Source organism: Dermacentor variabilis, chromosome 5 (assembly GCF_050947875.1).
Source record: "Dermacentor variabilis isolate Ectoservices chromosome 5, ASM5094787v1, whole genome shotgun sequence".
Classification (NCBI taxonomy): Eukaryota; Metazoa; Arthropoda; class Arachnida; order Ixodida; family Ixodidae; genus Dermacentor; species Dermacentor variabilis.
In genome coordinates this window covers 84,752,327-84,819,008 of record NC_134572.1, presented here as the reverse complement: position 1 = coordinate 84,819,008, position 66,682 = coordinate 84,752,327, and the positions used below count along the sequence as shown (strand labels likewise).

Genomic DNA, 66,682 nt, shown 5'->3' with positions numbered 1-66,682 from the left:
TACGTAATATAGCTGATATCGACAATGTAAAGGTGCGATCAATGATCCCCACAGGCGGCGATGGTACTGCGGGCGTCATTTATGACGTCGACGTTGCCATTTCTAATGACGACTTGCCAGCGTTGATAAAGCCAACGACAGAGGGCACTTTCATTACAAGGATTTCCAGATTGGGAAACACACGCTGTGTGAAGATTTTGTTTGAAGGAGACAGCCTTCCTTCCCACGTCAAAGTAGGACATGTCCGCCATCCAGTACGACCATTCGTACCGCAGCCCCTCCAGTGTTTCAAATGTTGCAAGATTGGCCACGTGAAGGTTGTCTGTGTGAACAACATCGTGTGCCCGCGGTGCTCTGAGTCTCATTCAGAAGACGCCTGCAACGCACATGTTCTAAAATGCCCTAACTGCAGTGGTCCTCACAAGGCCTCATCAAAGGATTGCCCGCGGATGCGGACGGAATTCACCATTCTAAAACGAATGGTGCGGGACAATTCAACGCATCGAGAGGCTGCTACCGCTGTACGGCGACGTCGGCATCGACACAGAAAACATTCGCGAAATTCCGAAACTGCAGATAGGTACACGCCAGCTACCGTCAGAAGGACTGCCGCATCACCACACTGCGCCACCAAGACAGATACAAGGAAAGAAAACAAAGCGGGGAGGCTCGCCCGTCCTGAAGAATGGCCTGAGCTACCGAGCGCACATCTCCCTGCTAAGTTACCTCAAAACGCACCGGCTTCCACGGCTTCTGCACCTGTTGAAGCGACGCTGATTGATGATCTCCAGGTCATCAACATTCTGCGGTCGCTCATGAATGCCATTCGCGTTATACTTACCAACATGAAGTCTTCGTCTGCGCAAAGCGCACTACAGGTGCTGGACACTTTGAGTCCAGTACTTGCAGCTCTTGGTTAAAATCATGGCTCTCCAGAAGCCGTCGTTTCGTGACGAAGTCCGAAACGCGTCGATATTTCAGTGGAACGCCAGAGAACTGAAGTCGCGCATGTCGGACTTTCGACAGTTTGTGTTCACGAATAAGTTCCCAATCATCGTCATCTGCGAGCCCTTATCAGATAACATCAGACTGTCCGGGTATGAGTGTTTCATGTCAGCCACCCACGGAGAATGCAGCAAGATCTTCGTATTCATGCGACGTGATCTTACGTATGTCCATCACCCAGTGTCGCCTGACCAAGAAAACGAATACGTATGTCTGACAGTAAAGAAAGGCAAGCTCACTTTCACATTAATTGGAGCCTACATATCGCCCTCAAGTCGGCTGGACTGCGAGAGATTACGGCGAATCACGACGGCGACTCCGCAGCCTTTGGTGATTACTGGAGATTTTAATGCCCACCACCATCTCTGGGGAAGTTCTAAGATAAACTCGAGAGGCAGAAAATTAGTGTCATTTGCCTCCGAACAAGAACTGTGCTTGTTAAATGATGGAAGCCCCACCTTCCTGCGTGGAACTGCCTACTGTAGCTGCCTGGACCTGACCTTTGTTTCACGCTCTTTCACTAGAAAGGTCAGGTGGTTTCCGGATATTGAAACGCGGGGAAGTGACCACCTACCCACTTATCTTAGGGTTGAAGGGTTGACGGACTCCAGGTTAGCCGGCGTCACACAATGTATCGACTGGCCAATGTTCAAGTCAATTGTCGAAGACGGCTGTCGTGATGACTTGTCCTCTAGCCTAGAGGACATCATAAAAGGTGCCCTAGAGGTTGCGAAACATTCGCTTCTGAGAACGTATACACGCACCGAATACGACATCGAGCTAGAGAAGCTTCGTGCAATTCGTCGTCGTGCAGAGCGAAGATACAGGCGCACGAAGTCTGTACATGACTTGAGGTTGGCCAGAAGAACTCAAAAGAAGATTCAGCGTCGCATGGACAAACTCGCATCGCAAAGATGGAAATCATTCTGCGAATCTTTGGATCCACGAAAACCTTTGTCTCACATATGGAGAACTGTTCGGGGTCTCCGTGGAACCCCTCAGCAGCGCCACCCTTTTAAGTCTTTGGCCCTTCACCAACAATGCAGCGAGATTGACGTAGCGGAAGCTTTCTGCAGGAGGATTGCTGGCGAAACTAGTTCCGCTGGAACATCGACGCTCCACCACTCACCGGTTTCACGCGACCCCCGCATGGATAGTCCTTTCTCCATGGACGAGCTCGAAGCTGCACTGGCCTTGTGCAAGCGTTCATCTTCACCAGGACCCGACGGTATAACCTACCGTGCCCTATGTAATCTTGGCGAAGAGGCTCGAAAAGAGCTCCTGCTCTTGTTCAACAGCTCCTGGCAGACAGGTACGGTTCCGCAGGAATGGAAGACCAGTCGCCTAATTCCACTACTCAAGCCTGGCAAGTCGCCTGTAGACATTGCATCATACCGACCAATTGCGCTTGCCAGTTGCATCGGAAAACTAATGGAGAGGATGGTTCTAGCACGGCTAGAATGGTACCTCGAACATTACCAGGTATATCCAGATGCAGTGGCCGGCTTCAGGCGTGGCCGTTCTTCCATAGACAACGTTATCAACTTAGTGACGTACGTCGAGCACCAGAAGTCCTGCAAAAAATTATCTGCTGCCCTGTTTCTGGATGTTAAAGGAGCGTACGATAACGTAACGCACGAAGCAATTTTCAACGCGTTAGAGGCAGTAGGACTTGGCGGCAAAGTCTATCTCTGGATAAGTAGCTATCTACATAAGAGATCCTTTTTCGTGCTTACCGAGGATGGCCCGACCTCACAGCATTACAGTAACCGTGGGGTGCCTCAGGGCGGAGTACTCAGCCCAACGCTCTTCAGTCTAACACTCATTGGACTCTCCGACATCCTGCCAGGCACCGTTAGGCTCTCCATCTATGCCGACGACATTTGCATTTGGACGTCGGCTGTGACGCGACTGCAGCTACGCGCGCGGCTTCAAAAGTCAGCCACTTTAACATCATCCTACCTTAAACAAGGACTTCGTATATCATACGAAAAGTGCGCAGCGGTGGCATTTATCAGGAAATCAATGTCTCCATACGTGATATCCGTCGACAGACACATGATCTCGTACAACACGAGTCACAGATTTTTGGGGGTGGTCCTTGATAAAAATCTCTCCTGGACTCCTCATGTGAATTATGTGAAAAAGCGCCTGACAGGAATTTGTCATATGTTTAAGTTCCTTGCAGGAAAGACCTGGGGAGTACCAATGCACTCTATGCTGCAACTGTACAGGGTCCTCTTTATTGGATTCCTACGGTACAGTCTACCGGTCATGTCCAACACCTGCAGAACTAACCTGAATATAATTCAAAGCATCCAGGCCCAAGCCCTCAAGATATGTCTCGGTCTACCGCGGAGTGCGTCAACGACTGAGGTTATTGCAGTCGCTCAAGATTTCACTATTAAAACGCACATTATCATTGAAACAATGCGTGTGCACATACGACACTTTGCCCGGACCCCTACCCACCACCTAGCAAGTCTCCCAGTAGATAGGCCCCACACGACATTCAGTGCGACTGTCTTCGCGCACTGTGCCTCTTTCAGGTCAGGTTACACACCTGCGGCAAGGCCTTCCATTCCTCCATTGTGTATGCGCCGTACTCAAGTGAACCTTACAATCCCAGGCCTTCAGAAGAAGTCGGACTTGCCATCATCAGCGCTCCAGCAACTAACTTTACTTCTCTTGTACGAGAAATACAGCGACTGCACACACGCCTACACTGATGGATCAACTACATCAACCAGTTCCGGCGGTGCTCTAGTTATACCAGCAATGAGAATAACCAAGCGGTTCAAGACTTCCCATGTCACTACGTCCACAGCTGCAGAGCTCGCGGCTCTCCGCGACGCGCTTCAAGTGAGAAACGCTAAAAGTCCTAGAAAATGGGCAGTCTTCTGCGATTCAAGGCCGGCCTTGCAATGTGTGCAGTCGTTTCTCCGACATGGAACTCACGATCAGCTCACGTGTGAAATCGCGGAACTTGTTCATCACTTAATAGCAAAAGGACATGATATCTCTTTTCAGTGGATACCAGGTCATTGCGGCATCCTTGGAAATGATGACGCCGATAAGGCAGCTCGGACGTCAAACCAAGAAGACCGCTGCGTCCCCATTCCTCTCTCAAGGACCGACGCCGCGAGGCAACTTGGCATTCTAGCACGCACGATCTCCTTGGCAGAGTGGAACACCGCACATACAAGGCGCACAAGACTGCACAGACTAAACCCGTCACTTCAACTCAAACCTCCAGCGGGTCTACACCGACGTGAAGCGTCTCTTCTGTGTCGGTTATGGCTTGGAGTTGCCTTCACGAATGCCTACTCAGCACTAATTGGAATGGCTAATACTCCTGCATGTGATGTTTGCGGATGCGAGGAGAACATTGACCACTTATTGTGCCATTGCCCACAATTTCAAGCACAAAGACAGTCTTTGTCCAACACATTGAGGAAACTAGACGATCGTCCTCTGAGTGAACAGACCATATTAGAGTACCGTCCCGACCGATCATCGGCTCAGAAGGCAGTGAAGGCACTTTTGTGTTTTCTCAGAACTTCTGGTTTGCTCGAGCGACTCTAACTGAAGTGCTGTCCGTACGCGTATCTACACCTTCTCTCTCCCTTCTTTCTCTTCCCCTTCTCCCATCCCCCAGTGTAGGGTAGCCAACCAGACTATTGACTGGTTAACATCCCTGCCTTTCCTGAATTCTCCTCTCTCTCTCTCTCTCTTGAAGTAATGCAACTGCTTTTGAGTAACCGACATGTTTTATGAAAAGGACAGTGTCATATGCATACTGAAATATCATGCACTTTGATGTAGCTGACGAAAAGTCATTTATAAACATGTTAAAAAGAAGAGGAGACGAAATAGAGTTCTCAGCCACTCCAGCTTTCAGAGGTAATTTGTCATTGATTAATAACTGGTTATCTAAAGATATCACGGGCGAGCGGCCTCACAAATAGTTTTACAGGAACTTTAAAATGGCCCCCTGAAACCAAGCAGGTATAGTTTTTTAAGCAGGAGTTCGCGTTTAACAGTATCAAATGCTTTAGAAGTGTCGAGAAACAATGCACATGCAAACAAGTTTTGTTCTAAACCTGTCTTTAATTCGTCTGAAAATTCCTCGAGTAGAGCAATGGTGCCGACAAAACCAGACAGAAGGCTTGATATGACTGAAAACTTATTATAAATGAAGTCATGATTTCTAAGAGAAATTTTTCTATTATTTGTGACATGATAGGCTAGATCGAATTAGGTCAGTAACTGTGCACATCACCTTTCTTTTGTCCTTTAAATAATCGCATTTACTTTGACCAATCCCCACTTTTCGCTCATATGTCTATCGGAAACATGGCTATCTGCAGCTGACGATACCTTATTTTCCATACCGGACTATCATTCTGAATATTTTCATCGTCTGGCTGATCGCCACTGTGGATCGGGAATATTTATTTCCAACACATTATCTTATAAACGGCGTGCAGATATCTCATTTTCCATGGCCAAATGCGAATCAGTTTGGCGTGAATTTGACAATCACTTTCTACCAACCAACAAAAGAACTATCATTGGTTCAATTTACCGTTCCCCATCATCATCTTACGATGATTTTTGTGGTCAACTTGATAGTTTATTAAACTCGTTCATTACCAAAAATTATAATGTAATCATTGTCGGCGACATTAACATTAACATTACAAATATTAACGATAGTTCTTGTGTTCAGTACTCCAAGTGCTTCATTGGACATGGTTTGGAATCTTTACTAGATTCTCCAACACGATGTGCTTCTTCCGGTCAAAATACGCTTATCGACCATGTACTCAGTAATATCATGACTAATCAAAAAGCTGGTGTGGTCAATTTTAATCTGACAGACCATTATCCACTTTTTCTCTTACTAAATACTAAACTACTTATAAAAATAAAATGGTTATTAAGAGTTCTTTCGATTCAGCAAAATTTGTGGATTTGGTATCCGGCTCTGACTGGGGCCTATTATCCGAGGAATCTTGTGTTAACAAAGCATTCAGCACTTTAAATGAGAAACTAACAGATATTATAAATACTTGTACGTCTGTATCCTCCATATCACGTTGGTACTCCACCGCCAGGCAGCCGTGGATCACTAAAGGACTATTGCGCTCTATAAATAAAAAAGATAACCTCTTCAAAAAATTAAAGCTCCAACCTTTGAACCTCGCCCTTAAGGCGCGATTCAAATTATATTCACAAACTCTCACCGTCTTACTTAAACAGGCTAAAAGAACCTACTATGAAAATAAAGTGCTCGAAAATGGGAATGACTGGAGAAAGAATTGGAATGTAATTAAAGAATTTTTAAATCTTAATCAACAGGACACACCTGTGACAGAGTTTACGGACGGCACCAGCACTCTAACTAATCCTATACATGTCGCAAATTCATTTAATGAATCATTCTTCAAGAGCTCTGCAGCCGTTGTCCCTAACTTGCCCAAGTTGCCCCGCTTGCCTCACTCCTTTTTCTTAAAACCCACTTCGCCAAATGAAGTTCATCGCACTATAATACGGCTCAAGACCACAGGCTGTAGCCTAGATTCAATTCATCTATCTAAAATCAAACTTGTTGCACATGAGTTATCTTTTGTCCTCTCTGATATTATTAACACTGCATTTCGTAACGGCGTTTTTCCAACGAGTCTCAAACAAGGAAAAGTAATTCCAGTATTTAAAAAAGGTGATCGAAATATCTTTTCTAATTATCGCCCTATAACGATACTCCCATTATTTAGTAAAGTAATTGAGAAGCTCCTTGCTAATCGCCTAACGAACTAACTAACAAAATTTAACCTTTTGACATCTAAGCAGTTTGGTTTTCGTGCTAACTTATCAACCGAATCAGCACTGATAAAACTAACTGACAGCCTAAAGCAGTTTGTCGACAGTGGGCTATGGGCGGGAGAGGTATTTGTTGATTTAACTAAAGCTTTTGACATTATTAACCACTCCATTTTGTATGCTAAACTTGAATCATTTGGAATTTGTGGACCTGCTTTAGCTCTTTTGCAAAGCTACCTTACTAACAGAACCCAGGTTGTTAGATATGGAAGCGTTTTATCCACTCCAATAACAACCAACCAGGGAGTTTCACAAGGATAAATTTTGGGTCCTCTGTTATTCCTCATTTACATTAATGACTTACCATCATCGCTTAACTGTTCTGAGTGCATCCTCTATGCTGACGATACAACGATATTCACTAGTGATAAAGACATTAACAGTCAACTTAGAAAGTTAGACGCCGATGTCAAGAATCTTGTGTCTTGGTGTAAAAATAACTTGCTAAACGTAAACCCTGTTAAAACAAAGTTTATGTTATTTCACTCGTCCCAAAAAACGCCTACAAGAACCCCTGAACTATACATTGATAGCTACGTCATTACCCCATCTAATTTTATTACTTTCCTTGTTGGTGTTACATTAGACCCCCAACTTAAGTAAAACATTCACGTAAACTCTATCACTAAGAAGACTGCTTTCGGCATCCGCTTGCTCATTCGAGCAAGACACTGTTTTCAGCCATGTATACTAAAATCACTTTACTACGATTTCATTAACAGTCACCTTGCTTAACTGCATTTCATCATGGGGCAACAGATATCCTGCACATCTGACAACTCTCATTCACCTTCAGAACCGGGCGGTCCGAATAATTACCCACAGTTCATACATCGCATCAGCAGCGCCCATTTTTCGCACTCTTGAAATTCTACCCTTAACCTGCACATTTCAACTGAAACTAGGTCTTATATTGTATAGAAGTAGAAACAGTGACATTCCAACTGAGTTACTTCCCCCAACGCAACTTTTCAATACAAATAACCCGCGGTTTTCTGAAAATAATAATCTCTTTCTTCCTAAAGTCAACACTAACTACGGTAAAATGACAGCCTTCTTTTCCGCAATTTCCTTTTGGAATTCACTGCCATCAAATATTAAATCATGCTCTTCATTACACTGTTTCCGGCGGCTTCTAAAACAGTTCTTACTAACAACATACCTTACCTGATTATTCGACAAGTGTACATACGTTTATGTGTTTATATACAGGTGTGTATGTATGTATGCGTGTGTGTATACATTTATTACTGTGTAGCCACGTTTTATTGTTTTTCTCGATTTATGTTCATGGATTATCAGCCGTTTGTAAATTAATTTTGTTGCACTGTTGGATTGCGCACTTTTGTTCCTAATCATTATAGTTCTATTCAATTACTGTAATGATAGTAGCTTCATGTGTCTTTCAAAATAGAATTATTCTTACTAATTTTTGTGTAATCTTCAACTACCTGATGTTTCATTAATTACTTCTAATATTTTGATTGTATTTTCACGCTGTTCTTACCCTCGTTGCTAATCCTATATTACATATTTTGTACATGGTGTAACAGGAGGTCCCCCTAACAGTTCTTACTTTGGGACCTCCTTCTGTATTACATTTTCTTTGCAATTGTATTGTCTAATAATAATAATAATAACCCCCCCCCCCATGATTACAATGGCCATTTTCAATTCCGCCGGCAGTGTAGCTGGCTCCAGGAATCCATTAAGTATGGCGGAAGAATAGGAAGGATAGTGCATTGAAGTTTCGTTGGAGCAAAGATACCGATAACCGCCAATACCGGCGGGCTTATGTCGCCTAAACAACAACAACAACAACAACAACAACAACAACAACAACAACAACAACAATAATAATAATAATAATAATAATAATAATAATAATAATAATAATAATAATAATAATAATAATAATAATAATAATAATAATAATAATAATATGAAATATTGAAATCACCATTTTAACTAAGACAATTTCATTTTTGTTGCAAGTTTTCTCTAAAGAAGTTGCATTTACTAAGGACCCACTGTATTAGTCATATTTGTAGCAACCATACAGAAGCACATTTGTAGTTATGAAATAAACTGAATTTTTTTCCTACTCTTTAAGCTTCTATGAGCCATTACGGAAGGTTGTGTCTATGTAGAGACAGTAAACAGCCTTCCTGCATGCTGTTTTATCTTGCTTTATGAGAACACTCTACACACTTGCACTAAGTTCTACTGCCCTTGATTCTGCGTGCAACCGTTTATAGTGCAATTTGACTGAGGTTATAGTGTTATTTATTGGCTGTATTTGCTTGTGGAAATGATATGTGGGGCTGTTGCATATGGATCCACGCATTTCCATACCAGTAAAAGTCTACTGGCACATAAGGTGCAAATACCGTGCAATATACTCATGGCCTGAGGAACGAAGGAAAGAGAATCGTACATTTGTTGCAATATTTCAGATAGACATGTTTATTAAATGCACTGCTACAACAGGCATGCCCAGTATAGCGTGCTAATACTGATCCACTCCTGTCACAAAACAATGGTTCTTTCTGACTCCGAAAATCTAGAACAATTTACAGTGCTCGAAAATTGAGAATGGCTGAACGATATGAGTGGACCGCAATGTTTTATGTGCACTCAGTGTGTGCATAGACTGAATTGCAACACTTGTTTAAGCTGCATCTCAAATTTCAAAACACAAAGGGACATAATAAAAAATTGCTTTTTGTAGAATACATGCATAGTGGCAAATCTCAGACTTAGTATGAAAACCCCCAATAATATTTCATTACCAATTATGGTACTCATTAAGGTTGTTGAGTGTTGACGCGATATGATCACTAGAAATGCTTATACTTGCACGAGCTTAGGCAAAAACTGTTGTCTTGCAGTTTAAAAGGAAGGTGTGGGAGAACAATATATATACAGCACGAATACGTTTATTTGTGAACGTTGGCTTAACTATTTCGGTACTGGTGCTATGTACTGACAAAACTGTTTTGTTGCACCGTATTTATTACTTTTTAAATGATTATCAGTTTAGTACTTGTGTGATATTACAGTAGCATGAAATCAAGGACTTGACAGCAGTTCACCTGGTTGGGAATTAACTTGGCGCAAGAAATACACTGATCACAGGTAAGTAAAATTTTTACTGTGCTTGTTGCCTTGCTTGTGCTTTTGTAGTGACATCTAAAATAAGAATTCAGCCTTGCAGGATCGTAAACACAGTAAGTAGAGCGAACTACAGCACATGCGAAGCTCAAACAAGCCTGAACATTGAATGTCTACACCCCAGCTACATCCGTGCTTACCAACATGGCTACTAGCCGTAAGTCGAGGGAGGATTGGCTGAGCAACCAGCTGACTTGTAGGGTCCAGCTCTGCAGTACAGCTTACAAAAGGCGGCTACTAGCTGTGGCCTTAGCTACATCAAGCTAGAAGGTAGACGTCTACTAGCTAGCTGCGTGCTTCCTTGGTGTAGACTGCCCTGCTTCATTTCTATTCAGCACTTTGATGTAGGGTGTGAGTATATATAAGTATACAACCAGTTCACGCGATTTATAAAATAGAGAAAGAATCTAAGGTAACTAGGTCAAATTTATCAGCTCTGGTTGTCTTATTCTGTAACTTTTCCTGGCCAGTCCTTTGCAGCGCGGTGTTAGCTTTTTTTTTTTTTGTATCTTATGACATTTGCATGGACGTCGTAAACAGTCAAGGAAGAGCGGCGCAATATTTTTGTCTGGCCCAGGAAGCATCCTAAGCTTCTGAAACCATACAGTATATGCTCCAGCATGCAAGGCAGAAAAGCGTGCATGATCACTCGTCAAGCGACTTAATCATCATGCCCGTTCCACGTATTAAGTGACGCGTGGCGAGCTCGTATATACAGGCGCCCGATATAGCGCCCCAATTCGCTTTGTCTACTAAGTAATGTCTGCATGCGTCAAGCTTTACAAAGATAACCCCACGAATTTTACCGCCACAAAAGCCTAAAACAACAGTGCGCTCAAGTGAATGCATCTGATCATGCACTCCGTACTTCCTATCCCGCTCCCTCCCCCAACCTCTATCATCATCAGCAACAGCAGCCTATTTTATGTCCACAACAAGGCAAAGGCCTCTCCCTGCGATCTCCAATTACTCCTGTCCTGCGTCAACTGATTCCAACTTGCGCCTGCGAATTTTCTAATTTCATCAGCCCACCTAGTTTCTGGCCGCCCTCGACTGCGCTTCCCTTCCCTTGGCACCCTGTCTGTAAGTGTAATGGTACACCGGTTAACTATCCTACACATTACGTGGCCTGCCCAGCTCCATTTCTTTTTCCCTTAATGTAAATTATAATATCGGCTATCCCCGTTTCTCTAATCCCCACCGCTCTCTTCCTGTCTCTTAACGTTGCGCCAAACATTCTTCGTTCCATCGCTCTTTGAACGCGGTCCTTAACTTGTTCTCGAACTTTTTTGTCAACCTGCAAGTTTCTGCCCCATATGTTAGCACTGGTAGAATGCAGTGATTGTACACCTTACCCTTTCAATGATAGTGGCAAACTCGATCCCACTCAGGATCTGGCAATGCATGCCGTATGCCCTCTACCCCATTTTTATTCTGTAAACTTCCTTCTCATGGTCATGGTCCCCTGTGAGTAATTCACCTCGGTAAACCCACTCTTTCACAAACTCTAGAGGCTATAATACTATATTAAACATTTCGTGACTGCGACTGCCTTTTAATGTGTGGAGTGCGCGCGCATCGCTTGTTGTCCCTTTCTTTCTTGTTTTTTTTTTCTTCCTGCTTGCCCCTCCTTCAATGTCAATCTTTCGTTTCTGGAAGCAACTGTCGAACAATATCGCGAGTGTATCCGTCGTATATATATATATCTTGTAGTGGAAAGCGTATTGCACCCGGAATGGGACGTATGCTTCCACACGAGGGTGAACAGAACGTGAGAGTTGTGGCACTGTGGCAGCCGTTCATATATTATCTTACACTCTCCGTATACATGAGCACCGTTACACTGCTCTTGACAGGGAACGCCCGAATTCGTTGCAAACGACGCCTTCCGCGTACAGCATTTTACTCGCATCCTCTCTCCCTCTCTCTCTCTCTCCCTGTTCTGCCAGGTCTGTAATAACAATGCGCAATACTTTAATCGGCACCATAGTTTTTATGCATGACTACGCCGCGTCGAGTCGATACAAACTACGTTCAGCCTGCGTGCGACAAACGGGACAGTGGCCGGGCAAAGGTGCGGAAAGCCCGCAGCTTCCTGCTGCGTGCATCCGCCGCGGTCGCGCAAGCATGACACGACGCCGTCGCAAGTGGACCCATGCGGCAGCCAGCCGCTGAATGTTTTATATCGGTGCCACATGGGCTCGGTCGGGCCATCGACACGGGATGCAATGCCAAGAAAAGTGGAACGCGAGGCCTGCCAGGTATCCACGTGCACACACCTGCTTATCGCCGCTATAAGCAAGCAAACGTGCGGACGCCAGAGAGCCTGAGAGTCACTCGTGCTGCTGCCGCTGCTGCCTGATCTATACTTGTAGTAAATATTGACACTGGGATTCGCCGGCACTGTTACCGACTATTCGGGAGGAACATGGCAGGCAAGTGACCGGAGCACCATATTCTCATGATCTCTCCTAACTGAGCCACATAGGTATATAGGATTATCGGTTGACTGAATTTAGCATGAAATGTCTATTGTTTCCGTGGGAATCGGAAAGGCATCTTTAGTAAAAATAATTCCGCCTGTACCGACTTATTGATGTCTGATTGCAGGTAGTGAGTGGCAGCATTAAATGTCCCTTCTTTTAACTCTGGCTGGAAGTGATACATGGGCCCAGTCTACCGACATTTTTAGTTTCGATCGCGTAGCAACGAATGGAAAAGAAACATGTGCTCTATTTTATTTTATCCTATATGCGATGGTTCACTTATTCAGCGTGGGTAGCCTACATTAAGGTTTAGGATTGAGTCGGTAGTTCTAAACTGAGGGATAACTGTATAATAAGCGTTGGCACGCGTGGTGGACGAGCGCAATTTTCTTGCAGTGGTTGACCATTTTCCCAATTAATTCTTTCAGAGGGTGTTAACATTTTATTACGTGTTGAAAGTGCTTGTTTTCTTGAAAGCTGTCTACAGAGCACGCGCTGGTGAAGCAACGTATACATACGTATACGCGTCTTGCTCCTTCTTGAAAAGCCAGGCCTGTACTTTGTGAAGGCTGACTCCCATGCACAGTCAACTTATACTTACTACGTGTAATCACCTTATTCTGCCAAATCCCCTTATTTCGATGCGCCAAAGACACGGCTGCACACTGAGTGGTCCAGCACCAGAAACTTCAGTCTAAGCAGCAGTAACAGCAGGTCAACGTGTCCACATATATAGCGTGGCCGGGAGCTATAGCCTTTGTCAGCGCATTAAAAGTATACAGTGTTGTTGGTATATAGCTTCATTATCTGCAATACCATCTAAAATGGTATTGCCGCATTTCTCTGTTATAACTCGATTGTCTTTGGAAACGATCAGGCAAGGACATCCATATTAATGGTCGGAAATCTACAACAATTGGCTAGGTGCGCTACCGTAACGACGCTCCACCAACACCAGAATCACTGCCGCATTTCGGTTACGCTTTTTTTTTTCGTATTAACTAGTACGCCCTAATGAAAAATTGAACAAGGCACTTTTTACTACAAGCGGTACGATCCGCTGTCTCAGAGCTGCGTGCACTCAAAACGTTTGAAAGTTGTACTGTTAAATCAAGTGACCTTTTAGTGTTCGGCGCACGGAGCCGAACGCGCATATAGGGTGCTCAAAAACTTCAGAAAGCAATCATATTGCATCCAGTTTAGCGAAATGCCTTCAGATACAGTGATAGAAGAGCTCGTCGAAGTCGCTTCGCTGTACTTTACAGCAAAGGTGCTCTTAGAGGTAAAGAAGCACGACAGTGTCACAGCTCCAGCACTTCACTTCCTGCCACTTATACACTGCCGTATCCCCAACTATAAAACTATATTCTGTTTTATCTTCTTACTTCACATCATTTTAATTTTCCCTATCGTGTGCTTACATACATGGTATACTTCTCGAAGTCTCGCCACTTCACCAGGTCTATTGACGGTTTTTCATATTGCTCTACAATTTTCGCATTGACAGTTTTCAACTAATTATAATATTTGACAAGTTGATTATTTATTAAGACGAATTGTGTAATTAGGCGGAAAGCGGAATATAATCTGAGTATCTCCAAGTGGTGGCCAACAACATTAACTTGGTTCTGTCTGGCTACGATGCATTTGCGTATTTTTAACGTTTGGCTCATTTCGTGGAGCAACCGGTATATTTGCTTTGCACAGTCAATACCGCAATGAAATCCCTCTTCTCTACAATGGTGTATAGTGTAGTTTTCCTCTCCGCACGGGGTCGCTGGAATGGGGCCGAATGAAATCTCCGCATCTCCCACTTCACTGCACTGTTATTCATAGGGTGGGGAAGAAGCCAGCTCTTCTTGATCGCCCAAGCCTGCGTCTAAATTGCCGTAACCTGACCGTATTTCATTATACAACATGGCTTCTGTGCGCTAATATACCGCAGATGTTGACGTTTTACGACTGCTGGCCTCAATTTAGTCTATATTCAGCCAAAAATTCAGCACTTCCTTCTCTTTACGTGCACTTTTCTGTGACTGTTGTCGACAAGACACGCACATCATCTTGTTGAAAAGCAGAGTTTACATGCAGTCTGTTAATGGGATATCGCGTGCACCGTCCATATGTTACACTTGCTTCCTCCTGCTAATGACCCTAGATTACGAAGCGCTCTTTTCGAGAGAAATGCGGTATGCTGCAAAGATGTGAACAATTTAATCGTATTCGCTCTCAGCGATGGAGCATGCCGTCTCCTGCGCACCATGGCGCTATATACACCGCTGATAGCCTTAGTTTTCATGGGAGTGTGTAAGCGCCTCTTTGGTGGCGCGCCAGGGAACGAGAGCTAGAAAGTTCTGGAGATGGGAGCGGCGTGGTCTGTCGCGGCAGACTGCATGGTACACGATCCACGAATACGTCTTGGAAGCTGGGAATCGGCAAATGTAAAATGTAGTCCACGGCAAGGTTCGTGAGGTTGCTTCGGTATATTACGAGCGGAGATGACATCAATTCCATCTTTGTTTTATTGCGATAGCAATTATATCGACACTCCGGGCGAATTTCTGACGTCGCTGTCGCCGTGAGGTTCCGTATGAGTGAAATCGTGTGAGGGTGAGCCGGCGAACGCGGTTCAATCTCGCGTGCGCAAGCGAGGAACGTGGCCCGGATGCGTGCCCTCTCCTGTGGCGCGCGAGGCAGTGGGGTGAGGCGAGTGAGGAGGGACGTTCTTCTCCAGCGGCTGCTACGGTGCCTCGATGGCCTCCTCACCCGTCGCTCCGTACAGAACGGACACAACCGCGGCGTCAACTACAACGCTGCCACGCGAATCGCGGAGGCCGTAGTAGACGCCTTTGGCGGACGCCGTATGGATGCGTTGCCGGCATTCGTGTGTCTTGAAAGCGATGTGCGACGTGGCTAAGTGCGCGCCCACGCGGGCCTCATCTTCAAAGCGATCTGCGATGTTTGCACAGTGCGCGTAGTGCCGGTAGCTTCGCATGCGATGTGCTTTCGACGTTTCGTCCGCGCTGAAGCGAGAGATGCATGAAGGTCGATCGATTCGCTTGCTGCTGCCGCGATTCCTCACTCCAGAATTTTCACAGCGAGTTTCTGCGCTCATCGAGCGAGATGTGTTCATGTTTACCTGTGCGCACGTGACGCCGTGCTGGTTAATTTAGTTAAAACACGTTGACGAGCTAGTTGGTTTGAATACATGATTGAATGTGTGAACTAATTTGCTATCGCAATCGGTGCTTCGCCTTTCGGGTTGGAACTGCGATTTTTTTTCTACGTGCTTTCCGGTGGTTCACATCCCTACGGTTCAGACCGCGTGTGCGTCAAGACGCGTACCGGAATGCGCCGGCATCCGCCGCGCGGCCGCCACGCACGCGCCACGCAGAAGCGCGTCCCGTCAGCTGTCACAGAGGCCATTCGCCGGCGTGCAACGCCACCAATGCGCCTCCGCGCGTTGGGCGCAGTGAGCACACGCACAAAGAAAGACGAGCGAGGACGCGGCTCGTCGACGGCCGTGTTTCCGCATGGGGTCCCCTCGTTATGTCGCGTTCGTTTTCCTGCCCGCCAGAAGCCATTAGGCCGCGCCGCGACGCGAGGGCAGCGTATTATGTCGGCCTCCCGGCATACGTCTCGTCGATTCCACAGTCCTTGATTTCGAGTACCTGCGCTTAAGGATAGCTAAATTTGCGGTCTAGATTTGTCATGCTGCGTTCGCGCGAATGTCATCGTCCCTGAAGAAATCGGCATGTCAGTAAGGGCGGAATGTTATGATGGCGCTGGAATGCGAAGCGGACCACGGTGAGTAAGGAGAAGTGGGCTTTCTCTTGTATATAGTACTCCGCTGAGCTTGCTAAGTATACCTAGGTTGCATAACTTCATACTTTTTCCTCGTTGTCCTGTTTCTTTCCTCGATATTTTATTTCGTCTAGCTTTAAGCTGGATATTCACGTAGATGCGAGAGTGCCGCGATGTACTTCCTACTTGAACGTTTGCACTGGACGCTTGCTTGTTTTGGTTCAGCGTGAGTTGATTGCGCCACATAATTACAAGGGTGTGTCAGATTTCCTGACCTCATGACCCTTGAAGTGTTTATTTTCTTCTTCAAGCTTTTCTTATTATTCTACATTGTTTCTCTCGAACGCGCGATTTCGCCAAATCGTGCGCAGCATCTACTAAATTAACACGAGCTTTTCTTTAATCTCATCCCGTAAGCTTTTCGTTCTGATAGCAAACTTTCTCCATTTTTCCTTCGCCGTTCTGCAAAGGTGCTCTACAGAAACTATAAGGACGAAAAAGAAAGAAAAAGAAAGGCAACATGAAAATCATACGGCCAGCTTTTGTCCTCGTTCCCTGTGTATATATACCCTAACTATAATTGCTATTTTCCTCCTTTAATGGGAGTGGGGTTATCGCTTTCGCGCACGCAGCATGCGTGTGCTGCTCAAACTACTGCCAGTCATCCATCACCGTTACACAGACACATGACGTTGAAAGGACGCATTACGCGAAACTGCTCACCTGTTACAGCAGAGGGGGGGGAGGAGCGAGTGGAGGGAGAGAAAAGAGCTTATATTGAGAACGCGGGTTTCTCGGTGACGCACATCCTCTGCCACAAGCTTACTTTGTTCCGTCGGCAAATGCATACTCCTCCGTGTTCACGCACGCGGGAGCCAACCGTGCTTTCAAACACTCCCTGCGTCTGTGTACAGCGCGTGCGTCGTGGGCGACGCATCTTTCCCTGTAGTTATCGAACGACAGCACACGACGACTGCTGGCCAGTTGCTACAGTAGTTACAGTGCGAACAGTTGTTTCTCGGTTTCGACCGGCTGACGCTCCTCGAACACGAAAGACGCCTCGGGCGTTTGAGAGAGTGCCGTTGTCGTCGTCTCCGCACCGCGACGCAATTAGCCACACCCCGACAGCAGAGATCGAACTGTTCCCGACGCAAGAGGTCGAGCGCAGGAGTGTGTATACACCTGCCAAGTTGCGCGGGCGCCGAATATGCCGCGAAGTAAGTGGATCCTGCCTGGCGTTGCCTCCGCGCATGTGCATGCATGCATGTTTTCGGCTGATATGACACGAAGCAGTGAGGCGTTTGCCAACGCGTCCTACGCGGGTGTACTTGTAGAGACCCATGCGAGCTCTTATTCAGCGGCATGAAATACGAGCCTCTTTTGTCTGTACACCGTGCATAAGAGGGTGGAATGCGAGCTGTGACGAGCGGCGTGCGTATTTAGTAAGGGGAGTCGACGAATTTCTCACGATATTAGCCAACTAGGAGAGAAGAGGAGGGTGGAGGGGGGAAGAGAGAGAGAGAGAATTAAGCTGTGTCACTATGCAGGGCGTTTGAGCGAACACTTTCAAAAATCTTTAAAAGTTGCGTGTGGCAGCTATCACAATTCTAGTTATGAGCTGGTTAACTCGAAGCGGCGGACAATACTTGTACAAGAAATTGAGATGCAAAATCGACTAATTATTAAAAACACTAATTAAATTTCTAACTAATTACATTATGGCCCATATTGCAATTTACAAATTATATAGCCGTGGAGTTCGCAAGGGGAATCCACTTGGAACGAATATTCAAGATGACACCAGTTTCGAGTTCTGAATTGCCGAACCTTGCGGAGAAATGCATTGGCGTTCCAGTTAATTTGTTAACAAAACGTCGTTTCGTGCACTGAAGCACACAAGTAACTGGAACGCCACCTGTATATGTGGGCAAGAGAGAATGGGTATACCGGGGCGCTTTCTGCCATATACAGATGGGAGGTAACTATATGTCAATAGGGCGCAAACATCAGATATTCTCCCGCTATTTTGTTATACGCCAGTTGACACCACACACTTTATTATCAATGTAGGCACAAACAACCTCAGTACACAAAGCGCCACGGAAACGATAGAGTCCACGAGCGAAGTAATAAGTACTATTCAAACCGCTCGCCCAAACGCACATATAACCATAAAGACTGTCGCTCCCCGCCTACAAAACAAACACCACCCACTAATCCACCAAACTAATGCACTCATGAAGCACAATGAGGAGATTGACAAGCTCAACTCATTAATTTTCAACTTAGAACACTTCCACAAGAATGTTGACACGATGCACCACGCAGAAATACACGAAACACCGCACGAACACCTAGCTTGGGACGGCTTACACTTAAACCGAAGTGGAATAAAGCTAGTTTCCCAACACATCAAATCCTTTATTAAGGACAAGTACAGAAAAGCACTCTTTAAATCCACCTCAAATACCACCCCCACCGACTCTTCGGAGCGTGCCACCGCGAACAACGCAACTGCGACAGTCACCTCAAGGACACAGAGAACACAGACAGACAGACAGTGGAATGTGAAGCAAGCCACTGCACAAGTGCAACAGTCACCTCAAGAACAGTTGGAACACAGACAGCGGAATGTGGAAAGAACCGCAAGGCACACACTACACCAAAAATGACATCAACCACAGTGCAAACAGACATAACTGCAACAGACAACAGAAAACCCACCACCGAACTCTTCACACAGACCCCCACATGCTTGCCCGCACACGCACAAAGTCAAACAGAAACTGAGCTCAAATTAAGTCAGGCATGCAGTAATAAACCGGCCAAACAGAAAAACACCCCACGCAAATCTGCCCGCAAAAATACAAATAAATGACAGACATCGCAAATCCATAACTCTTCACTGTCACGAAGCACCGAATTCCTACAGGCTAGAAAACTTACCAAAAACATGCGAGCTACACCTCCCATCTGAAAACCTACACAATCTGCACCGAGAAAAATATAATCCCTAAACGTCTAACACTGAAGGCTGTACCAGCTCTAGGAACACTCCCACCACACCATCGTGCAAACTGGCAAACAACGTTGCACAATGTCTCACTTTCACTTTTGAATATCCTCAAGGAACACTGCGAAGAACAAATCGAAAATTTTAGCCACAGACGTCGGAACATAGCCCTGACACCAGATGAGAAGAGAGATTTAGAACATTACGACGGAAAACAGTCTAGAAAATTGGTTCAAAAACAAATGAAAAAAAGCAAACTTTAATCAAAAAGCAACCTTCCAGCCAAACATCCACCACACGCCGACAAGAGGGACCTCGAGTTTAGAAGTACCAGACGTGAAGGAAACTTCCACAAAACTAAACCACTCCAATGTTATAGACATTTCAAAAACATTAAGTGATAAAGAAATGGAAGTACTCAGCAAGGGCCTAAACTTTTGTTCCACGAACAACACAATAAATGAATTCGAGCTTGACAAGGACCTCTCAGAATTCTCCCGACGAATGCGTATCAGACTTTTTCGCAGACACACCAGACACCGGGACGACACCACTAAGAGCCCAATCCACTCGGACTCCCGAACCAGAACAAGCCATAGAACTTGACATATACCTTAAAACTCTCACTAAGGAAATTATAAGCCAATCCAAGACATCTACGCAACCTAAAAACATAACTGCGTCGGAGAGTCATATCGTTTCAAATCTTAGTTGCCGGAATGACATTATCATTAAGGAAGCAGACAAGGAAGGAAAAAGTGGAGAAGAAAGGCAGGGAGAAGGAAGCAGACAAGGGTGCAAGTATAGTTATTTGGCCAGTAGAAAAATACAAGCACGAGGCTTACAGACAATTAACAACCCCAAAACATTACCGCAAGCTAGATAACGGCCCGACATTATCCTAGACAGTGACAATTACCAACAGGCTGAAATCACTTTTGACTGATGAATTGATAACACCGTCAGAATACAAATTTCTTAAACCAAGCAACAAAACTGCCGGGTGTTTTTACCTCCTTCCAAAAATTCATAAAATTCCATCCGCTGAACTATATATGCACTGTTATTATCCCAGGTCGCCCGATAGTATCAAACAACAAGACCCCGACAGAGAGCATCTCCACATTCCTTAACCACCACCTTGATGACTTGCCAAAAGCACTTCCGTCATTTGTACAAGATACGACCCACCTGCTGAGAATTATAGAGGACATTAATACTAAAGGCACACTATCCCACTCGCAACATTCTCGCAACACTTCTCGCAACACTAGACGTTACGGCGCTGTACACCAACATTCCAATCCCTGATTGTTTATCTTCGATAAAACAAACGCTGTCTAAACACAATGCACAACACTCTTGTCTACTTGTCTCTCCTTGAGTTAGTTCTAACACATAACTACTTCGAATTTGAGGAGAGTTACTACCTACAGATGCATGGTACAAGCATGGGTACGCCTTTTGCACCAACCTAGGCGAACATATTTTTGGGGATTCTAGAAACAGATTTCCTATCAAGCTGCACTGACAAGCCCCACACATACCTACGATACATAGACGACGTACTCATAATATGGAGACATGGTCAAGACAGCCTAGATAAATATTTAGCATTTCTAAACTCTTTTCATCCAACAATAAAATTCACATCAGAATCCTCAACTGGGCGCATAAACTTTCTGGACACAACAATATACATTTACAATGGGGAGCTAAAGACAACGCTGTATAGGAAACCTTTCGACAAACAACAGTACGTAGAATATACCAGCCACCATCCCAGACATTGCAAACAAGGCATCTTTAAAGGCCAAGCCACACGACTACATCGCAATTGCGTTGAAAACCAAGACTACATAGATAGACTCCATCCCATTAAAGAAACCCTATCAAACAGGAACCACCCAAACAGTGACCTTCAAACACCACTGCAACCAAACTTGATCGAGCGGAGGTTCTCAAGCACCCTCCCCCCTCCCCCCCTAGGCTCACAAGAACAACCAACGCCTCTTCTTACTACTAAATTCTCAAACGCACTCCCAAACGTGAATAAGATCCTCAGTAAATGTTACCCAATTCTCACCAGCAACCAGAAACTTAATAAGATTTTTCCCGAGCCTCCCAGAGTAGCCTACAGACGCAACACTAATTTTAAAGATGTTCTTGTGCACGCCAAACTACAGACAAAGAGGAAGTTGGGAACCAGCCCCTGTGGCCGCCCCAGGTGCTCTACATGCAAACATATTCAATCTACTACTACAGTAAAAAGTACAGCGTCGAATTACGCACACAAGGTAACTTCGGCTTTCACCTGCACATCAAGCAACGTAGTCTACTGTCTAGAATGCGCCGCTTGTAGCAAACAATACATACGTGAGACTGGACAAGTTCATACAAGACTCAACGGTCACCGCGTGGACACAAAACACAATTTACCTAAAGCAGCAGCCAGCCAGTTTAATGAACGTGGTCATATATTTGACAAAGCAAGACTCTATACACTACAAACAAATTTCAGTTCCCCTCGCCAAAAGGAAATATATGGAATCATACCTCATACACAAGTTTAATTGCCTACACCCGACGGGAATTAATTTGGCACGTGGCAACTTAGAAGCTTTAAAAGCGGTAACTTAAATCTGAAATTCTCATATCATCAACCAAGACACAAAACGCATTATGCCACCAGCTAACCTTAATTCTTAACCTCGCCTACTCTTACATTTCGAAAATTTTTTCCTGCCTACTGCTCAATTTAATATACTGTTTCAGGTTTTTACGTTTATATTAACTGTACGACCCCCTTCTCCCATGTACACTTGCCCCCGCCCGCTTCTGCGCACGTCACCCTCCTATTTGTTATACCGGTTTCGGTACCTCCCCCCTCTCTTTTCCCTTCTTTTTTAATATATTGTTTGAAACGCCCTCACCAACACATTCCAAAGTCAATATGCCTTTTTCGGCGCCTCAACCCAAGGTATCGCCATTTCTGGATGCCGCCGTAACGACACCTACGTTGAGCGACTGGGGCAATGCCCCTTGAAAGACCATGCTGCTGCCTTTCAGTCACCCCATACATTGCACCGCAGACTCCTCGTCGCCATCTTAACTACGTTAAGATTACTCGACGTATTGCTGCTATGCTACTGAAGTCACTCTTTCAACTTATTTTTTTTTTTGTCTTTTGTGTTACTCGCGCAATGATCGCCTGACCGGCTCTTCTAATGCCACAAGAACATGCCGCCAACGACACCCCTGAACGCTTCCTAACCTCTCACCTCCCCAACGCGCTTCCATGCCCCCGTCTCTCTTTAATTTTTTTCTTTCTTGTTCTTTCTCTCTTTTCTTTGGTTTTTTTTCTGCTTTTCTTTCTTTTCTTTTCTCCCCGCGTTCCCGCTCTCCCGCTCTTGTCCCTTCGTCTTGGGAACGAAGCTCACAGACGTCGGACGACAGCGCTCATTACCTCTGAAGTCTCTCCCTTTAAAACCAGCCGCCAGCGACAACACCTGCACGTGACGTCACTGCACTAACCCTTTAAAACTAACATGCCGAGGATGACGAGAACGCCTTTGACGAAGATAGGTCCTCCTGTCGAAACGTTGGCCAGCCTTTCTGAGGCACCTTATCCCTGTTTACAAACTTTATACCACAGTGTGCTATTCCATCTGTCAGCCCCTTTCTTGATTTTGGACTATATCTTAATAAGGATTGATTGATTGATTGATTGATTGATATAAAACCAACAAATAAGGTCATGATAGTGGGAGAAACTTATGAAACACGCGGTGGCCACAGGCACTATATATGCCTATATATATATATGGTTATATGGTTATATATATATATATATATATATATATATATATGGTTTTGTGATCTGGCGAAAACCAGCGTTCATGCATGTGTTCATGCAGCGTGACGTGGTCGATAGACAACATAATCAAATGAGCAGAGGACAGTAGTGAACAGAAAACGTTACGGTGGTCGAAATTTCCGGAGTCCTCCACTACGGCGTGCCTCATAATCAGAAAGTGGTTTTGGCACGTAAAACCCCATAATTTAAGAGAAAACGTTATACAGTCTTTAGACTGCGGGGTTCTTTTGTGTTTCGCGTTTTGCGCTAAATCACAGCGAAGGTCGATGAAGGACACAGCTCAAGTTCTTGATACCGCATCCTTCCTCTCCATCTCTGGTGTTAAGATGAAGCCTTTGTAAATATGGTCGAACAACGGCGCTGAACCTCCACCTCCATAGAGCTTAATTTGCTGAATTCCGTGAGGTATGTAGGGGAACGTTTATGAGTGACAACGTTAGCGTTCACCTGTAATTCGTGTTGACTGTTTAGTGTATGCCCCGGGAAAGCAACAGCACCAAATTGGGCTGCAGAGCTTAGGAACACAAAGATGTTACGCGTTATAACAACCAGCGTTTATTACTTCGGTTCTATATGTAGATACAAACTGAAGTTGAGTGCACGTAGACTGTGTAATAGGTCGTGTGTGTGTGATCCCGGTATAATTTATTCTATATCGAATTTGCTTCGTTACAAGTATAGTTAATTTTTTGAAATGGCAAGTTAGCAACGCGATCGTCCATGCGGCAATTTTCACGATGTCGTCGTGTCGCGAGACTCGCAGGCCCAATGAGCGCGGGTCAGGCGCTGCAGCTCGATCTGGTTGTCTTATTAAATTGGATACGTTAAATGGACGAGGAGTAAGTGACAATCCTTGGCAGTTATATCGGCGCAGCATATATGTACTCACAGAAACACAAAATGACCAGAACATAGGACAGAGCGCTGCACAGGTCAACACCTTATCAAGCATTGAAAAGCGAAAAAAAGAAAGACATTTCGCAACTCGCCCATGAGACCAATACCTTAGTTATTAGGAATCGACAAAGCCGGTAAAGACTTCCGACACGCTGGCTGCCCTGAAACCATTCTGTGCCATGGTTACGCGCACCCCACGGGCCGCTATCTTCAATCACTAGTTGCCTTCCAGACCCTGCACGCGGTTTGGTGAAAGCGGACGAACGACTACTACGCCGCCTCCAGACCAATACTTTCTTTAGTCCGGCGGTCGCCCGGCACTTCATGCCGGAAATCTCAGGCACGTGCCCGACTTGTCAGGTCCTCGCCGATACCTTTCACGTTGTGGCTTCGTGCCCCGCCACTCCACTTTCCTTTTCATCCCCTTTCCCCATCCCTACTAGAGAGGCTTGGGAGGAGTACCTGCTCGGCTGCTCTACCTTGGAAGCTCAACGTTCCTTGGTGGCGCGCGCCCGGGCAGCGGCCATCTCCAATGGCGTCCCGGAATAGGGGCTGCCACTCAGGCGCACAGCAAGCAACTCTCTCATTAACTTCCTGAATAAAATGTTTCTACCACCACCACCAGCGGATCTGCTTGAGGACGGTCCTATGCTAACTTAATAACAAGAAACCCCACACTATGTAATCAAGGCCTATGTGCTTCGACTGCTTTGTGCCAAAGGAGTTTACATAAGTCAGACTTCTAGCTCGTCTTCCTGCCAGCTATATCCTTGGTAACGTTTCCCCACTGCACGCGCCACATGCCCGTTCGCTGTGGTGATTTAAAGGGACATCACTTTCCACTTATACCACTTCTAGCTCTATATAGGCAAACTTTAAACTAAAAAAAAAAAATCAAGATGTTAGATTATATACGCTTCAAGAAAGCGGCCACATTCTGCGGAAGGGGCTGCCTATTACGGCAGACGGAATAGTGAAGGGCAATATTCATAAACCTTTTTCATTTCGCATCGAAACAGAGATGTCCCTGACGTCATGAGGACGTCACCGATTTCCGAGGAATATTTTCTATTTGAGTGCTCGTACTGCCGGAAAAGTTGACGAATGCTTACGGGGTCTACTTTATTTTTTATTTATTTCCTCATAGTGTCATGTAACTATTTTTGAAATATTAAGCATTTAATAAACCTCGGCGCTACGTTTTCCAAACCTTATAACGTCACGGATGATTAGGATATTTTATGAATTATATGGATTATGGATATTAGGATTTTATGAATGAGATGCTGCGCACTCTCATTCGTTTTCCGCCATTCGGTTGACAGGAGTATGTATCGTAAAAACGCTAACTTAACGTTGAAGGACCTGAATGTAAAGAACTCTGACAAGGAATTATTGCATATAATCACGTAATATAAAATTCGGCTTATAATATGACGTTCATTTTTATTACAGTGAGCGTGTTCTATTGTCACAACGAAACAGAAAATGCAAATGCCTTATTGGCATCCGTCTCAGAGAAGCAACCTTTTTCCGAACACAGCCCAAAACATGATATATCCAAGCAACAACCGGAATTATCTGTAAAGGTAAATCATGGATTCACTGTTTCTTTGAGATGTCCAAAAAAGAAAGAAAACATGTTGTCGAGTACTTGCGTCGTCTGTGAAAAGTAAACAGGGCTTACCTCGAATAAAGGCTTAGCTCCTTGTTCTATGTAGACTAAATGCCGGAGAAACTAGTGCTTGTACGCGCCACCTTTTAATTGAAAGAGCCACCGTGCGAGAGACTTTGCATCATAACGAATACCGGAAGCAGCGAAGCTCTACTCCGGTTTGGAGTTTGCTGTATCGAGGTTAAATTCTACACTATATGCTATATGGTCTCCTGTTTCCTTTGAAGTGAGAAATGACGCGGCAAGACCAGCACTCACAGGAGGAAAACAACACAGGTGCAGACTATAGCAACGTTGTCTTTGTTGCAACAGGGTAACATATAAAGTGAGCAATATATAAAGCGATTCATGTTTTTTTTTTATTAGGCACATTTTTTGGCGATCTTTAATCGTCAGGTTCATTTTTTTTTTCACTTACGATGAGTGTACGCATGGGGGGGGGGGAGGAAGGGGGAGAGGCTGGGTTTGCTTCATACAGGGTGTCCTACATAACTTGAGTCAAGAATTTAAAAATGAAAGGCGCGTCGGAAGCGAATTGAACCAAATGCATACTATTCGCAATAGCCTATAGTAACTCAGACAATTTTTGTTTTCCCCATAACTCACTAATTAGGTTAATTATCCAACTTTTTAATTATCGGCTGAGGACTCCAAATATTATACGCAGACCTTGAGAAGCCACCGATTGAGTTGTTTCCTTTACGGAACGTCTCACGTTGTCCTTTTTTACGGGTTGCAAAGAAAGCCCGCGAAATATGAAAAAAGCCACGTGACGGAGCGTTTTCGCAGTGGTATTGTGCTGCTCTCAAGCGTGCGTTCAGCGAACAAGGTCGGCTGCATCGTGTCTGGCGACTAGGAAGCGGCAGGGCGCTCTATTATGTCATCGGCAGCGCTGGGCCAGCAGCATGCATTTTCGCCGTCATCCGACGGGAGCCGACCTTGTTCACTGAACGCACGCTTGAGAGCAGCAGCACGATAACACTTCGCAAACGCTCCGTCGCGTGTCTTTTTTCATATTTCGCGGGTTTTATTTGCAACCCGGAAAAAAGGACCACGTCAGACGTATCGTAAAGAAAACAATTCGGTCGGTGGCTTCTGAAGGTGTTCTACAACTTTGCGAATCACACTTGGGGTCTGCAGCCAATACTTAATAAGTTGATTAATTAAACATAGCTATGCTTTTAGTTAAGGGGAATACAAAAAATAGCGCGTGTAAATCTAGGCCAGTGCCCACATTATGGATTCGGTTCAATTCGCTTCCGACGCACCTTTCATTTTTAAATTCTTGGCTCAAGTTATGTGGGACACTCTGTATATTGCCCTGTTGCAATGAAAACAACCTTGTTAGTCAGTGCCTGTGTTGTCCACTTCCTGTCGGCCCTCGTCTTGCGGCGTTGTTTCCCACTTCAAAAGCATGCAATACTAACTAGCCCAACGTCGCTCAATACTGCTGCCACTTCGTGCACGAGACGAAATATGAAATTTCGTGCTGTAGATTACTTATTTAACTCTTTCTTTTTTGTGTGTGCAGACCGGACCAAGAGCACGACATTCCTAGCTGTCTGTTTCCTGTTTGTAATCCTGCGGGATACCGCTGAAGGGCAGTACCCACCCGGACCACCCGCCTGCAGGACATGGTATCAACAGGTACGCGTACAGGGAGATCAGAGAGCACCCGGGTTTCCGTGATGTATAGGCTCACACGCGGTCTTTTCCAGCGCAAAACTAAATAACTTTACTTGGTTAGTCTGACGCCATCTGAGAATGAGTTTCTGTGTTTCAAAACGCACGCGTGAGGCATCATGAATTAGAACATTATCGACACACGAAATCAGGGCTGCCAACCTCCAAAGCCAGTTTTCGCCCCAACTTGGATCTTGAAGGTTACCTAGATTTCCCTAGATGGTTGCAGAATGTAGTGGTTCATGAGTTTGTCATAATGATATCTGCAAAATTTTTTGTTCGCACTATGAAAATCTATTGCACATTTTATGGATTAATGGATTAAATTGATTTCGGAGCTCGTTTCAAAATATTCAAATAATGAAGCCACTGCGTTCAAGCTGCAGTAATGTCGCAGTGCAAGTTGCTATGCTAACAGGAATGCCTTATATATATATATATATATATATATATATATATATATATATATATATATATATATATATATATATATATATATATATATATATATATATATATATATATATATATATATATATATATATATATATATAACACGTAGATACGCGGCCATTTTATTTTTCCAAAGCAAACCTCGCCCAAACACACTGGACTCTGTCGAAGGTCACTCTGCCTATGGTAGATTCCCGGTGCATAGTCAGCAGGTACGCCCAGATTCGCCGTTGCTGCTTTGTTTGGTGTTGCAGCAAACACTTCTTTTACCGAATACAGATAAGTGTTGCACTCAGAGTGCGCAGACATCTACAGCACAGCTACATGTCTGAACGGCAAAATCACAGTAACGGCACCTCCTTAAAGAGCCCTAGGCTTTCGCACCCTGTCGTTTACTTCGCAATATCCGTTTCCTGCGCTGCAGGGCAATGAACTCATATTTTGCGTGCTTACGCAAAAGGCTATTTGCGATGACTGAAATGAAAACACTCAGTCGCGTCAGCCGTTCCATTGTTTCACTGTCTGAGCGAGAAATTTCTCTAGATTTGGTCAAATTTCCCTTTTTTCCCTGAGCGAGGCTTAAAATTTAAATTTAAATTAAAATCAGCAACACTACACGCAATCATTGTGACGAGATGTTGTTCAATGGCATGGCAACCAACGCTGAAGAACGCTGCCCGTCCCCGTTTCCGTGGTGTAGTGGTTATCACGTGCGCCTCACACGCGCAAGGTCCCCGGTTCGATCCCGGGCGGAAACATATTTCTTTTTTTCAACACGTTTTTTTTTCGTATTTTTTTTCATGCTATTGAAGTGTCCATTTTTCGTCCCGTCCCGTTTTTCAGAACAAAAATCAAATAAATAAGTAAGTAAAGGTTCATTACAGATAAAAATATTAAATGTAGCCTGTTCAAAAGCTCGAATACTGTAATCAGCACAGTAAATGAGGTAATATTAAACAAGATTAGAGCCCAAGCAATGACATCATGTTTCTTGAATAAAAAAAAAAACAAGAAAAACCAGGCTCGGTACTCGCAGGTGATGGCGAGGAGCGGCAAGGGCGTGGAGTAACTGAACTCTCGACTTTCGCCATCTTGTAGTTTTTAAAGAAAAATGCAGTTCAACTATATTTTTACCAATGTTGAAGCTAAGAGACCGATTTCGGAAGGAGTTTCACGACGCAACCACCGTCGCATAGGATTTCGCTGTAGTAGCAGTATAGAATTGTATACAGGGTGTCCCAGGTAACTTGCTCCAAAATTTCAAATATATACGAGTGCCGCGTAGCTGGACAGAACCAAGGTAATGTTATATGCCGTCACTTGGAGCAAGTCAGACTATCGTTCGTATTTCGCCAAATTACATAATTAGTTATTGTTCATTAACCAACTAGCTTCATTAGACATTATATTCAGAGCAAAAGTATCAATGAAAAAAATTGTAGACAATCCTGAAAAATTCCCGTCCCATCTTTCTGTTCCTCAATACATATATGCTGGATAAAAAGCTTTTCACAAGCCTGAAAGAAAGCCCGCGAAACACAATAGTCGCGCTGCACTTTTAGCGGACTTTCTCAGGCTTTCGCGGGCTTTTGCGGGCTTTCTCTTGAGAAAAACTTCTATGTATACATGTGTAACAAAGAGGTGGATGAATGAATTAATAAACTTTATTCCCCTTTTAAGAAATGGGAGGGGCCAGGGGGGAGAGAGGGAGGTCTAAGTACTCCCGTCCCAGCAGGCGTCCATCACCACATTATGTGGCTAGAAGTCCGTCTACCAGTCGTGGTAGGCCTCCGCTACCTCCTCAGCCCACCTCAGGACTCGGTCATGTAGGGTGGGATCGGAGCTGCGCAGGGCAGTCTCCCACAACTCCTCGCTACTAATTAATGGTTTGAGCGTGCGGGGGGGGGGGGGAGTTCTGATGGGGCATTGCCACATGATATGGGAGAGATCTGCTATGGGGACAAGGCACAAGCGACACTTGGGTGTCGGGTATGTGGCGGGAAAGAATAAGTGCAAAGTGCGAGTTTGTAGTTGTCGCCACAGTATTTCTCTCTGGCGCGTTCTAGACTAGAGAAAGGTGGATACATTAGGCATTGGTTTCTGTAATGTGTGCCCTACCCAGAAACATGCACCCCGAATTTCACGTCAAACGCCGCAAACTTCGAGCCAAGGCGCTACAATGCAGCTATATATGGAAAGGCTGAAGGAGTGTACTATATTATATATATGTGGACGCTGCAGCCTACACGCCTAAGCATCGTTATGCTATAGCGGTCGTAGACAACCAGGGCAACACTGTTTGTTCAGCATCAGTCAAGACCACCTCGGCGGGTGATGCGGAAGAGGCCGCCATTGCACTCGCATCGGGGCTACCCGATTGCGACGTCATCATTAGTGACTCTAAGACTGCTATCCGGAACTTCAGTAACGGCTACATTAACAACCTCGCGCACTCTCTATTTTTAGCTCACCCACTAGAAAAAGACATCGCTCTCATATGGACTCCAGCACATCAAGGACTCCATGGCAACGAAATGGCTCATGCCGCTGCTCCAGGATTCACGGACCGAGTGGCCAAAAATATCGGCCTAACTCGAGAGGTGGATCAGAATTTTTCCAGGACGGTCTATATATGATTTTCTCAATGACTCTATTGCTCTGAATATAATTTTTAACGAAGTCGATTAATTAATAATAACGAATTGTGTGATTAGGCGAAATGCGAAAAATAGTCTGACTTGCTCCATGCGACGGCAAATAAGATTACCTTGGTTCTGTCCCGCTTCGCGGCAATCGCATATTAAAAAAAAAATTGCTGCAAGTTACGTGGGACACCCTGTATAGTTCTCGTAAGGACAATTATGGTCAGAGGCACGTGACAAACTTGCTTAGCCCTCTAAATCCGAGAGTCCGGGAGAGGCGCAGCCTTTCACTCGTCCTAGTCATTCTCTGGCGCTCGCACATTAATTGACATGAGCTTATGGTTGCCTTAAGCCGGATGGCAGCGGGAAAGCGGGGAGGCGCCGGCAAGGCTGGTACGCAGAATCACATAGTTCCACAGAGAAAGGAAAAAAAAAAGCTAGAAATAAAATTTAAGCCAAAAATAGTTGGCCCTGTAACATACCAGCACGTGATCAAATCACGGTATGCTTGAATTTCTTCCAACGTCGCGCTCAGCATACCCTCTTGCAGAATAACAACGGCTGCGACCGCAATTTTCCTTTCTCTGTGCATAGCTCGATTATTGAACTAGAAGAGAGTTATCAAATAAAAAAAAACGAGTTACTTTTCTCCTTGCTTATCAGAGCGGCAGAGCATCCAATTATGTGCCGTCGAAATTACGTAAATAAATGCGTATTGCACATTATTTTTCTCCTTCTGATTCCGTGTTCTACTGACAACAAACTGGCAGTCGCTGACCTGAGAGAAGAAAAAAAAAGGGGAGGGGGGAAGCTTGGAGTGTGTGTGTTGCATGTCATAGAACGAGCGAAACACTTGTCCATCGGAAGAGAAAGCGTTTTCGCTATAAAGATTGGCAACCAGCCAGGGAAAGCTGCTTTCGTCCCTGTTTCCGTGGTGTAGCGGTTATCACGTGCGCCTCACACGCGCAAGGTCCCCGGTTCGATCCCGGGCGGAAACACGCTTCCTTTTTTATCGCTGTCTCTTTCGTAATTTTTTTTTCATTGTAAATAAATGTGTATTGCACATTATTTTTCTCTTTCTGATTCCATATTTTATTGACAACAAACTGGCCGTCAACCACGCACCATTATAGGGGGCTTTAAAGCGGAATTTCTGTCGTTAGGGCCAAAGCTGGATGAAGAAGAAAGAACGCGTCTGGAACAGCTAATTTCCATGAAAGAAATAGAGGATGCAATAGATGCACTACCTGTTGGAAAAGCACCCGGCCCTGACGGCCTAGGAGTAGCATTTTATAAAACATTCAAACCAATTATAGCCCAGATTCTACTCAAAGTTATCGCCGAATCGTATCAGCAAAAACGTATACCACTCTCCTTCACAACTTCGCACATCGTTCTCATCCCAATAACTGAGGCACCTGAAAAACGTCAGTTGGTGGGGTCTTATCGCCCGATAAGCCTTACCAACGTCGACTACAAGATATTTATGAATGTGTTGGCCAAACGATTGCAGCGTGTGATAACGAGACTGGTTGGCACGCATCAGACCTGTGGTATAAAGGGTAGAAGCATCGCCACTAACATACACGTAGCTCGAAGTGGGCTAGAATGTTGTGATGTATTTGGCGATCGAGTGGCTATGATGCAACTAGATCTCGCTAAAGCCTTCGACCGTGTTTCCCACGATGTTCTCTTCACCATATTAGAGCACTCCAACGTAGGAAGCGTAGTAACAGACGGTGTCAGGATGGCGTATGCTAACTGCTCAACTCGGGTGATTGTAAACGGGGACCTCACAGGCAGTGTGCAAGTGCTGTCTTCTGTCAGGCAGGGATGTCCGCTGTCGCCCCTGCTATTCGCGGCTTACCTTGAGCCTTTGTGCAAGGCCATCCAAAACAATGAACGGATAACTGGCTTCAGGTTACAGTCAACATAGGTGAAAATATTGGCGTATGCCAATGACATCGCCATATTCTGTTCAAATAGAAATAGTATTTGTGAAGCCGTGGCGGTAGTTGAATCCTTCTGCAAGTGCACCGGGGCGCAAATAAACTGGGAGAAGAGTCATGGGTTTTGGCATGGTGAATGGGAAGAAACGCCAGTCTACTTCGCTAGACTTCGGTGGTCAACCACTGCAACAACCTACCTAGGCGTGCCTCTCGACTCTTATCACGACCCTGAGCCATACTGGAATGAACAAGTGGCGAGAACAAAGGAAAAGGCTAACGCGTGGCAGGGGCGACAACTGTCAATGTTCTCGCGCGCCACAGTCTGTAACCTATTTCTTACGTCCAAGATATGGTATGTCATTAGTGTGCTGTGTGCTTCGCGGATCAACATCCAAAAAATCCACCGCATCTTCGCCGTTTTCATATGGGCATCGACTTGGGAAAGGACCAGCCGCACAAACTTGTTCTTGCCAGTGAAGAAAGAGGGCCTTGGGTTGGCACATTTATTTGTGTGACAAGTTGTGTCGCGCTTTATGTACCTCCGCGATCAGAATGATGTGTTCCTTCGCACAGTCATCCAAGTGCTTTTATGTCGACACCTTCCAGGATTTGTTGTATGCTCGTGTGAAGCAATGCATGGTGCCGTTAAAGGTTACCTGCGAGAAGTCGTGCTTGCGTACAGAATGTTGCATGTGCGGTTTTCTGTGCAGTATCTCGCCAATATTACTAGGAAAAAACTGTATAAGGACCTTATTGACACTATGCTCCCTGTACCGATTTACCGTATGTCAAACCGTGGAGGCCCAAGAGATGTCCTCAAAAGGGTTAAAATAATGCCAGTACACCCTTCGGTAAAAACGTTTTTCTTTAAACTACACACTAACACATTATCAATTAAAACATGGATGTATAACAGGGGTATTTTTGTTCCGTGGTCCATTAACTGCTTCTTGTGCAAGAAACCTGAAACGATAGAGCATGCGTTTCTAGATTGCTGGTACCCCATATTTTTCTGGGATGTGCTACAAAGGACTTTAAAGAAAGAGTTACCTTTAGCTCCACATGGAATAAGATCCTTACCGGTAGAAACGGAGGCTTTTCCGTATGACGCTATAATGCTCCTGGGCCTCCACAGTTTGTGGAAAGCTAGAACGCAGTTCAACAATGCTGATGCCAATTCGCGACCTATACGTGATCACTTCATTGAATCTGTAGTACGGTTCAGGGATGTCCATCGGGGGGAGGCTTGGAGTGTGTGTTGCATGTCATGGAACGAGCGAAACACTTTTCCATCGGAACAGAAAGCTTTTTCGCTGGAAAGATTGGCAACCAGCCAGGGAAAGCTTCGTTCGTCCCTGTTTCCGTGGTGTAGTGGTTATCACGTGCGCCTCACACGCGCAAGGTCCCCGGTTCGATCCCGGGCGGAAACACGCTTTCTTTTTTATCGCTCTCTCTTTCGTAATTTTTTTTTTCAATGCTTGCTTTCTTTTGGGTTGATTAACCTAGGACTTCTTTCTTTTATCCCCGTTTTCCCTTTTTGTGCTGATGAGTGCCGTCGCAATGCCGGATGTTACTTAGACCTATTAATATTGTTAATAGACGGCCAAATTTTGATTAACTGATTAAATAATGCCTAACCTTGATTTACGTGCAGAATGCCTAAACTCAGAAAGAACATTCGGTACGTTTCGCAAACGTTTCCGGTACCGAGGTACCTCTTGTTGCGCGAGTTGATTAAGAATGACCGCGCGCTAAATTTACGCAGCGAAGAATAGAGAAGGGTAGCCGCAGTTTATGTACGTAGCGCTATTTGAGCGACTCAAGAAATCAGTGATGACAGCAATTTGCATTGCGGATCTAGATGAGCACAATTCGTGCATTGGAATGCAAAAGAATGGCAACTCGGGTTGGTTAATTGGTGCATGTTATAATACAGCTGAATAAAGTCAAAGTAAAAGCTCGTTAATTCGAACTCGAAGGGGATAATGAAATTGTCCGAATTAAGCGGAATTTGAATTAGCGGGCGGCTGCCAGAATGAACGGCCATCGCGCGACACTGCGCGGGCAGAACCCCAAAGAAGCTACACCTGGACTCGTTATCGCGAATTAGGAGCTACTACACGTTTGCGACAGGTGATTTCGTAGATGAAGTTCATGGAGCTCGAACAGCGAATGAAATTAATTGATCAGTCAGTTATACGCCAGAAACAAGCACTGACATGCACTTATGTGAGCAGCGAGCCTTAATGTCGAAATATGCGACGCTATTTATGCTCCGAAACGCGTTTATTTACAGGGTTAAAGCAATCAAAATGAAAAGTAATCGGCAATATGCATTTGCTTGCGTTTCTTTTGCGGCGACTCCGCGAGCATGCGCCAGAGCACTGGTGCCGGCGGCGTCCACGGCGGAAGCGAAATAGCTGTGACAGCAGCGGTGCTACCCGAGTGGCGCGGTCACGTGCCAGACAGAGATTGGGCGTGCGCCATGGAAACAGCTGTTCGCCGCGGCCATGAAGTTGCGCTCTCAGACACAGAGGTGGCGCTAGCCATGTAAACCAGGGGCTCCCAGTTCGAATTAACCGTTGTGGATACCGACGAGTTCGAATTATCGGGAGTTTTCCCCCATTGAAATACACAGGGCTGTGCTGCGGGACCAGGGCGTCAGTTCGAATTAACTGTAAGTTCGAATTCAAGAACGAGCTTTTACTGTAACAGCGTCGCAGCGAGAACGTATTCGGTCTGGGTGGACAAGCGCTTCGTCCATTCATTCTATCACTTTGACCTGTCCAATGCGATACTATAGCCATATATAAATGGATGCTGTATGAATGGATACAGCCTCACGAGTTTCTTGCAGTGTTCAGCGCTGTCAAAAACTCCGTTCACAGCAACGAATAGATTAGCTTTCATGTCCTGAGTGTTGTTTAAAAAAAAAGAACTACGAGGTTTTACGTGCCAGAACCACTTTCTGATTATGAGGCACGGCGTAGTAGAGGACTCCGAAAATATTGACCACCTGGGGTTCTTTAACGTGCACGTAAATCTAAGTACACGGGTGTTTTCGCCCCCGTCTAAATGCGGCCGCCGTGGCCGGGATTCGATCCCGCGGCCTTGTGCTCAGCAGCCCAACATCATAGCCACTGAGCAACCACGGCGGCATATGTTCTAATTTTTACACCTACACATGACGTCACAATCCGGCTTTCTCTCGCTTTCGATTTCAACTGTATAGTTCGAAAATCTGACGACTAGTTAGAAGAGTTTGAGATTTGGCAACGTAAAGTTGATAATTTAAGTTCCGGGCCCTCTGCGTTCTCTCTCGCTATGCAGTGCGGCATCCAGCGCAGCTACCCTTGCTGCGGAGGCTACGTGTGCTGGCACGGGCGGTGCATCAACCGCAAGGAGGACCGCCAGGGTTACGTCTACCCGAAGGATAACTATTTCCCGCCGCCCTGGTACTACCAGCGGTTCGTGCCCATCTACCCGGTGAACTTCAGGCCGTGAATTCGTACGACGCCAAGCACAGTGCCGACTCGATGTGCCTGTTGGTCGCCCCCCTCCACCCCCTCTCCGTTTTCTCCTCCCTCCCAGCCACACTTCCAATGCGTCATATGCGGGATCATCGCTTCCCTGTTTTGCGAGTTTGAATGCTCTTCCAAGTAGTCTGGTACATCTTTTGATGCATATGCGATTGCCTGAAGTAACTTACGTGTACGTGTGCGGGCGCACGAATGAGTTGACATGCACTTCTATACATGTTTAAATTTAATTAGCTCAAGTTCGCATCGAAACCCTTCCTGTATTTTTTTTCTCTCTTCTGATTCTGTGCTTTATCGAGAACGGAATTACCGTCGTTTATCTGAGCTAAAATAAAGAAAGAAACAGAAGAAGAAGGCTTGGAATCATCCTGATCCTATATGCCCTTTTGCTTTTATTTCGCGTTCCTTTCTTTATGTATACCGTACATGTTCGTCCCCCATTAAATATTTCTGTGGAAAACAGTGTCACTATCGATTTGCTTTGTGTTTGCTTGTTGAATTTTCTCGCTTCTTGTTCCCTATGAACGCGCCTTAATTACCTTCTCAGACGACAATTAAAGAGTAAAAATGTCGAATCCATAGCAGCTCTAAAGAACTATTACCACATTCACGAGCTCAAGGGCACTTCGGGAGTAGAATAACAAGCAAAACACGAGAAAGGTTTGCTAGCATGCATGTAGAGAAATAGTTGGCGCACTGTCTTTGAAATGAATTTGTGTGGGGTGCGCCCGCGAACGCTATCAAATAGAAAACATTACGATGCACTTACGGGCGCGATTACGACAGCAGGAAATTCTTGCAGCGCTAATACCTCAAGATACGATTGTTATAGTTGCTGTAGACTTGTAGCAGTGTATGCAGGAAGAAACACGTATACGGGGTGATTTTTAATAAGTTTTACGGATTTTTTTAAAAAATTACCTGCGGCAGATAGCATAATTCTTGTCCCTGAGCTGGATTATTGGAAGAGGCGGAAATTACTAGCACGTGAAATTGAAACACATATTCAACGAATTAACGGAAATTGACTTAATCGTTTCTTATTTACTTTACGCCACATATAGCAATTTAGGAACCGGTGAGCCTGCAAGATGTATTCACTTGAAATTTATTTCCAGGGTAGCACTAGTTTCAATATATTTCCCAAAATTTGGGACGAAATATATAGACGTTCCAATTACTTTTGTGCTTCAATGCATAAAAGAGCATTTTGTTTTTTTAAGAAGTAAGATGAACAACAGCACATTATTACAACGAGTTTGCTGGCGCATGTCTCCGAACTTGTGTCCTTCTGGAAATTCATTCCAAGTGGATACGCCTAGCAAACTCACCGGCTACAATTTCCATATGTGCTGCAAAGTTATTAATGAGAAGTTAATTAGCGAATTCTTGTTAATTGGTTGAATATGTGTTTCGATTTCTCGTGCAAATAACGTTGGCCTTTGAATAATCTAGCTCAAATACTACAATGCTACAATACTATGTATACTACTATATACTACAAATACTACAATACTATGTTATCTACAACAGGCGATCGTTAAAAATTCCGTAAAACAAAAATGATCACTCATATGAGCATAAAATGTCATTTACTGTGTCCGCATTCGTACGTTGCCTGTGGAAGCCTTATTTATTTGTACCATCTAGGATGCTATGCCGGAAGGCCCGAGTTCGGCAAAGTTCGGTATCTCCGCGAGCTCTGGCGATGCCCTCAGACGAATGAGCTAATGGTATCAAGACATAAAAATGCAACCTTCTGCACGCCTCCAGTTTCGTCGGTTTATCTATATTCGCTCTTGGGTTATCACCACCCACGTTACTTCACAAGCTAGTCACGTGCTCGAACCGTCGGTGCCTTCTTTCATTTGTTTATCGTTCCGCCCAGTGCATTCATTATCTGCGCAAGTCAGCTATAGAAAAAAAAAAGTTGTCTGGTGTAGGTTTAATGCTCACTTCGTGGTAGTTTATATATAAGCATTTCAAAGTGTGCAAGTTGTGCACTGAATGTACTTTGAAATAAATTACAATTTATTACATTTTAAGTTGTACCGCGAAAGGTGGATAGACAGATATAATATCCAAAAGAGGAGACACGTCCGTGACGCGCCCCAGAAAGGCGTCGCAAGCGGCTTGCGCCGATTGTGCAGATATAGCGAGGCAGTCACGGTGCTGCGATATTGCGTTGATAACGATAAGCGGCGTCGGCGCGTAACATTGCCCCAGCCCTTTGTGTTTCAAACGAGGAATCGGCATGCGCAGGGGCCCGCTTGATGCGCGGCTTTATCTCGACATTTTATTGTTTGCTGCTATGGCGCGTTCCGGGCTTTCTTTGTCAGATGGAAGATCGAGAGGACAGCTCATAAAGTACTGTCCCCTAATGAGGGTTCAAATCTCAGCTGACCATCATCATTCTCACGACCGCCTCAAGCAAGGCTTTCAACACAACGAGGGTGAATATGGCTTTTGATTTGAGGCGGAGATCATTCTTCGTACGAGTTCGAGCCACCGTATGCCGGCTCGCGCGGCGCCAGAGCACCTCATGTGAGCCGCCAACCAGCGCCTTCGTAAGTGGCGATCAAGTTCTTCAGAATTCCACAGCGATATTTCCCGGTCCATTCTTGGACAGCGCCCACAAAAACGAAACACGACAAAGAATACAGGATATTTTCAGTCGTGTTGCAGGTCATTCCTTGTCATGGGGAGGAAATAATCATCGATCGGCAACATGTTTGGGAGGATCACAGTGTACCCGAGTGACGTCTCTCCCTTTTCAGGTGGAACCAAACTTGCTTTCTTATTTTCCATTATTTTCGCCAGTACCTCGGGGAGACTTGGCTGATTTCCCGTGCACGTTGCTTTGCATCTCGCAAGCCATACTTGGTAGCTTATACACCCAGTCATTGAGAGAGTAAACTGGTTCGCCTCTTCTTTTGAAAGTGGGTTAAAAAATCGAACAGTCATGGTATCGCACTCCCGGCAGCTTGAAGATATGTTTAATCAAGTTATGCTGCTGGGATCAGACACTCATAAAATATGTGCTCTGGTGTTTCCTTATCCTTGCAGAATGGGCAGTATTGGTTAAGACCGGCCTGAGCAGATGCAAAGGCTCATTTTCTTATTGGCAGACACCCTCTTGCGAAACGCCACATGAATGATACTCTTCCATAGCATCAAGAAAGTCTGCCAAAATCAAATAGCAGCTCGTTTTTTTTCGGCCCGTCTGCTGTAGTGCTACAAGGTTTTGGACAGGTTGAGGACAAGCGCTCAACAGGAACTTTGAGAGCAATGTTTCTTAAATCTAAATCGGGGATGGGTTCTATATTAACTTGCAGAGCGCGTTTGTGGCTTCATTTTAAAACGGGAGACGGAATTCTGAGCGAGTTGCGGAATGGTGAAGTGGGGGACCTATAAAAGAAACTACTCTCGTGCTGAGAAAAAAAAAACGAAACCATGGAGTCTTTGTTAACTGAATGTCTGTATCTAGAGCTATTTGGGTTCACTTGGTATGCAAAGATTGTGTCATTACATTCAAGCCTGAAACACCTAGGCCTCCTCGAGATTGCAGGAATTTTGACTATTATTCGTTTAACTTTATATGGTCCTCCTTACCAGAGGAAGCGAAATATGATTTTCTGTAGCTCCGCTTTTATTCCCTTAGGAATGTGAAGTATGCTCGCGATATACACATAAGAAGCCATGTTAACAAAGCTCTAATAATATTAGCATGAACTGTAACAGGACATTTCAGCGCGCTATAGCCATTTACTCTACCCCGAAATTTTTCTTCTGCCCGGGACCGATTCGTTGGGGATGGTCCTGGCCTATCAAACACATAGCCAAGCATTCCGATTTCTTTTGTGAAACGTATGCCACAGAAAAATCCTGATGCTCCTGGCTCAGAACATGAGGGCAACTGGCCTATGTGAACGCCTTTGATTTGCTCAGGCCCTCCGCGTGTGTGGGCGAGCTCACCGGGTCCTTCCTTCCCCTCCCTCTCTCTATCTCATCTTTCTATTCCCTCCTTTCCGGCCCCCAGAGTAGGGTAGCCAACCAGACGCATTTCTGGTTAACATCCCTGCCCTGTCTTTTTCTTTCCCCCTCCCCTCCATCTCCTGGTTCAGAAAGCAAGCTCATTAGCGCGGTTGAGGCTTGCTACGCTTGCTTGGCAGTAGAACTCAACAGACACAGTTGTTATCTGGTACGACTACAGTAATATCGTCCGCGTACGCCAATATCGGAGCGCCAGGCGCACCAACGGGAAGAGGAAATTTTCTAATGCCACCCTCTGGGTGCACTTTTTTTTTTTTTGTAATATGGTCTCTACCGCGAGTATGTACCTTGTGTCTCAGCTAACGTTAGCTTATCTACCTGGAATATAGCATGCTTATTAAGGCTCGAATCTTTGTTCACTGACTGCCGTAGAGCAAACTCAATTGAGCGAAAAGATTGGAGCATCCTGCATAGCAACCCTATATAGCGTCTTTGTAGTTGCAACAACTGCCGCCTGTATTCAGAAGAACCTATCATGGTAGAATTGTTTGTAAGAGCAAATGTCAATCAATCCTTATGCTGGTCATATTATTAGCGAAAGCCGCCAGCCAATGACAAAGAACACTTATACAAACGAAAAATTTTGTGAATTTTCTCGCTGATCTCATTCTTTCTTTCTTTTTCTTTTATATGCGTGCTTATACGCACAGCACGGATAACCCCCTACTGCACGCTCATGTTGTTATGTACAACTTACACTTTATTGGGCATTAGTTGCCAGTTGCCTGTCTCGTGGATGTTCCACACACCACCCGCGCCTGAGCGCGTATTTGGAACATCCAGAAGGGACAACGCATGGCAACCGCAGCGCCACGCTATTGGCTGCCGCCTGCGAGGACGCGCCATGGCGTCATGCCTAACAACGTACTCTCATCACCAGCGGTTTCGCGTAGCTTGTTGTGGGTCGTGGCCAACGCCGTGACTAACGTTTTGTCGTGGCTGGCACGCAGACGCGGCTACGTGAAACTGGCGTATGTACTGGCGCGGTCGCGAGCCGAGGGTGACGCGACTTTCCGTCCCATCCATCGAAGCGCCCTCTCCGCCCTATTGATAGGAATCGGGATCTGCGCCGGTGCGACAGTTTACGCTGCGAGGATCGCTGGGCGAAACCCATGCCGACAAGATCGGAACCTGTGAGATGGAGTCGTATTCCACCACTACTACTAATGATACGCAGCGCGATGCCCCCAAGTGGAAACAAAACGCCCTTGTGATTACTGTGCTGCTCACGTCCTGTTAATGCAATTCGGCATACATCGACACGGCGTGAAAGCACTGAATAGTGTTTTAACGCATGTGCGCTGGCACAAAACGTTATAAACAGTCCCGAAAGAGCCTATATTGTGTTGGATGTTAAAGTTCACTCTAAATATCAATAAATGTTGCAGGTATGTGCCAATTTCTTCACCTAATTGCAGAGAACTCTCTCGGGCCGTTATTGCATTTTTATGGCTTCCTCCATGTCCCAATATGCTGAATTTCAAGTACATTGAAGTTGTTGCAGATGCGAAATGCCACTTTTATGATGTATTTGGTTCGCCTGTTAAATATAGTTTAAAATGTTCTGTTCAAAAAGAAATTTCCATCTTTTTACAACTGGGATAACAAATGTTAGAGGTGGAAAGCTGTTATAATGGCATTGTGCAGGCTAATACTTTAATTTAATAGCACTGCTTTAAGTGAATTTCTAAAGCACAGCAATTTTGCTTACCTTTTTCTGTTTTATAAACTAAAATGTACATCTTTGAAAGGCAGCCTGACCCTCTTTAAATTCGAAATATTGGACACAGACTGGAAACACTGCTTTCCAATACACTTGCTGAAACTGCCTTTTCAGAACACCCTAGTACACAATGCAGATCCATTAAGAAGTGACAAGACAGTTTGACAATTTTAATCATTGAAAGACTTAGCGAAACCTTTTTTGGGTTGTTTTTCCTTGCTTTCAAACACTGCACATTGCCTTTTAAGGCATGTTTTCGGTGCTTCTTTTTTTATGGGGAGGGCATGTTAACATCTTTTACACCATGTCAATTATGTGGTGCCATAATGTGTTCTTGGATGGAGTCTTGCCCTTTCATTCAGTACAATATAATGTCGTTTATTGTGTCATAGGCCATTTTACATTTGAGTATGAGTGTAGCATTTTGCTAAGTTTTGCCTCTGTCACCCAAGCTTGCAAGTTTGCAACCCACTGCTGGTGACGTGTGACACGTGACTTTTGTTCAATAAAAGGAAGTCTGTCACTTATCCTGTGCACAGGTTGTCTTCTTGAATTACAATTTGTTGCCTATATTAGTTCTTTTGTTGCATCTCAAAGTAGTAATGGCTATCATAGTTGACATCATTTAACCATATTGCACACATTGTAGATATGTACTTGCACTATATGGCCACCATAAATATAAATAGAAGTTAATAATTCAAGAATAGTGCCTTTGCATGATGGGACAGCCATGAAATGTAGCTACAAGGTACCAGCGCTGCAAGTAGCACTGTTTGTGCAGAATATAGTTCAACTCAACTACTTTCAATCATCACAGTTTTTGTCTGCATTTGTATAGCTCCAATTCCTGTGAACAACACACATCTGGTGGAAGAGTGGCTTGCAGCTGCAGTTGGGCCCAATGAATAGCCAAATTTCTGCACGTTTTCATGTTATTAGCATATTGGTAGAGGCGGTCGTTCTTATAGTAGCCTGTTTGCCCAGTGTAGAAGCCACTGCGGGTGTCAGGATGTTGTACACATCTTCGGCTTTGCAGGGGACACAGCATCTGGCACATAGTTTGTCACAGGCCATGTCTTTGGGGCAAGTTGGGTTTACTCACTTGCAAAGGGAGAACCAAGCTTGTTGGATAAGAATTAAACCGCCTGTACACTCAGTGTGACATATATGGTTATAGCTACCCTTGCTTTATGCACTTCTTGTCCGGCAGCAGTCATGCTTTTGAAACACTCGGGACAGCTTTCAGCAAGCTGGACAGGAATAGCACTGAAAAACCAGCAGATGTTAATTGTCGCACTTGTCATGTGAAGCTTCATAGAGTATTATGAGGGCGGAAATTAATGAGGGTGTTCCTCAAGGCCTTGTAGCACATGTCATGAGTTTGGAGCAACGTGATGTATAGCACTTTTCTGATTGCATACTATAGGTTCAGCAGGTGTGGCCATGGTTTAAGTGCAGTGCAAGGTCAAGAAAACATATGAGCAGCACCCTGGTAAAGGAGACGCTGGGAAAACTAATGGGAAGCCTGTTGAACATCTAATTGACCAAGTTGCTGGCTTCATCAGGCAAAGTGTGATAAAGAGAAGAAAGTCATCAACACATCAGAATGTTTTTGCATATAGACACCGCTAAGGTTCTCAGGCACGCCAACAAGTCTTAGTGCGCAGGCTATGCATGACCAACTACATATGCCTTCTGTTTGGACAAAGAACTGCTCATTGTAACTGGAGAAGATGGAGTGGACAGAAATAAACGGCAGCTACATTAATCTGGTTTCACTGGCATCAATACTGATTTGTAAGTCCGCATCGCCATACTCCGCAATGCCTTCTTGGGTGACATCAACAAGGACCAGCTTGAGGCAAAGGGTAATAGACATCTTTATAAGCTAAAAATGCATGCATGCATGGAGAGCACTTTGTGTCCAAAAAGTAGGCACTTCCACGGGGGCACTGGAAAAGGAACATATTATTGACAGTGGGCAAAGACAAGCTTCTCTGCTACTATACACCCAGCATTGTTGCCATGTAACGACATCTGAAACAATCCCTCTCAAAGAGGAAATAATCTTTGTGTATCCATAAAGAGGGTAGCAGGCAAAGCCCCTTCAGCAATGATGCCAGCTTCAAAAGGCCCACTTGCACATCCTGAATGCTTCCTTCTTAGACTTTGCTGGGTGCAAGCATTCTACTGTCCAAAAGTTGTCATTGAGAGCACTGTTCGTTTGGTTGCAATACAGTTCTGAAGTGATTGCAAGAAATTTCCCTTCCTAGTTGGTCTGGAGGCTCACGGTGCTCATGAAGCAACACCATGAGATAAGCAAGGTGACTGGATGCCTCCAAGCACTTGTTTGTTTATCACACTGTTTTGTTAGTAACAACCATGAGATCTGAGACCAACAAGCTCACGTTCGGCACTCTAATGGTTACTGTGGAGGATCCATAATAAAAAGCACAAAACAGAAAACTCAACGGAAAGGATAAGGCAACATTTAACACTTAGTATTGCTGCAGCCCACCCCCTTTTATTTTGTCTGGTCATGCTACATTTTTTTCTATAGATAGGCATGAACTTATCCTGTGCGCAGCTTACTGCAGAGAGCACAGGTGATGTTCCCAATCGGTGTCCGATTTTTATATACACTATGTGCTGGCTCAAAGAGGCTCAAAACACTGCAATGGAAGCTTCTAGTAGAAAAGGTACCTGGAAGAAAAAAAAAACTGTGCTACAACCACCTTGGCAACATCTTGTCCCCTTAATAAAAATTGTGCTTCCGTATCAACTTCAGCCCTCCAGTTTAGAGTAAGTACCAGTGCACTTATGAACAATGAATCAGTTCTCAAAGAGCACGTGCAGTCCAGCCAGAAGCATAGGCATGAATCCGCATTGTGCTCGTGCATTGAAGGTGAATAATGCATAACAAAATGGCGAATGTGCCTTAGTAAGCTTCCCGGCAATATGAATTTGTAATGTGCAAAGAATTGTCAATAAAGCTTACCAAGAGCACAGATGCACTTGCAAATTATATCACAATTGAAAATAATGAGTAAACCTATGTGCCCTTTCCACTTTTAGTATGCTTTACTGCACGATGCTACACCCCTGTATTGTGTAGCAAGCTACGAAAGAAACGTTGCATAATTGAGCTTTTTAAGATTACCTTTTTCGCAATACACCTATGTACTGCGGTGAAGCATACTAAAAGTGGAAAGGGGCCACTGTCACTGGACATAAAAAGAGTTCTTTAATTACACACTCGCGCAACCGCCGCCTCTCAGGTCGCCTGAGTGGACATACTATGCTGGGTGATAGCGGTCCCCTCCCACTTTTAGTATCCTTCAGCGCGTAACTAAACTGTACTGCGGTGAAGAACCAGTACATTTGTATTGGGTGAATAAACAAATGGTTTTTACAACAGTGCAGAAATAAACGCGCACCATGCATCAGTCTACCACATGGAAGAGGGTCGCAACAAAATGTAGCTGATTCATACAGGCTGTGTAGCCCGCTTATCAGTCGTAAAGGCTATTATGGGAAATTCAAAATTTCAGACACACAGAAATATGTTTATATGTTTACGTTCGTACTCCTTGCGTAATAAGACTGCCAGAACTTCCACAATAGGAAGTAATTTACAACACACAAATGCAAACAACACAGACATACGCCTTGTTTTCAACTCGGTCGTCATGCAAATGACATATAGCACGGAAAAACGTGAACATGCTGTGTGTTAGCATCGTAAACTTCATACTAGGCAAGGAGCACACCACAATCCCGCGGCAGCCGCTAATGAGACCAAAACGGGAGCACATATCTGTGAACATGCAAATGGAGACCCCTAAGTCACTCTGCTCCTCCACCACCCCCCGCTGCACGGCTGCACCGCTCGTTTCAAACACAGCACACCTAACACACATTCAGCGCTGAACAGTGCATGGGCGGTCGACGCAGTCGCATTTACATGACTTGTAGCGAGCAGCACATCCCTCGATGTCCGTTAAGCAAAGTCGGACACGGTGACGCCACATCGCGGTTCGTAGAACTTCGCTGCCGAGACTCTAGAAGCACGGGTCACACAACGCAGCTTCTGTACTGCCAGAGCTCACCGAGGCGAAAGTCGCGCTGCCGCACCACCACTACTCGCTGCTTTCCGCCAAGTAACACAGAACCTAACACCAACACACAAGCAACGCAAGCACGATCACATAAGCAACGTTGAACAACGCACCGTCCGCGCGAGCCGGAGAACGATCACGCCGAGAACGAACACACCACGGCGCCGCTCGGCGCCACCATCATGCCTTCTCAAAAATCCCTAAACGATCCTGTCCCTAGGCACCTATGATCAGGTCACGTGAGGGATTTTTATACGGAGAGCACCGGGAACGAGAGTTATCGCTTGGCGCCGTTGCTAGGAGTGACATCACGGCGTCCCGCAGGCTCGTAAGCCAATAGCGTGGTGCTGCGGTTGCCATGCGTTGTACCTTCTGGATATTCCAAATACGCCGCCTGAGCCGCCGACGTCATCGCTCATTACAATGATAGCTCAGTCGTTTGTGCGTCGTCGGCGAAAGTAAATTTATCTAAACTGTATAAGCCCGTTGAGGGCGCCCGTGTTTACCAGTTGAAGGCGCCGGACCATCAACAATGCCTTCTTCGGCTTCCAGTTGCCACGCGAGTCCGCGGAAGCAGCAGCCTTCGGTGGTGCAGCGGCGACCACCCACCTCATGCTTGGCATGCTTGGGTCTGTTTCCTCAGCCGGTCAGGCTTTGCGGGCGCGCACAATGGTGCGCTCGCAAATCGTTTAGGACCGGTCACGCGTCGTTCGTCTCTCTGCAAGCCCTTTACTGGGAGCTGGCTAATTCATCATGATCACCCAAAAGGCATTTCACGAACGGTTTGTGCAGTCACCGCGTCGTGGTGCCCCCGATTCGACTCGGGCACACGACACGTCTGCTAGCTTTCCCTGAGGCGTGGATAAACGAGATGTCAGGCTTTGCAACTCGTCGACGAGGAGAAGGGAAGGCCTTTGGCCGCCGTGGAGTCAAGTATGGAGATAAGTGAGCTTTCTCATGGCATCCGCGAGTTGTGGGAAGATGTCGGAAGAGACGGCCCGTGGAACAACTGAAAGGTCACCGCCGACACTGCGTGTTTTCGGCACCGCGGCGTGGGAATGTGCCTTGCAACGCCGTCCTGGGTGAAAGAAGCGTATAGAACGCATTTCTTCAAGTCGCAGGAGGCATAAGCTCTCGAAGCAGTGCTCGAGAGCTGAAAACCAAAGAGTTGAATTAGTCCCGCGTCTCGAGAGCCGATAGAGTGGCCAGCGTGCAGCGGTGTCAAAGCGCCTATACCAGGAGCAAAATTGCGACAAAAGCACATTCTAATTCGATTAGCGTTCTTAGGATACGTACCTCATGCACTTTTCTGTGTGTCTGCCTCTAACCGTACTACCGCCTACTTTCGTCACTGGGTAGTCCATGGTCTGTAAGACCGACATGGCTGTTTGTGTGTTGAGTGCAGTAACTCAGTGGTGCTGCACCACAACAGCCCCCTTGTCCGGGAAGCACCGTTGGCCCGAACCAAAACCCCCCGCCCCGTCGGCCCGGGTAGAGGGGGAGTGCCGGGGTCAATGTATCGGATGATGTTGGGTTGATGAGTGCATGTAAGCTCCGCCGGACCATATATATATATATATATATATATATATATATATATATATATATATATATATATATATATATATATATATATATATATATATATATATATATATATATATATCCCTTTCTCTATATTTCTATCTCTTTCACACCAACACCAACTTGGGTATGACACTGGGTATGTGCCGCTCTTCAACCACTAAACACAAATCATTTAGAATTTATCCGGTGCTGGGCTGAATCGCACCCTCGTGATATATGTTCAGATAATTATGTCTGAATATATGCACTCACAGGTCACGCGCTGACTTCGTGGCGGCGGCGCTAGGTGGCGCAACGTGTACAGAAACAAATGCATTGAGATATACCTTGCTCCATATTAACTTCATACATGACGCGTCGATCTTTGCGATGGTATAATCAGTAGATTGCTTCCACGCTAAACGCATCAAGGTCAACATTGATCGCATGAGATGCGACCCGCCGGAATTTTTTCTTTCAATCTTCGAAATGCCGCCGTAGCTGCGGGGCGACACGTTCCACGAATAGGGGCTTACCTGCGGGTTTTTATGGGTTACTAATGTATCTACCCAGACACGAGATACACCATTCGGATCACTTCGTTAAGACATATGCGCATGCACTGGTTTTGCACTGTCGTCTTGTGTTTTGCTGGACCGAACGACGTATAAAGAACAATTAATGGTTGAGTAAATATTATGATGACTATGATGATGACTAAACTTTATGGATTATTGCCTGGTCCTGTAATCAGAGAAAATCTCTTAAGGTAAAATTGTTCGTAAAAGAAAAACTGCAGCCAATCTTGACGCTGGACGTACCATTAACGAAGGCAAATGCCAAAGAGCACTTACGAGCTTAAAACTTCGTAATTTCGCCATTTGATTAGGGAGAAGGAAACAATGGGAAGAATGTAAGTTAGTTGATACGTTTTATTGAGAACCATGCAGGCGTACCTCTCGAACAAAGTTTCACAAGCCTAGAACAGTACTGTCTGGGATAACATAAGCCTATCGCAATCTGTTTTTATCCCAAATCCGCCGTTAGCCCTTCCTGATAGGTCAAAAATGATGGGTTGCCCCCACCCATATGGGCATAATAGGAGCCATTTTGATCTATCACGAAGGGCTAATGGCGGGTTTGGAATAAAATGACAGGGTGCAATAGTTTGGGTTATCCCGGCCATGGCTGTTAGTCACAGAGAGCCCGCCTTTTGTGTTTGTACCACTACCGAAGTCTAGCGAAGCTCGGGCCCTCGCACAGCAAGAAGTGTTCAAATGTCCGGGTGGGTGTTTGTCTACAGCAGGACAGAGAAAAGCCTCTTTAATAAAAAAAAAATGGATACGCTTGCTTGTCGTCGTGCCTGGCATGCCCCTCGACATGAATCGGATAACAAATGAAACGTACATGCACAGTGCACGCCACATTTACACGTCATGCACCCTCGGCCCATGCAAAACTAATCGGACTATTTCATAGGTAGCCTGCAGTGTCACGAAGGAACGTTGAAAGTGCGTTCGTAGAGCGGGACGAGCACGCTTTAAGTCCTGCATGCATCCATTTGTTAACTACACCGCGATCTCTTCCAACTTGTCCAGCAGTGAGTACACAACGCGAACCATTACGCGTGAGAAGAGGTGAAAGAAAGAAAGAAAGAAAGAAAGAAAGGAAGAAAGAAAGAAGGAAAGAAAGAAAGAAAGAAAGAAAGAAAGAAAGAAAGAAAGAAAGAAAGAAAGAACAATAGAAATACAGAGAAAGAACTTGCAATAAAGAGACACTCGGCCACGCTCCACGTGGTAAAGCGTGCTCGGCAAGCGAAGGGAGGCTGAGCGCACTTCCTCAGCGCCACCCATGTTGCAGCCCCCGAACGTATAGGGTGGCGGGCACCCAAGAGAGGTGACGCTCCCCGTCTCTCGGAATACCTGTCGACGGGGAGCTGCTCGAGACGACCGCTTGCCGTGGAACATCGTTACTACGCATCGCAGCGGACTGAGAGGAGGCCACAACGGAGTGGCCACAGTGCGAAAGTGAACCCGAAGTCCAGTGTTCGGCGAAACCTCGGCTGGCGGAGACTTTGGACGTGGTTAAACGTAGCCCAGAAATACATCGGTCACGTAATATTAATGCCAATTGTCTCGCTGTCGACAATTAACGGCGTTAGATGAGAGCCAAGCGTTCCTGACTGGGGTAGGTTTTCCTCTTCAAGTTCTACATTTTCTCCGCTGTGGACTCTTTTCTCTGACCATTAGTCAACTGCGAATTAATTATGTATCCGCGCCTCGTCTTTTTCCGCTTCCATCTCATATGCATTAATGTACTAGGCCGATAATTTGCATACAGCGCGTATAACACACGAAAATGTTCGATCCAAACTATCTCTCAGTAAAGGAAGATATCATAACCTGCATCGTAAGTGCGATGAAAGGCTTTACAACTGGGATCTTTTCCTTCCTAAAATAGGCTTCAACAGCGAGAAACATGAGTGTTCTCTCTTACCAGCAGTTTTTGTCATGTAGACCAGTCATAAACACTCTTTTCAATAAATCTTGTCGCTAGGCTTATTGGTTCACAGTACTGTTCATAAGTTGGTTCATAAAGTCCATGTATAGTTGGTTTATAAGGGAGAGATACAGACTGTCTCTCGCTTATTGTCTTTGTCTGTTTTGAGCAGCTTCTTTTATTGAGCAAACATTCTTTTGGTGTTGCCTTATTACAAGTACCTAGCCAATTGGTTTCGTATTTGAAGTTAAATAGGAACTTAAGTAGTTCGCTGGCCTGTGGGAGGGGGGGGGGGAGTACTATTCTTGGCATGCTATAAAATGTAAAGTTTTGTTTTTGCTTCGATGGTTACCCGCCGTGGTTGCTTAGCGACTCTGGTATTGGGCTGCTAAGCACGAGCTCGCGGGATCGAATCCTTACCTCGACGGCCGCCCTTAGTTGGGGGCAAAATGCGAAAACACTCGTGTACTTAAATTTATGGGCACGCTAAAAAACCCCAGGTGGTTCAAATTACTCCGGAGCCCTCACTACGGCGTGCCTCATAATCTGGCCGCGGTTTTCGCGCGTAAAACCCCGTAATTTAATTCAATTAACTTTTATATTGCTTCGATAGTCCGCCCTTTGGCCGCTATTATTCTCAAGGTGCATTAAGCTCAGCTCTCAAACAGGCGTATTGCGTTTCTATTTCTCAAGGAATCCGTTCTCTAAAAGGTAGTTTGAGTACATAAAAATTATTGCCCCCAACGCACCACGAAAGTCTTCTGTCCGGACACATTGATACAGTTTAACGTCAATGTGCAATGGTCTTGCTAAGCGGGAGAAGGAAAGCCGCCTGACGCACTGTACTAAGTCAGATACAGAGCAGCCGTAACGCCATCTGGACGTGTTCCAGCCCACGCAGTCTGAAAGTAGGACACAAAATTTCTTCTAATGAAACCCAAGCAAATATGCTTGCATTCGCAGCTGCCAGAGTTACTTTAATGAAAGTCGACGGGGCTGGCAGTAGAAATTGAAGAGGCTTCTGCTTCAAATAGAACGACGTTATTGATATAAAACGAGGTATGACAAAAAATAAAATAAAAGGGGGCTAAATGAATGTCAAGAATCGAGCAAGGACTTCGTTACAAGGAGCCAAAGGTTGACCAAGAGTATCGCGCAACTATAAGTTTGCAAAACCTTTTTTTTTTTTTTCTCATTACACTCTTTCCCTAAGCCTTGGTGCCGGTTTACTCTTTCATGAGAATGTTCCACACAAGGAGGTTTTAAGGTCTTAGGTATACCAGACACCTCTCACCGCCAACGTCGTGAAAGTGAGAAAAGCTTAAACCGACCGCTCCGTAACAGTACATGGCTCTTCCTTCGATGCGCGCGCAAGGGGTGTCCCTTCGTCGCCGTGGCGTGGATCTCCCGCGGAGTTGACGTCTTTTCTCCGGTCACGAGTCAGAAGTGGGCAGCCACGGCTTCTCTCTGGCTTTTTTTTTCTTTTTTCGCCGACACATGCTCGTAACGAAACAAGAAAGAAAGAATGAAATTAACTGCTTTCGCGTCGCAGGAAAAAAAAAAAAAAAAAGACCAGCACGCGACCACCCACTCACCTCGCCAGACGCTCCGCCACGCGAGTGCGCGTTCACTCCCGTGGCTGCGCACGCACCGCGTACACACCGGTGTACGAGAGCTTAGCGGGATGCCGCCAAGAGCGTGCCACCGGCAGTGGCCGTTTCCAGTTAGCGAAGTCTATGGAGAAGCGCGGGCCTCCGCACGTGCGTTCACGCTGTGGTGGACGTCGACCAGGGCCGACTCGAAGAAAGGAGATCTGGCTCCTAAGTAGTCGCGAGCGTTGCCCTGCTTGCATTCCTGCTGAGATGCCCGCGGTGAGGGCATCATTGTACACACCGTGTCCAAGCGGTCTTCTTTATTTTTTTTTCGAGGGGAAGTTACCGTTCCTCAGCAATGCGAGAACTGTTTTTTGGCTTTAGGTATACACCCGGCTATTCTGTGTATGTATGTATATATATATATTTTTTCTCTTTGAGTAGATGCATGGTCACGCGATGATGGATCGAAGAGGACCCTTCGTGTAAAATTACTTCTGAAGTGCTGTCCCATGCAGCTTCCCGTTACACCGAGTGAAAGTACGGCGCATTCGCTCGTCGCTGTGGTGGTAATCTACAAGAAAGAATACGAAGCATAAAGAAAGAAACCCGTACTCGTGTGCTAATCCATCATAATACCATCGCAGTTGTGAATCGTCCGTCACTTGGAGCGTACTTTCAACATATTGCGGGCGTGGCGCCGCGCGGTGGGGTCGCGTGCAAGCTTGTGATGCACTGTAGGCACACCTGCCAACAGTCACGAATCTTACAGCGAAGCTGTTAGCCTCTCGGGACGGCGGAGATACGCTTCGAGTCACTCACATCCGACCCTTTCACACTGGGAAGCAGAGGAACGCCGCAAGGATCGGTACTCTCACCCCTCCTTTTCAATGTCGCACTCATATCCATGGCACAGCTGCTCGAAGGAATACCAAGCCTATCGCATTCCCTATACGCAGACGACATTACGCTCTGGGTAACCAAATGGAACGACGGAGAGATCGAGCACCTACTGCAAACTGGAGCAGACGTAGTCTCAGCACACGCCAGAAAGATAGGATTATCGTGCTCCCCGCAAAAATCTGAACTTCTCGTCATGAGATACAATCCACGAGGCCATACAAAAACCTCAGTCCCTATAGAAATATACGTGGACGACACCCGATTTCCCGAGGTCCAAACGATCCGGATACTAGGTATGCACCTGCAAAGCAACGGCAAAAACACAGTGACTATCAACAAACTTACGGCATGCGTGAACTAAACCAACCGTCTGATCCAACGCATCGCCAACAAACGCTGCCTCATAAGACAAACCTACAAGGCGGCGCTCCACCTGTCGAGATACACATCCACCGAGAGACTCCTGAAAATGGGCGTCCACAACACGCTCGACGAACTAGTTGAAGCGCACAGAACAGCCCGATACGAAAGATTAACCAAGACACCTGCGGGAAGACACGTCCTAAGGAAGTTAAACATCCCGTACGAGAGCACTCAAACAAACGTCAGGCCCATACCCAGAGACATCTTCAGTCGCCTCAGGGTCGACCCAATCCCAAAGAACATGCACCCGGAGTATCACACCAAACGGAGACAGGCCCGGGTCAAAGCACTCCAGAAACACTACGCAAACCACGAGGAGGTGGTCTACGTATACGTAGACCGCCTACGTCTATAGACGTAGCCGAACTCGGAGAACGCGACGCCTTCTCCGCAGTGGTAGTAGGAAAAGACCTCAAACCAATCACCGCGGTCACCATTTTTGGAAGGCACGCGGAAGAAGCGCAAGAAGCCGCGATAGTAATAGCTATCACAAATACCGCAGCGAAAATAATTTTCTGCGACTCCAAGACGGCAGTGCGTAATTTTGCCAAAGGCAGAACCCACGAACCGGCGCTACAAATTCTAAAGAAAGTACATTTCACGCCCCGCAGAATCAAAATCATCTGGATCCCTGCGCACTCGTCCCATCCCGGGAACGAAGCGGCTCACAATTTCGCCCCAGGACTCGTCAACCGGGCAGTGAGCCAACCGATCCTGCGAGGAGCAAAAGAACGCATGATAACTACCATGAAATTACGCAATACTATAAAAACTAAAGACTCGAATACCCACCCCCTGACAATTCCTTAACCAAAAACCAGGAGGCGACGTGGAGGCAACTCCAAACACACACCTTCCCTAACCCGTACAAACTATCCATAGTCTACCCAGGGATACACTCCCCCGAATGTACGCTATGCGAGGCCGACAAAGCCGACTTAGCACACATCTTGCACGGATGCCCTGAGATCAAACCTAGAGCCGAATGGCAGCTATCCAACCGAGAGCAGTGGGAGGCTGCGGTGACCAGCTCGGAACCCGCGGTTCAACTGCGGTCCGTGACCTGGGCTTTAGAAGTCGCCGTAAGATACGGTCTGACGGCCACCTCACGAAGCCATCATGACTTCCCACATCTAATCTCATAAATCATTTTCTCTGGACGAATTAAAATTTTTACCACCACCACCACCTGTTAGCCTCTCGGTGGTCGGCATTATTTCGTGTCCGTCCATGAGCAAAAATTATCATCGTCAGGAATGGCTCATGCCCCTCGTAATGCAGAGGCTACAAGCACTCAGCAAAGTGAAGCGAACAGTGCATTCATTAATTGGAATCACGCTTACAACGTACAGAACAGCGTGCGTTTCAATAAATAACAAGCTCAAAACAAGCATCCGAAGCATCAATAAAGCATTGCATGCCCGTTCAGCAGTTGTAGTGGTTGTTTTGCAACAGCTTCACAGGACATCCACTTTCGCAGGGCCCGGATGGCGAGTCAATTTTTTCGTAAAATTTACGAATTTCGGCCCGTTTTGCGATTTTACGAATATCCCTGCGTCAAGCTTTCCGAAAAAAAAAAATTCAGTTTGCGAAAATGTATCACACGTCGGTCTCCGTGCCTTCCGTTGCAAGTTTTTATGGTGAAAGGATGCAAAAGCGAAACTTAAAACAGGTGAAACTGCAAACAATTGAGGCGCTGAAAAAGTCACTGTGATCTAGAAAAAGTTTGTTTCTTGTCAATATTAGCTGTTCCAATTTTGCTCCTGCTGGGTGTGCTGTGTCAAAAGTTAAATCCTTGCTGCTCAAATGCATATATCCGCATGTATATTCAAATGCGTATATTCAGGACGCGCGTAAATACGCACGCCCTGAGAAGACGTGCGCTCAGGACAAGATTTAAAAAAAACAATTCCTCCACATCCGCCTCCCGAGGGACATTACGAATTGTAGAATGCACAGGTTGGCAGGTATGCTGTAAGGTACACTATATGGCACCAATTCTGTGCCATAAGTGAATGGCGAATGCATAAGTCCTCGCGTATAATTTTTTCACTTGCGGCTCAAGAGAGAAAGAGAGAGAGGTTCAGGAGCGAATTTCACAAAGCTTTTCGTTCGTATCGCCTGTCTGCCGTTGACCGGCCACCTTCGGTATATTACTATGCCCGTCAACATGATTGACTGGGCTCTGCTCTTACGAACAGATCTAGCGTATATATAAGAACTTTTACTGTGAAGTTCGTTATATTGTTTCACTCTGGATCTGAGGTCATCCAGTTCCAGAGTGAAGTGATATAACGGGGTTGATCCCAGGAAGCTTTCTTTTCGTAAGCACTTTTTTTGCCGTTGGCCAGCCGCTTTCACTAGTATTATGCCGAACATAAAGATTGGCTAAAATTTCCTCTTGTCAACATTTCTAGCGCAAGAACTTTTTGTGAGTGCGGGCTTCCCCAGTAATTAGAACTGGTTCTTTCTTGGTGCATTTAAACAAAATTCAGTCCAGCAGCGAAGGCAAATAAATAGCTTCTAACAAATCAGAAAAACAATTACTACTGTCCGGATAAAAGAAATCATATCAATGCACTTCGTGACTCGACGGCATGTCTAGTGCTCGCTAAGAAGGAGGCAACGCTTCATTCAGTCTGTCTGCAGATATCGCTTATAAATCATAATACACTGCGGAGTGTGATCGCTCTATGCGCTAACCTGTGTGACCATGCAGCTACAACTGCGGAATTTATTTAGTGATAACGATGGGCCAACGTGGAACAACACACACACATGGGGCAACACGCTTTCTCTCTCTCTCTCTCCTGCGCGAGCGGGCTTGTGTGTTCTTGTAACAATGACGCCATGCTCAGCATCGGCATCCCGTGGTGCAAGAAACGCAACCTGTGTGTGAACGGGATTACCGAACAAACACCTCTAATGCGCGCCGTCAACATCAAGGTTGCGCGAAGAAAGCTTGCGTCGCTCAAGGCTCATTTAACACGGTCACTGGCTGTCCGATACGGTGCGAGGATGCAGAGCCAAGGTGCAGCAGGTGCTCAGCTGCGTCGCGGGGCCAGAATCAATGGCCCGTGCGGTTCGCAGCACAAGGCGTGAGGCGTCGGTGCACGGAGTGACGACAGCCCCTATAGGCTGTGAATGCCATGGGCGCGCTTGTCCGGTGTTGAAATCGCGTACTCGGCCTTCGTCAGCTGTTGACCGTCGAAAAGCGTCGAGTCGCGCGCCGGCACAATCGAAGAAAACAGCGCGGCCTCTCCTTGCGGTGGGCTGGGCAGCATGCGCGCACGCCCCAAACCGCGAACGGGGAGGGCGCGAGCCGACGAGGAAGCGTGCGGCATAGAATCCTGCACGGTGATATAACTGCGGCAAGCGGGGCCGAGCACCCTTTTCACCCGCGACGCGCAGGGAACGGTCGTATATACGACCGCCAGCAGGCTTTCCTTTGTCCGCATAAAGGCGTAAGGGCTGACCGCGATGGTGCCTACAGCAGGCACAATGGTCGCACTCCTGGTCGTAACGCTTGCGTGAGCGACGCCGCGCGGACAGCTGCCACAGCTATAGTGGTGCCGCGATTGAGACGCGTGGCCGGCTTACGAGCACGTAACTATACACAGACCCGATGGCGCCGCAGACTGGTGTACCGTTGCTTCAACGGCGCCGGCTAATATCCGTATATGGAGAGGCATTCATCGCGGCATTCTTCGGAGTTCAGCAGCTTTCGCGCCCCCGTACACAGACGCGCGACGCCGTAATCCCTGTGATTCGTTTTTAGATTTTCTTTCTTTCTCCATTTCTATCTGCGTTTCTTCTTGCATTCTTAAAGAAGAAATCGAAAGTGTGCTCAATGCAAACAACGACATTAGTACGCCTTAGGCTGGTTTGAAAACGAAACTAACGCTTGTTTTGTTTGCTTTCCTCTACACTATAGGACAACGAGAAGGCTTTTTTCGTCACACGAGCGTTCGGGTGCCTTTTACATTGCCGCGCGCGCTCTCCGGCGCTCCCGGTCGGCTCGCTTCTCGCGTTAGTGAAAGACCTTCTCCTTTCCTCCGACATACGTCTGGCTTCTCCCTGCATGTCTTCGGGAGCGCAACCCCCTGCTTACTCCTCACCGCGCACCAGACACTGCATTCTTATCGGCTCCTCTCTTCGGGTATCTTGCGTCGTGTGAACGGTTTGCGAAACGGGAGTCGCAGCTGGAGAAGCCAGTCGTGTGCCTCGCGTGTGGCTATACCTCCTTCCACCTGCCTGCTTCTGTGGAACCGGTGCGACTCCGGAGAAAGCCACTTCGGCGCATGATCAGCGCCACAACGAAAGCGATAGGGACAGTGGGCGACACAAGTGAGCAGCGCCCCAGATTTTGTTTTTCTCAATCTTGCTTTCAACAGCTTGCCCGAGAGCGAGAGAATGCGGGAAGTAGAAAAGCTGAACACTGGGGCGGCCGCAGCGCCGTCCTGCTGTTATTATCGTTTCCAGACTTTATTTACCGTTTTCGTTCTTTCAGTGCACAAATTGAGGAGTGAGTGGCGAAGAAAAGCCGTCGACTGCGGCTTATTACAGTACATATATAGCTCTAATTTTCTAGTTTTCCTTGCTGCCTAACTTTTCGATTCCTTTATTTTTCTATTGGTTCGAGTCATTGCATCAGTCCCTTAAGTTGTGCGTAACCGATTTTTGACGTATGCTGCCAAATATCAGTAAATTGATCGTATTGGGAGCTGCACTAAATAAATAAAAATCTAACCTAGCTGGAATCGAAATTTCAATATTGAATGAGCACACCTGCATAATTTAACGTCAGGCGCATAAAGTAGCAATGTATTATACAAGCTTTCTTGCTGATGGACAACGAAGCGTGACCAATACTTAGCAGGAACAAGGAAGCGCTGCCGACAAAGGAGGAAAACAGACACTAAGACACATTTTATAAAGATGGTCTACGAACTACTTGGGACCTATAGCTATCACCACGTTAGACTTGATTACCCGCCTACCATCCGCGAGAAAAGAGGAAAGCGACATCGTTTTTCCACTTCCTAAAATAACGGGGACACACGAGAAAAAACATGAGGAGGAGACAAAGGGGAGGAACGACAGGGGGGTTAGCCAGTGTAAGTACCGGCTGGCTACCCTGTGCTGGGGAAAGGGGTAAAGGGAATAAAACGAGAAAGAAGGCGAAAAAAAGAAGTGAAAAAAAAATGGAAACCAGAAAATTCATACAGCCTTCTCAATAACGGCATATATGCTCTACGCGTCACAGCTTCCGACTGGCGTTTTCCCTCGCCCGTCTCTCCCGGCATTACTACAATCGTCGCATATCGGGGTAGCCCTTGCAAGCCCTTTCCCCAAACGCGGCTGCATTTACGACTTTCGTCGAATGCTTTGAAGTCGACCGTGATGGCAAAGAGGGCTCGAAGGATTCGCTGATACACCGAAAGAGGGAGGAGGGAGGGGAGAGGGGGAGGGGGCGTGCGCGAAGTAATTGGAGCCGGTTGTTGGCGCGCACTGCGGGACACTCCGGCACACGGCTTCGGCCATTGTTCAGCCGCCCCCTGTTGACGCAACCGTTTCACGGACGCCTTCGTTTCCTTTCGCTTTGCTGAAAGAGACCCCTTGCGAGCCCGTGAATTGCTGGCCCGGTTGCGTAAGCTTCTCGAACTCCAAAAAAAAAAAAAGTACTGTACCGAGGAAATCTTACAAAAGGACAAACTAAGACACCCGCTGTCCATCTTCTTTGCCTACGGTGCGCGCTTTTGACACCTCATGCAGCACACCTTCGCTTTCACTGCATGCCGTATGTGCATTTCACTGCATGCGCCGGCAAGCTCCTCGGGTAGTCCATGGCGTTGCTTTTCTGCGGAGGGACCTGCTTTCTTCGTTGGAGAATGGCAGACCTGAATATGGCGTTAGGAGGTGCTTTGTGGTGCCCTTTGGCGAACATATTCAAGGAAGCTATATAGAATGATCGCTGCTGTGTCGGGCTTCACAGATTGAGTTGAACTTTCACTGCATGCTGCCGTGACCATCGATAGAAAAATCAATTTCATTATACGGTTACGTACTGTTACTGCCGAAGTCATCAGCAGCTAAAGTAACTATCAGCGTTTCATATACATTTTTAGTTGTTATACTGTTTCGAACATACCCGCCATGGTGGCTGACGTGGCGCTGCTAAGCACTTCGCGGGAACAAATACCAGCCGGAGGCGGCCGCATATCGATGGGGGCGAAATGCAAAAAAAAAAAAGAAAAAAGAAAACGCCCTGCGTATACCGCGCATTGGGTGCGCGTTAAAGAACCCCAGGAGGTCAAAATTGATCCGGAGTCCCCCACTACAGGGCTTGTCTAATAAATGATCAGATCGTGTTTCTGGCACCTAAAACCCCTGAATTTATTGTTCTTTTTTTAATTTTATAACACACATCTTCACAATTAGTTAAATTGTGGGATCTAACGCCACAAAGATGCACAGTGCCTTGTGGGAGGGCGCCGTAGTGCTGAGGCTCCGGATTCATTCTGGACACATTTGGTTCTCTGTGACGCGCACCCAAAATACGGTGCACGACCGTCTTTTGCATTCCTCCTCCCACCGGAATGCTTCAGCCGTGGGCGGGAATCGAACTGTCGACCTCGTGAGCTGCAGCATAACGCCAAAACGTGAGCACCGCGACGCGTATCTTTATTTTATACAGATGTGACGTTTATGCGAGAGTAACCGAAACATCCTTTTCAAACGTTCCTGTGGGCATAAGTACGCATTTTAAGAAGCAGTAAATGACAAAGATGAAGGCGCCTATATATATGGAGGTGGCGATCAAATCCTCCAGCGTATTACTGTGAATTATCAAATTTTCGAATTTGAGTAGGAATGGCTGGTTGTGGCCTACGCCACAAAAATAAACGCAGGTATGCAGTTCATTGATCTCGCAGAGCCCCGTTACTTCCTTGAATAGATGAGCATTAATTTCATACCGACATACTCAGCGCGGCCGTGTTGTTATGGTATACGCGTATAAGAAGCGCCTACACCCCCCCCCCCCCCCAGGGACCTGTTCGCTGTTGCCCGTCCATATAATACATACTGCAGCGTAATGTTAATGAGGCCGGTAAGCTCTTCTCTTGTTTGTGCTTGTGTGAGCTCGCTATACGTATACTTAACGACATAAAGGAAGTGGCTGGCCATTTTGACACAAATCAACTGCGGTATTAGGCGCATTATGCGTAGACACACATCGTCGGTATAATATATATATATATATATATATATATATATATATATTATCTCATATTTCTCACTTTCCAATGTTCTATTCCACGGGGAGGGTTATATATCAAGAACTCAAAAAAGAAAAAACACATAAGCGCAGCTAAGTCTTAGGCAAAGCGTGTTCGAAACATCGGGCTTAACTACACCCCGCCTTCTCGTCCATCCATACCACGGAGGCGTGGCGCTGGCCACCCATTGGCACCAGAAGGTAAACAGACCGGAAACACGGCGTCGACGGGCGATGGAGGATGGGACGCCTCGTGTAAAACAGCTACAGAAGCGGCGGTGGCTCGGCAGGGGGGGGGGGGAGGGGGGAGGCAGCGCTCTTCTTAAAGGCTCCTCTCTCTGCCTAAAAGGTGCTGGTCCCGGTCGCCGCCGCTTGACGCACGATCGCCGTCGACAGCCATCCATCTCGTGAGCGCTTGCTCCGTGACTACTTAGCCACATGGTCGCCGATGCGCGGCTATCTTTATGCCGCCGCCTGCGTGGCTTGCGCGCCCCCCTTTATGGCTTCCGGGGCCGGAACCGCGGTCGGCCGCCGGTAGCGGGACTGCGACTGGAAGTTACAGCTACCGCCCGCGTGTACGCTTATACCACCGCAGTGGTGCGGGACCCTGCGCAAGCCTCTGTCGACTCGGGGGGGGGGGGGGAGGGGGCGAGAAGTGTGTCGCGACAGCACGCACCACTTCCGGACCGCCGCGCCGCCTGGCGTCGCGCCACTGGACTCTGGTTTCCGCGCCACGCGCCCGATAAGCCGCACCGCGGTGTCACATCTCGGGCACACTACTGTGTTATACGCGCGTATGGAGCGGCCGTAACTCGGCCTTTGGGGAATCTACAGCGTCAATAACGGCTACGAGGGGCGTGTTCTGGGCGTGAAATGGACATTCCTTAAGTACTCAGCGTCGCGGCAGGCTCGCACCGCTTTTTAGCTCGTGCCATTGTGTTTCAGTCGCTGTATTTTCTCCATCAAACAACATTGCTTTGAATGCAGGCGAGAAGTGCGACACTTGACTTCCAAGCGCCTTTGAACTTCTGCAGGAGCAGCTATAGTAAACATCGGGACATTGCGGCTTTTGTCTGACCTTTCCAAGCGTTCTAATTAAAAGAAGAGCAGAGAAACATGGAGGAAGAAGTCAGTTTGAGTGATTTAAAATTTTAACCGCTTGGAAGTTTCTTCTGAAGAAAACAACTGCTTTGCGAACGCCATCAACAAACACAACATTATTAAAAACTTGCTTTCTTGCTTTCTTTGTTTCTGTTCCTTTTTATTTTTTGCCGGGAGTCTTCGTTACCGTTGATAACGATGAAACTTCGACAAACCACACCGGATAACAAAGAAGAGTAGCTGTAGCCAACTAAAGTTAAAGGAGTGATTAGTCATCACTTAAAGGGAGACTAAGTTGCAACAACAAATAAGTTTAAACTGGTAAAACACTTTTAAAGCTATATTTTCATTCGTTTCGTTCATTCTTTCGTAAAAAGGACTGGTATAAATAGAAGAAATGAAAGACAAGCTTTCCTTTTTTTTTATTACTCAGCTTAACCTCAGCGCCAGTGTGTCAGCGTGGCGTCACAGATCAAAGCTCTTACTTACTCGAACAGTTCTGGAGCAAAAACAAAAAGAAAAGAGAAAAAAATCGCAATACATATGCTACGTTGAGCCTTTGGTACCTTTTCAATAAATTTTTAGTCTTGCTTCACCGATAAACAAGCTATCGCTGTCAAATTTTAATGTTGGATATGTCTGTGCGCCGAAGGCTGCCAGCATCATTAGATAGTATTCAACCACGCTTTTTCTCATCGCACGTCTAGTTAGAGCTTGTTGTCGTGCTGTATAAAATATGTTAGAGCCCTAATGGTAGGGCTGTTACCCATCGGACAAGCAACCACCCTTAAGGGTGCAAAAAAATTTAGAGCTTTAGAGGTGCGAATCAAACATTTCGGGAGACGGTTGCAAAACAGTCTCATTTCTCGCCTTGTTCCAATCCCTGACCGGCCTTGAAAAAAAAATAAGAAGAAACGAGTACATAAGAAAGGTAATTCTTGCGCATTCGAAAGGGAGTTAAATCGTGGCTTTGTATTGTGGCGTAGCCTGCAGTGGTGAAAAAAGATGCGAAGTTAGCAAGATCTACTTTATAGTGCCCGTTAATTACCTGACATAGGAATTTCAGACAATTTGTTCCTTCAGATTATTGCACACGAGTGAAATCAGTGACACTGCCCGTCCGGTGTGCACATCGCGCCCACACTTGCGGCTGGCCCCAAAGTGTCGCCGAAGGAGGGTCGCGCGGCCCCATCGGACGCGTAGTGGATGTTCTGACGCCTCTCTATGGATGTATCCTATACCTGACAGAGGATGCGCGCAGCCTACACACTGCCACCGTGGGAACGCCGCTTGCCTTTATGATTTCTGCCGAACCGTTCTCTTCCCGGCTGATACGTTCGCGGATGCCTTTCTGCGTTGGAGACTTTGTGGACCGCGGGGCGGAAGCTGTCCTCCGAGCCCGGCGCCGAAAGCTCACTTATAGAACGCTATGAGTTGTCTTTGAGTGCCAATAAAAATATCTCCGAGATCTCAGGCGATACTCACCTCGAGTATATTCGCTTAAGCTCGCTTTAAGCACTCGAGACGTGAGGAAGCGGGGCGAGTGCTTCCGAGTCGCAGTTCGCACCAGCATGCGCCCTTAGAGGACGGAAGCATGGTGGGAAGATAGCAGACTTCGCGGATGTGTCGGGAGTTAGCTGGCGGGCGGCAAAATGCACAAAGCCCTTTATCGGACTGCTCAGTGGCTCGGAAGTGCTCGCGCCCACAAGTTCTGGAGCTTGTTGAGATTCCACTTCACCACGAGGGCAGGGAAAAATTGAGGAGTAATTTTATGTGTATAAGAGAAAATGAACTTCGCAACAGTGGACAGAGATTACTTACACAAGAAAGAAAGAAAGAAAGAAAGAAAGAAAGAAAGAAAGAAAGAAAGAAAGAAAGAAAGAAAAAAAGAAAGACGCTATTGTACGCATGCAATGGTGCTGAACTATTGCTAGTCTGTATACCTGCAAAATCTTATCACTGTGTATTTTCATCAACTGTAATTCCTTGTGGCGCTATGGGCATGCAATAAATAAATAAATAAATAAATAAATAAATAAATAAATAAATAAATGAACAAAGTGATAAAGGAAAACGATTTTATAAAAAGATAACAATGATTTTTTTTTTCTTGAGCTATGCGGAGTACTTTAGTGCGAACTCAGAAGGCATAGCATGCGTGCCACTCTTTTCTTGTTCTAATTAAAGCAACGAAAAGCCACGGTGTCGAAGCATAAAACATATAAGTTACAATCTAGTTGTGATCAACTTTGTTATGTTATTTGCCTATTGTACATGCTACTATGACTCGAAGATAATGTTTATGTTCACCTTTCCTGGTATATTACACTGATTTAAACGAATAAGAAAAGCATTAATTGAAATGCAGGTTCCTTTTCTTAAGAATCGAACCCTCGCGTTCTCTCGAACCTTAAGCAGATGCTAATATATATATATAAATGCCCAAGAAAGTGGATGGGAAAATGGCGCCTCTGTGGCTCAATTCGTAACGGCATCGCACGCGTAATGTGAAGACGTGGAATCGTTTCCCACCTGCGGCAAGTTTCTAAGGTCCTCTAGGGGCGCATGCTGGTGCGAACTGCGACTCGGCAGCATTCGCCCCGCTTCCTCACGTCTCGAGTGCTTAAAGCGAGTTAAAGCGAACGTACTCGAGTGAGTATCGCCTGAGATCTCGGAGATATTTTTTATGAATCACATCATAAGAACCCAACAAAGACACCAAGAGCTACGTAGGGGAAATTACTTGTACTTACTGATTAAATTAAAGGAATGGTAAATTAATGGCAACGAAAGCCGACGAAATAACTTGCCGCAGGTGGGAAACGGTTCCACGTCTTCGCATTACGCGTGCAATGCCGTTACGAATTGAGCTACAGAGGCGCCGTTTTCCCATCCACTTTCTTGGGTATTTATGTTTTATGTTGTATCACTAGAGTGTTAAGCAGCGCCACCACTATATATATATATATATATATATATATATATATATATATATATATATATATATATATATATATATATATATATATATATATATTACGCGTAAATCTGCGGTGCTGACATACACTGTTAAAGAGACCAAGAGACCGGGATTAAATTATTCACTAGCGCGTGCACCGTGTATATATATCCCTCATAATGCTTAGCTTCCTACTCTCTCTTCCCTCCCTCTTTTTTCTTTTCTTTTTGCCTCTCTGACAGGCTCCGTGATCCATCATCTCGTGCACCTGAGCCCGAGGGGCGTTATTCAGAGGTTCTTTCGAATGAAACGCGTATGACAAGTGAAAATGCCCGAATTAGAGGGACCCAGTTTATGCCAATGAAGCAGCGATCAAGCTTTTCCTTTTCATTTAGTTTTAAATCTTTCATATCGCTTAAAGGTACGAAGAACTCATTTCCGTATGAGCGAGAAGAATAATGGGGATTCGAGGGATTCGACCTCTTGTTAGGTGCAAGAAGTTGACAGACAGTGAAGCCAGACAAAGCGTAAGAAATTTTAATTGTTACGTTTTATTGAAATGTAGAAATAGCAAGGAAAAGGGAAATGAAAGGGGAAGTGGAAGAGAAGGCACATTGTCGCAGATGGGAGCTGCAGATCCATATCTTACTCCTTACATGTGCAGTGCGTTACCAATTAAGCTGTACGACGGTGGTCATGTGTACATAAACTACAACTTTCATACGAATATTTTACCGGTGTGTTGAAATGCGTTTGAATTTCGATTCTCGAAAACAAAAAAAAAGGAAAGATGAGATGTTTAAATGATTTCCTTTGGATTGCTCTTACCACAAAGGCATACACTAGAACATGACTCTTTTTAGATGACTAATTATGCAAATTAGAATGCTTAACTTTTCAATCAAAAGAGCCACGAAACTGGCCACAATGGAAGACTCGAAGAGCGCTGCCTGGGGAGCTCATAAATCCGTTTCCCAAATTCAAAAGAATGTTGACGCTGCTAATTTTCACCGCGTAATGGGCTCCGGCCAATTTTACGCAGAAAAGCTAAACTGAGCAGCCGGAGAGTGTGACTGTCGTGCCCAATATAGCGGACGGTCGTGAGTGACGTCACTACTCGCGCACAGACGTCGGCCAATCACGGCGCGATCAAGTGAGATAATGGTTTGATAAGGACGCTCGCTTGATGCTATTCCCATGGGATGCTGGTGAGTCTACCGCTGAGGCGCAAGCAGTGACGTAGCTCGTGGGCATGTACTCCACCTGAGCGACAGTGGACGCCTGCGCAAAGCACACGGATATCTAGTTGAAAGCAGCGCATATATGAATCATGGGTCACGATATCCTGCTTACGAGCGTGTTACCTAAATGTCTCCCCAAGTTTTGTCTTGGTATAGCGGTCTGCCGCGCTCGCGTGCCCCATCTTTAAAGTACATGGTCCTGAAACTACATTAACTCTATGTCATTACGCATTTATCGCACATATATCAAACAACCAACTTATCAGGTAACTTTCTAAACCGACTTCATTTGTAACATCGGGGTCCAGGCCCACCCCACCATATCGCAGGGCACTAAATAAAGTTATTTGAATGAATGAATATTTTCTTGCCCGTCCTCATTAAACAACGCGCGCGATATTCTACATACCTTATTACTTTTCAACACACTCTTCTCTGACACAATGAGATTCTGTCTATGTTTTTGTTGCTTCAAAAACCCTATAAAATGTACTTAATATTTGTTTTTTCTCGTTACAGATTTCGTGGCCAATGCTCCCTCCTGTTCTTTCGCCTTAAATGACGGAAATGGGGGTTCCAAATACTCGTCTAGCTTGTATAAATTTTTAATTCATATAACGATGCTTTCCAAAGTTTTGTTGCTGAAGAAAAGGCATGGCTACGTAATTTGCAGGTCCTGAGCATATATATTTCTTTGTCTCGATTGGTATAGTGGTTAAGAGATTTCCGACCTCAATAGCTTGTTTTAAAATTTTGATATAAGAGGAACGTAGGGGCTTACGTTTTTCACCGGAATTACGCATATTCATCCGTGCCCACGAACCGGTAATCGAAACGACACTAACCGATAATGCCGATAGTTATGACAAAAAGGATTCAGTACGACTGAAGCTGCTGCGACTTCACCGCCCGTGTCATCTTTGTGTTCTCTTCCGCTGTCCCCGTCTTTATTTGCGGTCAATATGATGTGCATTCACGGTATTTATGCGCGGTTATTGTTTCGTATCTTTCACGCAAGAGGCGCGAAAATGGCGACACATGAAGATGCAAAACCAACAGGCCCAAATTTTCATCCCATTGTTTTTTGTTAACGGCGATGTGCACTTGCCTTCGACATCGCTACAAACTACGAAAACCAA

General features: G+C 45.8%; 1 protein-coding gene and 3 non-coding genes across 6 annotated transcripts; all 4 read left to right on the top strand.

Moving 5' to 3' along the window:
* The first annotated feature begins 16,059 nt into the window (after window positions 1-16,059).
* On the top strand, window positions 16,060-36,551 carry LOC142582922 (uncharacterized). Of its 3 annotated transcripts, none has more exons than XM_075693054.1 (3): window positions 16,060-16,358; window positions 27,349-27,464; window positions 35,875-36,551. In XM_075693054.1, the coding sequence occupies exons 1-3, from the start codon at window positions 16,328-16,330 to the stop codon at window positions 36,046-36,048; spliced, it is 321 nt and encodes a 106-aa protein (XP_075549169.1). In that variant the 5' UTR covers window positions 16,060-16,327; the 3' UTR covers window positions 36,049-36,551. The 3 variants fall into 3 exon arrangements, with proteins under 3 accessions (XP_075549169.1, XP_075549168.1, XP_075549170.1); XM_075693055.1 differs by lacking the exon at window positions 16,060-16,358 and adding an exon at window positions 17,156-17,572; XM_075693053.1 differs by lacking the exons at window positions 16,060-16,358; window positions 27,349-27,464 and adding an exon at window positions 17,153-17,572.
* On the top strand, window positions 28,639-28,711 carry TRNAV-CAC (transfer RNA valine (anticodon CAC)). The gene has a single exon. It is a non-coding gene; the product is annotated as a tRNA-Val (tRNA).
* Window positions 31,521-31,593, top strand: TRNAV-CAC (transfer RNA valine (anticodon CAC)). Its single transcript has one exon. It is a non-coding gene; the product is annotated as a tRNA-Val (tRNA).
* Window positions 33,902-33,974, top strand: TRNAV-CAC (transfer RNA valine (anticodon CAC)). Its single transcript has one exon. It is a non-coding gene; the product is annotated as a tRNA-Val (tRNA).
* Window positions 36,552-66,682: the final 30,131 nt, after the last annotated feature.

Bases quoted from the DNA above. Each gene is read 5' to 3' on its own strand.
- LOC142582922 (XM_075693053.1), top strand. From the start codon at position 17,198: ATGCATACTCCTCCGTGTTCACGCACGCGGGAGCCAACCGTGCTTTCA. The intron at 17,573-35,874 runs GTAAGTGGATCC...CTCGCTATGCAG, and splicing joins GGCGCCGAATATGCCGCGAA to TGCGGCATCCAGCGCAGCTA.